The sequence below is a fragment of the Pecten maximus genome, chromosome 2 (assembly GCF_902652985.1).
Source record: "Pecten maximus chromosome 2, xPecMax1.1, whole genome shotgun sequence".
Lineage (NCBI taxonomy): Eukaryota > Metazoa > Mollusca > Bivalvia > Pectinida > Pectinidae > Pecten > Pecten maximus.
Genome location: NC_047016.1, coordinates 53,850,542 through 53,913,054, shown reverse-complemented (window position 1 = coordinate 53,913,054; position 62,513 = coordinate 53,850,542). Strand labels below are relative to the sequence as shown.

The window sequence follows — 62,513 nt, the reverse complement described above, 5'->3', positions numbered from 1 at the left end:
AATTGTCAAAATATCCGATTTACGACCCCATTGCCGTCAGAGTTGAATTGTCGAAATGGTCGATAACGGACCTGAAATCAATATTTTTATGATATAATGGACCCAAAATAGTATTCTTTGGTATATATAGAGGTCACATGTAAAATATTTTTTTATTTATTTTCTCAAGAAGTATTTTAAAATGATAATCAAATTACCCCATTCACGACCCAATTTTTGTTTACGCATTGGGCGCGAGTAAATCCGGATTATCTACTCACAAATGCAAAAATACTCATACTAGATAGTTATAATTAATATTTATACAAGAATTTCTTGTTACTTGTAGATTTATAACTATAGATATACTGTGTTTGATTCTCTGTATAACATTGTTGTCAAATTTGTGGTATTTTGTAAAACAATTCATTTTAACAATTTGAAAATATTGATTTTTTTTTTTCTCACAAATCCAAATGAAATCAACATGTCCGTGTAACTTTAGCAAGACTTCATCATTGTTTAAAATCAGACACATGAATAATATCCATTCAATAAAAAATCATCAGAAATAATCATAAACCATCAGCTGTATAACAAGAGATTCCAGGGGATCTTGGCGTCCACCATTGAGATTGATCTCTTTTCTACTTTTCCCTTCTTTCCCCTATTACTTATTATTCATTTGATCATATTGGAAGCCTACATATGAAGTCTAAGATAGATCTTAAGAAAAACTTTTTGAAATGTATCAATAACAGATTAAATTGTAGAAACCGATGGTGGGCTGGCTGGCTGGCTGGCTGGCTGGCTTAAAGCCATTTTGTTTTCCTGATCAGACTAAAAGATAAATAAGAATTGTTGATGTACTTCCATCTGATGATGGCAAAAAGTCTTTATTCCATATAGATTTTCATTTTTGGTATTAAATAAATACTTAAAACATTTGACACATGTATATATATTTGCAATTTCTGATTTTATAGATACATATTCATAAAGTTGTTAAATTATCTTTTTATTACTTTACCAAATCCTGGTGATATTAAGAAACTGAATACAGAAATTTATTATTTCTTATGGAAAAGTTCATCAGACAAGATAAAAAGAGATGTAATTATTAAGAATTGTAGTGAAAGCGATCTGAAAATGAAACATTTACAATCTTTTATTGATTCATTAAGCTTACATGGATTCGACGAGTGTTTGCAAGTAATAGGAATTCGAAATGGCAGTCAATTTCTAAAACATTCAGTACATGGTAATACAGTTAATTGAGCAAATAATGGTTTTGATTATTTTTGAAATGCCCAACCAAAAAACTTGTAAGAATTAATTTTGGAAAGATGTTCTTCGATGAAGTTGGAGTAAATTTTCTAAGAAGACAGAATGTTCTGAAAATAACAATGCACTAAAAAACCTATTTGGTATAATAATTTAGTAGCAATAGAAAATAAGAGCATTTTTTATATAGATTGGTATAAAAAGAATTTATATAAAAAAGTTTATAGTCAAAGAAAATAGCAATGGTAGATTTTACAGCTATACAGAATTAATGGAGAAATTCAATATTCATACGAACTTTCTCACTTATCAAAGTGTCAAAAGGGCTATAAAAAAGAATTTTTCCAAAGAAGATATCTCCACTGAATTCATAAAACTACCTTACATACCTGCCAACTTGGATTTTTTTTCCAACAGATAAGAGGAGCAAGAGAATTTTATAACTGTCTGTGTAAAAATGATATAGCATCTTCTGGAAAAATGAAATGGGAAGCATTGTTTGATTTTGATGAAAATACATATATAACACAAGATGCCAGGAAAAGAGTCTGTCTTTATCAGCTTTGAAAAACTACATCAAAGAGACATACCACACTCTAAGATATTGCAACCAGTAAAGGGAAATCATCTGAACTTCTTTAATAAGGACTGGAAAATATGGGAAAGACTACTGGTCTATACAAAAATAATAAAAATGTTTAGAGGTTTCATTCTATTTTTGGAATTTCATATTTTATATGAAAATATACATTTGAAGAATGTGTATCGTATACTCAACTTAGGCTTGAGAAAATGCTGACCTGCTTTAGATTTCACAGGAAGGACTATAAAGTATTCATTTTAGCAGTTATAATCACAGTTTTCTGTGCTAATGGAAATAGACATTTCTAACATAGCCTCGGACGCAAACTCCGAGACCTACATGTACTCCGACTATTTGAGGGGTCATCTCAAAATGCTCAAACAGCGAATATGTTTTATCGTCAATTGAAATTATCGTACTTTTGTCCGTTTAACAACATTTGATCACTGTTGGGTCATGAACAATAAAATAATAATATTTAATTGCTTTCAGAGGAGTCCTCGATGCCAAAGACTTGAAGTAATTTTGGGACTTTTTTTAGTAATAAATTTACTATAGGCTTTTTGATTTTTCATCATCAATGAAACCAGTGATTCCTTTTTTCTTCTTTCTTCTTTTTCGGCGTTTTGTTCTCATCTGATGAAAACAATTCCATCATTTGTTAGTTAAATTAAAGAAGTATGAAAAAATAATTCCACATTTTTATGCGTAAATGTGTTTTTACCTGATTTCTGCGTGACTCTTTCATAAGTTTGGACAATTTTGTTGAAAGTCTGCCTTTTAACTGACTGATGGTAGCTGTGTTGTACAAATTTCTAGTTGATGACGGCAGCTGATTTTGTTTTTTCCTGAATTTCCTATATGACTTCAGCCCATGAACATGGGTGCACTTGGTACGCTCGGAGGAGCAAAAGAATCTCTTGTCTCCCAAACGGTATATTTTTGGAGGTTATTTGGTAGCATGGAAAACCACTGGTAGGGAAGAGATGTGTTTACAATATTTGCTGACCACCCATATGAATTTTTTGAGTCACGGGGGAAACACCCGAGACATTAATGGATATTTTAGCCGACATCGCCCCTGCTTTATGTAGAGAAAATCGCGCGCATTCACTTTCGCCTAGAAATCGCGTTATGTTGTTTATGATATGGCTGAGATCCTATCCGTCGTTTTCGATGTTGTCTCTTTTCTTTGACATATCATGCGCAACAGTTGGTAATGAACTTAATAAAATGCGGTGTATCATGTGGGACGTTTTTGCAGACCAGATTGCATGGCCAACAGTTCAAGAGTGGAACAGTATGAGTGGAAATCGGTCCGAGTTACCGGATGCAGTAGGTGCCATAGACGGAACCTCGCATCGTATCTATAGACCTGGTATAGAGCCACAGGCACTGTACTACAGTGGTCACAGACACTTCCACTGTATTCACGCTATTGTAGCGGGACTGGACTGGGTCGATCATCGGTGACCAGGTAGCTCAAATGGTAGAGCATCCGGCTAGTGTTCGGAGGTCCCGGGTTCGAACCCCGGTCTGGCCGTACATTTTTCCACTCCTATTACATTTGGTGCCTGTGACCAAACCTTGTTTCAAGTGAGGTGAATACTTGACAAGGGGATACCCGAACCTGGGTTGTGAGTTGTGAAGTCTTCTGGGTCGAAGACTTAAAAAAAAGGAGGGAAGAGTGTAGCGGAACTGGACCGGGTCGATCATCGGCGACCAGGTAGCTCAATCGGTAGAGCATCTGGCTAGTGTTCGGAGGTCCCGGGTTCGAACCCCGGTCTGGCCGTGCATTATTCCACTCCTACTACACTATTGTGATAATAGATAATCGTGGTATTCTTCGGTTTGTGAGGAGTGGGTTCCTGGTCACCAAAATGATGCGCAAATTCTAAAATTTTTACCAAGCATATGTCCAAATATGGAGTTGGATTTTCCGGATACTTGTGTGATACTTGGCGACAAAATTTCCCCCCAAATTTTCCCGGCATGTGTCCATCAATTATCATATTATATCACCATTTATATCCGTTGGTGTGTTTTAATGGTTTGTGCTAGTGGTTCAGTCAGTACCGGGTTTGTTGGTTGATTAATATCTAGCTCACACTTATTTTCAACATTAAGTATCATCCCATCCATTCTGCTAAATGCTAGTCCAATATAAAGAATTTACATATCCTTTGGTTGCGGGATATACACTGACATGCTACCATAATGACAAAGGCAGAGTTATTCCCCTTGGGCTCTATTGTCCAATCAAAACGTAAGACAGCATAAAATTTGGTGGCAGAGGAAAATAAACATGTGCTAGAGACGAAGTCGTATACTGACAGTTAAAAAGATGACGGGGGTCGATGGCAACCCCGCTTTGAGTGATGAGGATAGTAAGAAATATCAAGAACTCTTCAACAAACTCGATGTGAACAAAGATGGACGCATTGATATTGCTGATTTGACGAGTTCTCTTACGGAAATGAATGTTCCTGTTGGCCAGGCACAGGTATAAGAAGTTAACTGCAAGGAACTGTTTTCTTGCATCAACGTTCTGACAGAACATAATTGTCATGTGATATCCTTGAAATATCATGTATGCAATAAGTTGTCACATTAACACATTCATGGTGACTTGGGAATTATTGGGCGTTCCTCAACGGTCTACTGACCAGGGTTGAATAAACATCATTATATTGACAGTTAGTGAGTTACCCCCCAGTGCTTCGTACTTTAAAGTGTCTCGGTCGTAATATTTTATAAAGTCCTAACAGACGTGTAGTGTGAATGGGATTGTCGACGACTCTAAGGTCTTCTATCGCTGTTAAATTATATATGCATTAAAGACTAGTTACACAGACTCGTTGCAGTAAAAGTTGGAATATATTAAGTTGCTTTCATGTTTCTTTAAATTGGTATCGTTTTGTCAGTTAGCTTATGCCTAAAAAAATATACACATGCTAACATGATAGAAAAAGGAAAGATAGTTGAATTGAAATTTTTTTTTTTTACTAGGGTGATATAGACAAGATGAAGAAATCTTGATTTTAATCGTCCTTCCTTGAAAATGGCCGAAAACCTTAACATAATGCCTAGCGGGTACACACATAATATATAGGGTTTGTAGGGTTAATATAACTTATAATTAGTGGAAACACAGTGTATTTTAGGCATTATATATAAAACCCCAAACCTCGTATCTCTAGACAGATGCTCTAACCAGTGGAGCTACCTACCTGACCACCAGCATTCGGCCTACTCAGTCCAGTTTTGCTAGGTTCCTTCCTCCTTCAACAAAATCTTCAAACCTGCGGTCGCACAAGAGACCCTTAAAGCATTAAACCACCTCCTTGGATATTTTGTTGATGCCAAATGTAACAGGAGAGGGAAAATGCAATGACCAGAACTCTATAAACTCTAACCATTTGAGCTACCTGCCCACCCACTGTGGTACTGCGGTGTTCATCCTGAGTCGAGTTCTGCTACACACTGAAGATCAGAGAGTGTCTTAAGCCTGTTGCATACCATATACATTGTACATATACCCTACTTTAGTACTTCAGCATCATGACACAAACACCAGCTGTGAGGCTGTGGCATACATAGTTAATGGTTCTGTATTAATAGCTGTCAAAATCATGTCGGTAAAGATAATAGGTTCATCACAGTATTGGTCAGATCCAACTTATCAGATTGTCCTCGATACAATAATTAAAAAAAGAAAAAGAAAAAAAATGAAAAAAGAAAAGCCTCAAAAGGAACAAAAATCTTTCATATAGAAAATTTGGTATGTAAACTTTGGATGATCTGCAGCAATTATTTTATAAGAAAATATGGATTGGTTTTTGTTTTATTTCAGGAATTCTTGAAGAAGCATGACTCTAACAAAGATGGTCAGATTGACTTTGCTGAGTTTCTTAAATATGTCACTGTACATGACCAACAACTTCGGTTATATTTCAAGAAAATTGATACTAACCAAGATGGTAAGTAATATACAACATATTCTTTGAGTTTTAAATTGAACTCCATCAGTATCTACAAGATGGTAATATAAGTGACATAGATACTAAATTCCTCTCCAACCTCGATCAGCACATATCACACCAGATATTGTTGTGATGCTTTCTCAAAATATCCTTCACCAACGTCTATACCAAAGTATATATGTATATCTGAATTAACCACTGTGATTTGTACAGTAGCTGATCGTTTCATCTTGGGGACTTTATCGGCAACCTATTGTTTTGAGCTAACCTGGAAGTTCTGCTTCCTTTAAACATGTCTAATGTGCAGCATTTACACACATATATGTATATTTTACTTATATAGTACACTCTGACCAAACAAGAATATAGAGGACATATGTATTTTGATGCCTTTGTTTGCAAGTACATGTTTAGCATGATTGGACTGTTGAGATTTGTTGTTTCATTTCTGAAATTATCAAGTATCGGAGGTCACTGAAAATCCCCGCTCTACAAAATATGCAACATTTGATTAAGGTTTGCTTCTCACAATGTAACATCATTATATATTATAATTTTCCCTTTCTCAGGTACAATCGATGCGAGTGAGATCCAGGAGTCATTCCGTAAATTGGGCTTGAATATAGACAGAAATGAGGCACAGAAATTACTACAAAGGTAGGCAGATAACATCTTGATACTACAGTAAAATAGTGGTGTACATTGTATAGAGTCTGGTGTATTAGATTTGTGATTTCTACAGTTACATGTATTAAGTCATATATATATATTTATATGACTCCACCAAGGCGTAGCATGATATTGTCCTCACTGATAGTCTGAAAACTCTGTATTAGCAAAGTCACCTGAAAAGCATTGAAATATATTAAATAATACAATGCTTGTTGAACTAAAAACAATGACCAACTGAGTCAAAAGTTAGTAAGCTCTAAAATAAATATTGACATTGACTGAAGCAGTTGTGTAATGACTTAGGTAGAGTTTTATAAATCTTTATCATACTATTGTGATAGGCGATTATATCCTCTAAACTGGTCTACATGTACACTGTGTATATACATCTATAGTACATGGTATGTTATCATCATGTAAAAAGTGCAACTTTAAAAGTTATCCAAAATCTTCAATCATTTAGCCAAACAAATTATCAAATTCTTTATTGTACCTACCGGTATATGTAGAAATGTCTACTAACTTCAACTATTCATAAAGTGACGGATGAGAAGGAGGCAGGAGAGAGAATGTATTATTATAGGCATACATATTTATCTGTCGGAGATCATTGTCAAATTACTGTATGGGGGGGGGGGGGGGGGGGGGGGTTCGAAAACAAGTCAGAAAAATAAAGTAAGAATGATGGGGAGGTTTGGTAGCAAATCAGAAAAAGGTTGCTTTTACCTCCCATATTATTTCTGCAATACACTTACAATTTAAATCTATCAATAGGAGAATAAATCAGTGTTAATCAAGACACCTAAAACAAATTTTCTAATTAATCTGTGATATAACTTATTGGAGAAATTCACATAAAAAAGAACTTTAAATGCATTTGGTCCCAAATTTCTGTAGATAATAATATAAAAACCTACATTTCAATGGTATCAACTACATGTACCAACTGCCCATCTGTTTGAGGATTTACTTGACAGGAAAGTTTCAGGAATAATTACGGTCTATAACATGGCTCCTCGTGAACACTAATGTCAGACATGTATAGATGTGTGTACCATTTGTTAATTCATAACTTTGTTTGTGTTCTTGCATCATTCACATTGTGCCACCAGTAATTCAGACTAAATTCATCTGAATATTTTTTTTCGTTACAGAATGGATAAGGACGGTACACTGAAGATAGATTTTAATGAATGGAGGAACTTCCTGTTGTTGTCACCGGCACAGAACATCCACGACATGTTACACTACTGGAGGCATGCTTCTGTAAGTCCCTCAACAGTACCAGACATCTTGAATCATTTTAAGATTGGTGTATTGTCTTTATTCATCTCCCCAGTATGTTAGACCTACATATGTATAAACTATCTACAAGGAAAACAGATCATCTAGTTTATTTGTCCCCTACCTGTCAACCGGGGGGTCTCTAGGTTTTCTCCGGTCCTTCTGTCTCTTCGTATGTCAGTCTGTCTAATATTTTTCTGCACTGTTCAGTCATGCTTCAAGATATGTTGGTGAAAGTTGATATGTAACTTCAATAAGAATAGCTACAGATCAAGTCCGAGTTTCAGGGCTTTTTGGGTCAAGGTCAAGGTCACTGTTGCTATTTTTAGTGAGGCTGGTAAGGGCAGCATGCTTTCTCCACAGCAAACGGTTAACATACATATAAAGATATTAAGATTACCAGTTTGCCCTGTGAAGGTTTTTGACATCTCCAGCCAACTTGTTTTATCAGACCATGCATTGCTTCACAGATTATAGACATAGGAGAGAACAATATGGTCCCTGACGATTTCACAGAAAAAGAAATGCTGACTGGAATGTGGTGGCGCCACCTAGTAGCCGGTGGAGCAGCTGGAGCTGTATCGAGGACATGCACAGCCCCACTAGATCGGCTCAAAGTTCTACTTCAAGTTAGTACAACATTTGTAATTTTTCAAAATATTTCTTTCATTTTATTTTCTCAATATTGTTGATGCAATCTAAATATTCATTCAATGACTAAAAAATATGCTTGCTCAAAGGCAGAAATCCTTTTGGTCTTTTGGAACAATTTTTGATTTAATTTTCATATTCAGTATACAGAAGAATATTGAGTTTGACAATACTACTGTTATTTGAATGAATACTCAGTATAATCTGTTTAAAACCTGAAATCCACAGCTTTTCGGTTTCGGCACAGATTTCTTTAATTACTTAGACTTATGCCATGTGTTGTAATATACAAGGGGACATAACTCTACAACAGGTACATGCCTCCAGTAAAAACAACTATGGCGTGGTCAATGGCTTCCGGTTCATGCTGAAGGAAGGAGGTGTGAAATCTCTATGGCGAGGTAACGGAATTAATGTGATCAAGATCGCCCCCGAAACTGCCATCAAGTTTATGGCATATGAGCAAGTAAGCTGTTATACTGTATTGGTTAAAGGTGGAAACTAAAACACCACATACTGATGTTTCTGCCATATCTTAGAATTTGTGAAATTAACTATTAATTCTGAAGATTAGCAAAATTTTGAAAATGAACATAAATACACACTCTTGCATTTTATTTCTATTATTTCATTATTAAAGATCTTTCATCAATATAAAAAAGTTGACTTGTGTAGAAATTGATTTGTTGGTGAGGTTTATCCTGAAGTTGTTACAAAAGTGTATTTGTACCAAATCATATAGATTTTAAAGCATAATGAATGAGCATTGTGGAATAAATGAAAGTTTTCAAACATGTATCCGGAAACAAACATACATTTCATTGGCCTAATTCTAAAGTTATCTGTGTTCAGATAAAGGCGTATTTCCGAGGAGGAGACCCTCAGAAGGAATTGAGTGTAGTGGAGCGTCTTTGTTCTGGCTCTCTAGCTGGCTGTATATCACAAACAACTATCTACCCAATGGAGGTAAGTATGTATGTGTAATAGCCCATGTAAAGTAGGGGCCCATTATAATAACAACTATGTGCTGTGACAACGTCAGCAAAGTCTTACTCTAAACTCTAAGATAGTAGTAGCTGTCTGTGTACATTACAAAGGGGCGAAATATTTTAGTTTAAACATTATTTATTTGACAGTCATGAATATGTATAGGCATCACATAATGCAGTTCGATGAATGATTTGGAAATGACAATAAAGCTAATATCAATCCCTCAAAGTTTGGCTGAAGTATTTAGTAAATCATTTATTATTTTCCCGTTCATACCCGAGAAGAGTGAATTCAAATGTCTCATTATTATTTGTATGAAAATAACGTGACATCCACCTTGATTGCTTCGTTATCATTTCTTACTTCCTAGGTATATTTGCATTTATTTTATATTACCATATCACATAATCACAAACATATCTGATAGACACATATTGCCTTCAAAATTCAGACATCTTTAGAACTCTGAAGTTTTTAGTGATATTCCCATATTGCTGGCTATAGAACTTCACAAAATGGCATCATTCATAATGAACATAGGTCGGAGTTCGAACATGTGCGCTATAATCATTAGAGTTAGAAAAGCCTATTTCTAATTCTTTTGAGTTGGGAAAGTGCTGAAATATTTACAATAACAATTCTTTAATTGAATAGCAAAATTTGTGCTAAGTAGTTAGTACATGTATATAATTATATAAACATATAACGAAGCATAAGGTTAAACACTTCACAAACAAAGTTTGGCCTTTTGAAAACCTGTCATCTTACAGACATGGTGAATTCAATTGTGAATTTTAATGTCTGTTAATCAACTTACAGCTCGCCTCATTTATAGTGCTGTGTATCGGCAACAATGTCACGATACGATACGTATTGCGATACAGACATCACGATACGATACATATCGCGTATACGTGAAATTGTCATAAATTGAAACAAATCAAACAATATTTAACATTCAATCTGAAGTTTTAATGACACTCATTGAACACATTTTTAACAAAAACAGTAGAATTAAACAGATCTAAATAAATGTCAAATATAAACAGGAATCTTGAGTCTTGTCACTGAAACATTGTCGACTCTGAATGTTATACCTTGGGTCAACAACGTGCAACAAGTTACAACTCACGGAAACATTCATTTCCACTGCCGAAAAGGGCGCAGATCATTTATTATAAACTAGTTATCGATACATCATGTAGCATGTTTGCTATCAGCTGTTAAACATAGTGGTTTTCGGCTTTATTTGTGTTAAACCTGTCCACGGTTTTCGGTTTTCAATACTTGTCTTGCTGGTGGTGTATATTGTCAAATGAGGGTGATCCCGATTTAATGGGAATTCAAGTTATTGTGTTCCCGGAATACGTTAACTCCGCCTCCCATTCTGTGAATACGGCAATACTGAATACTCTACTTCGATAGGTAAGTTCCATGTGCCGTGGACCCTTGACTTGTTTCAACTCAACGAATATCTTTGATTTACAAGTCGGAGGAGGTTTAGTACTAAGATATAGATATAGATAGAGAGATAAAGTTAAACGGAATTACACATGGCTGTCAGCGTTAGCCAGTGTCCATATTTATTCCCAATCATCAAGGCGCTCTGCATTGGCGACTTCATACAATCCTGTTACAAGCGTTTTACTGACGGTGCGCTCCGGCGCACTCGATTCGCTGTATCAAATGTGTTACATGGACCCGCACCCATGCCGGCGATATTACGATACAGGGGTGACTGTATCGATGTATCGTATTGCGGCACAAAACGAACATATATCGATACGTATCGATGTATCGTTACAGCACTACTCATTTACCAAACATAAAAACATGTAGCAAGGTAACATTCATATGTTTCTTTTGTCTATGTACTGTCATGCATAAGCCAAGCTGTCCTCGGGTAAATACAGCATGTATCACATGACTTAGTCACATGAAATTTTAGGTATGATCACATGTCTCTAATACCTCATCGTTCGGGCATTTAAAGTCATTTTTGGATCAGTATTTTCAAAATCATGTATTCATGAATATATCTGAAGAGGTAAGACCATGACATAAAGTATTGGTGAAATCTTGATGATTTACAGTTTTGGACGAATTGTAACGAAATTATTAACAAAAAGTTTGCGTCAAGTAGTTGACCGTAATGTCAGTAAAACATTGGTGTAATACAGATTATGTGATGCAATTTATGTAATAATGAGACCTGTTTGATATTAGTTGTATTTATTTTTGGCCCGTGTATATTTCAGGTGCTGAAGACACGACTAGCTCTGAGGAAAACCGGACAGTTTAATGGTATTTTAGACTGTGCCATGAAGGTTTATAAGAATGAAGGAATTAGGATGTTTTACCGCGGCTATGTACCAAACATCATGGGAATTATACCATACGCCGGTATAGACCTAGCTGTTTACGAGGTAAACAAATCCTTCCTGAGTTTGTCATACCAAAACAGGTCTAAATGTCTATATAAGTATGTATCGTATCATATCAACAAAACAGGTCTAAATGTCTATATAAGTATGTATTGTATTATTTGTTAAAGAATTATACCATTTCAAGGCGTATAATTGTGTTCTTGAATTTTCACTATGTAGCCTTGAAAGGTATGAACTCTGGCTCATGACCTTGGAAAGTCCTTGAATATACAAAGTTTTACAGTGATATGAATATATATGTGTATACATATAGGAAAGTGTACTATCAGTCTAAATGGAAGGACAAGTCTATGGTTGAACAATGTCTTGAATGTGATAACAGAGACGTTTGTGATGCAGTCTATCCATTAATTAATGTGGTTTATATATTTAATATGTATACCAAATGAGGGTTTTCTTCAAACTAAAACACTCCCAGTATACTATGAAACTTTTTTTGCAATTAGGTATAAGTATATACAAGCATGTTAATTGACTTTGGTATATTGTAAACAGTATTTGTCTAATTTGAAACGTATTTCAGATTTTGAAGAATGGGATGTTCAGAAAGTAATATTTTGTCTATTGTAATGAATTTCAGACTTTAAAAAAGATGTACAGACAAAAAACCAATGGTGAGGACCCTGGAATCCTTGCTCTACTTGGTTGTGGGACAATAAGTTCGACCTGTGGTCAGCTGTCCAGTTACCCCCTCGCTCTCATCCGCACCAAATTACAGGCTCAAGGTAACACTATCTCTGTCAATGTTGATCATGTGTATATCAAAGAATTACTATTACTAGATTTAGTTGTTTTTGGTGTTTTCGATCCTGTTTCCTGTGTGTTGTCAAAAGCTAATTGTGAAGGTAAGAAAGGAAACCAGTGTGTGGGTCAGCCGTTTTCCTTACCCTGAGTGAGATTGATTTTTCTCTTACCCTGGACAGGGATATCCACAGTTTTACCGGGATGAGATTTTCTTATCTCTTACCCTGGACAGGGATATCCACAGTTTTACCGGGATGAGATTTTCTTATCTCTTACCCTGGACAGGGATATCCACAGTTTTACCGGGATGAGATTTTCTTATCTCTTACCCTGGACAGGGATATCCACAGTTTTACCGGGATGAGATTTTCTTATCTCTTACCCTGGACAGGGATATCCACAGTTTTACCGGGGTGAGATTTTCTTATCTCTTACCCTGGACAGGGATATCCACAGTTTTACCGGGATGAGATTTTCTTATCTCTTACCCTGGACAGGGATATCCACAGTTTTACCGGGATGAGATTTTCTTATCTCTTACCCTGGACAGGGATATCCACAGTTTTACCGGGGTGAGATTTTCTTATCTCTTACCCTGGACAGGGATATCCACAGTTTTACCGGGGTGAGATTTTCTTATCTCACCCTAGGGGAAAGACAAGCTACACATGCTCTTTGAATGTGCTCTTGTTCTCGATAGGGTGACGTCACTATGACCTGACCCGGAACGTTTGAATGTTAAATATCAGTATTATTCACAAGAGAAATTGAAATAAGTATTAATTATCAGAGTTAACCGAGTGTTTGGTGTTCTTTTTGACAAGCTAATTGGAACTGTATTTTGTATGAAATCAACATCGTAAGGTGTAAAGCCTCTGCTGCAGCCTTATTACAACTGTCTTCTGCCGTTGTTGTTTACATACGTTTGGATTTGGTTCACACTACGATTGAAAAACAGGATCAGAGAAAAGTAATCATTCACCCCTTTTTGGGATGAGATAGGGGGATCTCAACCCTCGGAGGGAGATTGTTAAGTTGTTAAGTTGAATTTAACAATCACCCCCCTTGGGTTGTGATCCCCCTATCTCACTCCAAAAGGGCTGAAAGATTCTATTAGTCCCATACCCTAGCAACCACGTGATCACCCTATATGAAGTATGTGATAAATATAAAAGTTACACAACGAGTGGTTGTTGGATATGGAATTTAATTCACACTTGTAAGTTATGTTTTAAAAAGTTACAAAAGACACGAGCTTTAGCGAGTGTCTTTTGTAACTTTTAAAAAATAACTTACGAAGGTGAAATAAATTTCATATCCAAAAATCACGAGTCGTGTGACCTGTTTCTACCACAATTATATCGGCTTGAATCAAAGGGAAACGTGGCCAAGTCTGATTTCGCATAAACAAATAAGGTATATAGGTGATGACCGGGACCCTGTGATGTGACGTCATTCGATTATTGATGATATCAATAACAATTGCAGCTCGGGTCAAAGTTAGAATTCTTGACCAATCAAAAGACCGGAAGGTCATTACATATATGTATCCAACAGTCGGCACATTTATACAACGGCTTAAGAGCGTATTGTGGTAGAAAAAGATATATTCTATTTCCTACCCTGGTGTCTTTTCATTCAAGAGAGTGTAAACATTTATAGACATAGAAGAATTTTGTACATGTTTTTGTGTTGATGTGCAACTGTTTAATTCATATTTTCTCGAAAACAATTACTTTACATGTTTCTGATTTCCACCACATTTCAGGAGCTAAAGGAACTGACACTTTATCCACTATGTTCATGAAGATTGTGAAACAGGACGGGTTCTTTGGACTTTATCGTGGCTTGGCTCCCAACTTTATGAAGGTTATACCTGCTGTGAGTATAAGTTATGTTGTGTATGAGCACTCGCGGGACGCACTCGGAGTAAAGTCGACGTAGGACTGTCTCAGAGGATGAAGAACTGCTACTGTGATATGGGATTCCGGCTCAACCTGAGAAACACCCGCCATGATACTGCAATCTCTTCAATGTGGACTCAAACAAGATACAGAAAGGGCTCTGTCTATTTCAAATTTGCTACATGTAAAGAGATTTTATTTGTAAATACACAAAATTCTGTGTTATATTGAGGCGGGGCAGCTTTGGATAGTTGAACATAAACTTTTGTATCCTCTGCTACGCTGACCATGACAGACAATAAATAAGCAAGGATGTTTTTCTGTGATTTTATCAGTATATCGCTGATATACAAGTTAAATATTCCAATAAAACTTATCAATGAAAAAAATATTTTGACCACTATCAAACTAGTGAAATTGTGTGTCATTATTGTGAAGGAATTATCACTTTAAATGTTTTAATTGTGTTTTCCAGTTTGAAAGTTTTCTCACATTGAAAATAATGTCGCACTGAAAGTGTTCTTTAACTGATAACACCCTTACAGTGAAGTCTCTTTGTGAAGAAGCTTTTTTCATGGTAAAATTTATCATACTTTGAAAAGGATTTTTTTTTCTATGAAATACCAGAATCGTGATAACTTCAATGACAAATGATATCAAGGCTAGTCCCAGATGGCGGAAGATTTTGTAGGCCCATCCACAATTGTAACCTTTTTAGGCTTCTATTTACTCTGCAAGTATCAGTAGGTAGGGGTGGACATCCATATAGACTGCTGTGATTTAGGAGGGTCGAGTGATAGTCAGACATATTTTATCTATCAACATATTTGTTTGATGTAGCTTACAGTAATTGATGACCGCACTTTGAATATCTATAATATAACCTTATAATTTTAGTAAATGTTATAATTAACATTGAATACGTCTATAGTATAAACTGGATTTGAATTATCATATTAAGCATTTTTAGGTCATCTGACCCGAAGGGTCAGGATGACCTATAGCCATCATGCTTCGTCCGTCGTCGTCCGCCGTGCGCCGTTCGTCGTGCGCCGTCCGCCGTCCGCCGTCCGTAAACTTTTCACATTTCAATCTTCTTCTCAAGTTCCACCAGTGGGATTAAGATGAAACTTGCCAGAAATGATCCTGAGATGGTCCTGACCAAGTGTTGTTATTTTTCGGGTTGGTCCGAAATCCAAGATGGCCGCCAAAGCCTCCATTTTGAAAACACATTTTAAACTTCTTCTCAAGTTCCACCAGTGCTGTTGGGCTGAAACTTGCCAGAAATGATCCTGAAATGATCCCGACCAAGTGTTGTTATTTTTCGGGTCGGTCCGAAATCCAAGATGGCCGCCATAGCCGCCATCTTGAAAAACACATTTAAAACTTCTTCTCAAGTTTCACCAGTGCTATTGAGCTGAAACTTGCCTGAAATGATCCTGATATGATCCCGACCAAGTGTTGTTATTTTTCGGGTCGGTCCAAAATCCAAGATGGCCACCATAGCCGACATCTTGAAAAACGCATTTTAAACTTCTTCTCAAGTTCCACCAGTGCTATTGAGCTGAAACTTGCCTTAGATGATCCTGATATGATCCCGACCAAGTGTTGTTATTTTTCGGATCGGTCCGAAATCCAGGATGGCCGCCATAGCCGCCATCTTGAAAAACACATTTTAAACTTCTTCTCAAGTTCCACCAGTGCTATTGAGCTGAAACTTGCCTCAAATGATCCTGATATGATCCCGACCAAGTGTAGTTATATTTTAGATTGGTCTGAAATCCAAGATGGCCGCTGAGGCCGCCATCTTGAAAAACACATTTTAAACTTCTTCTCAAGTTCCACCAGTGCTATTGAGCTAAAACTTGCCTGAAATGATCCTGATATGATCCCAACCAAGTGTTGTTATTTTTCGTTATTTTTTGGGTCGGTCCGAAATCCAAGATGGCCGCCATAACCACCATCTTGAAAAACACATTTTAAACTTCTTCTCAAGTTACACCAGTGCTGTTGGGCTGAAACTTACCTGAAATGTTCCTGAGATGATCCCGACCAAGTGTTGTTATTTTTTAGATTGGTCTGAAATCCAAGATGGCCGCCATGGCAGCCATCTTGAAAAACACATTTTAAACTTCTTCTCCAGTTCCACTGGTGCCATTGAGCTGGAAATTGGTGAGGATGTTAAGGAAGGAGGGCCAACAAAGTGTTGTTATTTTTTCGGTCTCGTAAAAACTTTGACATGGCAGCAATGGCGGCCATTTTGTAACACCTATTTCAAACTTCTTCTCAAATTCCACCAGTGGGATTCAGCTCTTAACTTACCAGAAATTATCCTTAGATGGTCCAGACCAAGTGTTGTTATTTATTGGGTTGGTCAGAATTCCAAGATGGCCACAATGGCCAACAGTGCCACTATATACTTGCTACAGAGAATACATACTACAATAATATAAGGGTTTTAATTTAGAGTCAGATGACCGTTAAGGCCCCTGGGCCTCTTGTTTTTCTGTACGTCATATCAATTTACTTGTTAGAAATTAAATATAGATTAGAAGCAAATTGATTATATATGATATACATGTATAGCTTCAATTTTTAATTGACATCAGTTATGGGATATAGAAACTTCGGACATATTATAAGGGATTTCATAGAGGAAGTATAAAAATTATGATATTTACTGTTGCTTAAGTGGCTGCACTTCAACGTTAGAAATCTTCACCAAGTTGAAACGCTAGTTATCTCCCTTGATATATACGTTATGTGAATGTAAAAAGCAGTTGAAAATACTTTTCTGGCAATGTTACGTGAATATGCATTTCTTGTTGAAATTTGTAGATTTTTCGATGCTGCTAAATGATTTCAACCATAAATGGGCGGGGCCTTGTTTTCCAAAATCAGGCCTGCTTGACAATAAGTTAATGTTAAAACTTTCCCCTACTGATATCTAAAAGGCTGCAGGTTTGGGTTTCTTACCTTCATATATGTATAGTGATTTCACAATTTCTTAGGATTTATTTATTATTTTTTCTTAGTTTTGTAATATTAATTATATTTTTCTGTGAAAGATCTATTTTCAGCTGTGGTAAGATAAGCTAAACCAGTTGATTTGGTAAAAAATTACAAGTTCTTGAATGTGGTTTGTATTTCCATTGTATGGGCATAGCTATATAGACATGTATCTAATTAACAGACACACTGTCTAGATTCCAGAATAGGAGGGTAATAAACTAACTTGCCATTTAGCTCATCATTCTTTACACAACTGTACAATTTCATGAGTGTAAGTGTGTATCATTACGATGTCAATCAAGATTTGTATTCCTGCCAGGTTGGGAAGTTGAACAGGGTAAGCACGGGTACCTTTATATATCAGGTTCTTTACAGATTAAATGGGGCCATCTGTGAAGTTGAAAGAAGTGTCTGAAAATATAAAATGGGTAATTTTTTACTTTGTTGAATTAGCAAATGAATCGCTATGACCAACAGTGCAATGAAATTCAGTGATGTTACGAATAATTTAAGGCGATGACAGATATTGAGCTGTACAATTTTCTGTAAGGGCTGTCACAATGGGAAAACTTGTAAGTCTTCATACAGCACAGGAAACTAAATATCATGTTATCTCAATGCATTTTTCAGTTTTGTGATTTTACATATCAAAAATGCTTGCCATGAATTCCGCCGAATTCTGTCCCCTTACAAATCAAGGGCCAATTGCTGCCATTCCCATAATAACAGGCAGTTGATGTCATATCGTCATACATCATGCTAAAGAAAGCCATCATATGGAGACCTTAGAAGTTTGTCTTCAATGTTTGATATTAAATGACCTGGTGACATATTAAAAGACTTTTAAACCTTCACAAATAATATAATGCCCATATTAAACTGACCGTAAAACAAGTTGTTTTCATCCTTTGCACATTGTGTTCCTTGAATATGAAATACAGCGACATAGTCTTGCCCTTGATGTTGCAATATGAGTTTAAAGTTTATACTTACATGGCCATGGATGGCCATTGTGTCCTGATCATGAGCTGCCAATGTTGTTTTCTGTAGTGAATGTATGTTCTGTTTGTACGAGGAATCCAACATTTTCTTGCTTTTCTATGATGTCTAATCATTTAAATACCCGTTTTACTGGTTTTTGTTGGAACAAAAAAGTCTAGCGTTTGTGTTTTTCCCCAAATCATTGTCTTTATCAGCATGGTACATGTATATATAGGAACTAAGTGAATTAGGGTTACTGTCAAAGGACTTAAAGATTGTCACCAGTCCTCTCCATCAGACCAAAGATTAAAGGATTAACAATGACAGAAAGATGCTTTGTTCTCTGTATATCAAGATATTTTAATTTTTAAAAGCTCTTGGAAATCCTGAATAAAGTGCTATACATTCTCATCAAGTGCTTGTTAAAATCCCCTACCAGTAAAACCTGGTGGACGATAGGGTTTCCTCTCCATCCGTCTTGTAGGAACAGTGTGAAGAATATGATAAAGTTGCAGTATTCTATTCCATTTAAGTGTAATTTGCATTAATATTGTTACTGTACTTGTTACTAATTATGCGAAAAATTTAGAGAATTCTCATCAGTTTTTAAGCCTGCCAAGTATACCCTGTAGTATTGTTAAAACAATTTTTCTTACCCTGGACAGGGATATCCACAGTTTTACCGGGGTGAGATTTTCTTATCTCTTACCCTGGACAGGGATATCCACAGTTTTACCAGGGTGAGATTTTCTTATCTTACCCTAGGGAGAAGACAAGCTACACATGCTCTTTGAATGTGCTCTTGTTCTCCTTAGGGTGACGTCACTATGACCTGACCCGGAACGTTTGAATGTTAAATATCAGTATTATTCACAAGAGAAATTGAAATAAGTATTAATTATCAGAGTTAACCGAGTGTTTGGTGTTCTTTTTGACAAGCTAATCGGAACTGTATTTTGTATGAAATCAACATCGTAAGGTGTAAAGCCTCTGCTGCAGCCTTATTACAACTGTCTTCTGCCGTTGTTGTTTACATACGTTTGGATTTGGTTCACACTACGATTGAAAAACAGGATCAGAGAAAAGTAATCATTCACCCCTTTTTGGGATGGGATAGGGGGATCTCAACCCTTGGAGGGAGATTGTTAAGTTGAATTTAACAATCACCTCCCTTGGGTTGTGATCCCCCTATCTCACTCCAAAAGGGCTGAAAGATTCTATTAGTCCCATATCCCTAGCAACCACGTGATCACCCTATATGAAGTATGTGATAAATATAAAAGTTACACAACGAGTGGTTGTTGGATATGGAATTTAATTCACACTTGTAAGTTATGTTTTAAAAAGTTACAAAAGACACGAGCTTTAGCGAGTGTCTTTTGTAACTTTTAAAAAATAACTAACGAAGGTGAAATAAATTTCATATCCAAAAATCACGAGTCGTGTGACCTGTTTCTACCACAATTATATCGGCTTGAATCAAAGGGAAACGTGGCCAAGTCTGATTTCGCATAAACAAATAAGGTATATAGGTGATGACCGGGACCCTGTGATGTGACGTCATTCGATTATTGATGATATCAATAACAATTGCAGCTCGGGTCAAAGTTAGAATTCTTGACCAATCAAAAGACCGGAAGGTCATTACATATATGTATCCAACAGTCGGCACATTTATACAACGGCTTAAGAGCGTATTGTGGTAGAAAAAGATATATTCTATTTCCTACCCTGGTGTCTTTTCATTCAATAGAGTGTAAACATTTATAGACATAGAAGAATTTTGTACATGTTTTTGTTTTGATGTGCAACTGTTTAATTCATATTTTCTCGAAAACAATTACTTTACATGTTTCTGATTTCCACCACATTTCAGGAGCTAAAGGAACTGACACTTTATCCACTATGTTCATGAAGATTGTGAAACAGGACGGGTTCTTTGGACTTTATCGTGGCTTGGCTCCCAACTTTATGAAGGTTATACCTGCTGTGAGTATAAGTTATGTTGTGTATGAGCACTCGCGGGACGCACTCGGAGTGAAGTCGACGTAGGACTGTCTCAGAGGATGAAGAACTGCTACTGTGATATGGGATTCCGGCTCAACCTGAGAAACACCCGCCATGATACTGCAATCTCTTCAATGTGGACTCAAACAAGATACAGAAAGGGCTCTGTCTATTTCAAATTTGCTACATGTAAAGAGATTTTATTTGTAAATACACAAAATTCTGTGTTATATTGAGGCGGGGCAGCTTTGGATAGTTGAACATAAACTTTTGTATCCTCTGCTACGCTGACCATGACAGACAATAAATAAGCAAGGATGTTTTTCTGTGATTTTATCAGTATATCGCTGATATACAAGTTAAATATTCCAATAAAACTTATCAATGAAAAAAATATTTTGATCACTATCAAACCAGTGAAATTGTGTGTCATTATTGTGAAGGAATTATCACTTTAAATGTTTTAATTGTGTTTTCCAGTTTGAAAGTTTTCTCACATTGAAAATAATGTCGCACTGAAAGTGTTCTTTAACTGATAACACCCTTACAGTGAAGTCTCTTTGTGAAGAAGCTTTTTTCATGGTAAAATTTATCATACTTTGAAAAGGATTTTTTTTTCTATGAAATACCAGAATCGTGATAACTTCAATGACAAATGATATCAAGGCTAGTCCCAGATGGCGGAAGATTTTGTAGGCCCATCCACAATTGTAACCTTTTTAGGCTTCTATTTACTCTGCAAGTATCAGTAGGTAGGGGTGGACATCCATATAGACTGCTGTGATTTAGGAGGGTCGAGTGATAGTCAGACATATTTTATCTATCAACATATTTGTTTGATGTAGCTTACAGTAATTGATGACCGCACTTTGAATATCTATAATATAACCTTATAATTTTAGTAAATGTTATAATTAACATTGAATACGTCTATAGTATAAACTGGATTTGAATTATCATATTAAGCATTTTTTTTCTGTACGTCATATCAATTTACTTGTTAGAAATTAAATATAGATTAGAAGCAAATTAATTATATATAATATATAGCTTCAATTTTTAATTGACATCAGTTATGGGATGTAGAAACTTTGGACATATTATAAGGGTTTTCATAGAGGAAGTATAGAAATTATGATATTTACTGTTGCTTAAGTGGCTGCACTTCAACGTTAGAAATCTTCACCAAGCTGAAGCTCTAGTTATCTCCCTTGATATATACATTATGTGAATGTAAAAAGCAGTTGAAAATACTTTTCTGGCAATGTTACGTGAATATGCATTTCTTGTTGAAATTAGTAGATTTTTCGATGCTGCTAAATGATTTGACCATAAATGGGCGGGGCCTTGTTTTCCAAAATCAGGTCTGCTTGACGATAAGTTAATGTTAAAACTTTCCCCTACTGATGTCTAAAAGGCTGCAGGTTTGGGTTTCTTGCCTTCATATATGTATAGTGATTTCACAATTTCTTAGGATTTATTTATTATTTTTTTCTTAGTTTTGTAATATTAATTATATTTTTCTGTGAAAGATCTATTTTCAGCAGTGGTTATAAAGCTAAACCAGTTGATTTGGTAAAAAATTACAAGTTCTTGAATGTGGTTTGTATTTCCATTGTATGGGCATAGCTATATAGGCATGTATCTAATTAACAGACACACTGTCTAGATTCCAGAATAGGAGGATAATAAACTAACTTGCCATTTAGCTCATCATTTTTTACACAACTACAGTTTCATGAGTGTAAGTGTGTATCATTACGATGTCAATCAAGATTTGTATTCCTGCCAGGTTGGGAAGTTGAACAGGGTAAGCACGGGTACCTTTATATATCAGGTTCTTTACAGATTAAATGGGGCAATCTGTGAAGTTGAAAGAAGTGTCTGAAAATATAAAATGGGTAATTTTTTACTTTGTTGAATTAGCAAATGAATCGCTATGACCAACAGTGCAATGAAATTCAGTGATGTTACGAATAATTTAAGGCGATGACAGATATTGAGCTGTACAATTTTCTGTAAGGGCTGTCACAATGGGAAAACTTGTAAGTCTCCATACAGCACAGGAAACTAAATATCATGTTATCTCAATGCATTTTTATTCAGTTTTGTGATTTTACATATCAAAAATGCTTGCCATGAATTCCGCCGAATTCTGTCCCCTTACAAATCAAGGGCCAATTGCTGCCATTCCCATAATAACAGGCAGTTGATGTCATATCGTCATACATCATGCTAAAGAAAGCCATCATATGGAGACCTTAGAAGTTTGTCTTCAATGTTTGATATTAAATGACCTGGTGACATATTAAAAGACTTTTAAACCTTCACAAATAATATAATGCCCATATTAAACTGATCGTAAAACAAGTTATTTTCATCCTTTGCACATTGTGTTCCTTGAATATGAAATACAGCGACATAGTCTTGCCCTTGATGTTGCAATATGAGTTTAAAGTTTATACTTACATGGCCATTGTGTCCTGATCATGAGCTGCCAATGTTGTTTTCTGTAGTGAATGTATGTTCTGTTTGTATGAGGAATCCGACGTTTTCTTGCTTTCCTATGATGTCTACTCATTTAAATACCTGTTTTACTGGTTTTTGTTGGAACAAAAAAGTCTAGCGTTTGTGTTTTTCCCCAAATCATTGTCTTTATCAGCATGGTACATGTATATATAGGAACTAAGTGAATTAGGGTTACTGCCAAAGGACTTCAAGATTGTCACCAGTCCTCTCCATCAGACCAAAGGATTAACAATGACAGAAAGATGCTTTGTTCTCTGTATATCAACATATTTTAATTTTTAAAAGCTCTTGGAAATCCTGAATAAAGTGCTATACATTCTCATCAAGTGCTTGTTAAAATGCCCTACCAGTAAAACCTGGTGGACGATAGGGTTTCCTCTCCATCCGTCTTGTAGGAACAGTGTGAAGAATATGATAAAGTTGCAGTATTCTATTCCATTTAAGTGTAATTTGCATTAATATTGTTACTGTACTTGTTACTAATTATGCGAAAAATTTAGAGAATTCTCATCAGTTTTTAAGCCTGCCAAGTACACCCTGTAGTATTGTTAAAACAATAATATACATGTACACAAATATTGTATTTACCGCATTTCTAGTAATTCTTTTGATGATTGTAGTATATAGTAACACAAGCTGTTTTGGTGGAGCTCTTATCTTTAAGGTCTTCTCTTGTAATTTTTTGACTTGTTACCGTTGATAAAAATCAAGGTGATGTTCGAATTCACATCCTGGAGTTTTTCTTGTTCTTTTTTATGGTATATATGATATCACAGGAAATAGTGCTTTGCAGATTGTTTTACGCAACTTTTAAATCACAATACAGTATCATAGAGACCCATTTTTCTTCTAACTCATTAATTAATTAAGACTTTTATAAATCAGTGTTTTTTCTTTGTTGTTTAAGAATTGAACTTTTCATTCCAAACTGTTAAACCTTGTTACTATTATTTTGTTTTTTGTTTGTTGTGCAGAAAATCTTCTCTTTTTAAATCTTCCTATTTGCATTCTTGTTTTAATTTTCCTACTGGCTTTTGCTCATGTGTTTCTGTTACTGTTTTATATTGATATTCATGGGAGAAAGTGGAAGTGACACAGGAAGGCATGATAATGCTTGGAGTTAGTGCTTCTGACAGTTGGCTGGAGAGAGTGCTTCTCACAGTTGTCTGGAGAGAAATGTATTCCAATAACCCAGACATGATCATTGCTGAGGCTGTTTTAAACGCATAACTCATTTTAGGCATTCCATCCAGATTCTGGGACTGGGAGTACAATGTACTGATGTATCATGATCAGGACCCACTATCATTGGTGTAGGAGTGGGCTAAAATCAGGACCCACTATCATTGGTGTAGGAGTGGGCTAAAAATCAGGACCCACTATCATTGGTGTAGGAGTGGGCTAAAATCAGGACCCACTGACATTGGTGTAGGAGTGGGCTAAAATCAGGACCCACTGACATTGGTGTAGGAGTGGGCTAAAATCAGGACCCACTGACATTGGTGTAGGAGTAGGAGTGAGGTAAGTCCTCCACTGGTGGATATGTAATGAAATCTCCCTCCATTGGGTAAAACCGATTTGTTACACTCGGTGTTTAATTCATTGTGACTGGGGAATGTAAAGATATTAGAAATTATTTATAACAATTTCTTCACAAATAAAGGATACTTTGAGGCAGAATGACCCTTATTGGTTACTACGAGAACCCGTGAGATGCGTATCCCGTGAGATGCGTGCGCATCGTCAGCAGTCATAGCGTGCTTTGTTAGCAGATTGATCAGAGGGACCTTGTGACCTCTGGAATATACATTGAGTTAAGTCAGTTTCTATAAGACTTGTTTATCTTGTATTATGGTTTCATTGACTTGGTGATATAGGGTTCGACTGTTCGGAGTAAACGTGTCGTGTTCATATCAGATTTAAGTTAACAATACAAGACTTTGTATTTAAATGTGTCTTTGTTTATCATTCTTGTCGTGTGTATGTCACTGTTGTCCGACCAGATTCCTGTCATTTTGTTCTCTGCATCATATGTGTAGTACAAATAATCATATAGTGTTCCCCTCACACTGACTTACAGGTCCACCAGATGATTAGTGGATTAGAATACGAGTTATACCGGATGCTGCGTGATAACTTCAGTGTCAGGAAAATTTAATTTCTTTTTTCTTGTAAATATTAATTGAGTATAACCAGATAATTGTAAACATTTAACACAAGTATGTGTCTGTTGATTAATGAGCTATATAAGTCTGTCTGTCGCTTGTGTAAGATAATGTGATGTGATCACTGTTTAAATTCATTATAAAAGGACAAATCGTTATGTAAAACAAATGTTTACAAATATAACTGCTATATAATGCTGAGCTGTTACCTCATATAATATCTACAAAGTTGTGTGATTTTCAATCTGTGGGGAGTTTATTACATTGATGAGATATATATGACACTAATATATTGATATATATATATATATATAATGTGTAATTGAAATATTTCACTTCAGAGCACTTTATTATATTGACTATGATCAGAGTATGTGACTTGGCCCTGGCCTATATTACCAGCTGTATCTAACTACCTATACTGGACGTTGTATCTGGTTTTCTTTGTATTACAGCTGTATCTTAAGATTGATGGGTTGTATTTACCTGGAAGACATCTAAATAGCCTATTTGTGATTTTGCAGATTGTAATTACAGGCTGAATTTATAGATACATTGTATTACAGCCTGAATTTATAGATACATTGTATTACAGCCTGTATTTATAGATACATTGTATTACAACATGTATTTATAGATACATTGTATTACAGCCTGAATTTATAGATACATTGTATTACAGCTTGTTATTACAGCCTGTATTTATAGATACATTGTATTACATTGTATTACAGCTTGTTATTACAGCCTGTATTAATAATGGCCAGTATCTATAGATACATTGTATTACATGTTTTGATTACAGCCTGAATTTATAAATACATTGTATTACAACTTTTAATTACAGCCTGTATTTATAAATACATTGTATTACAACTTTTAATTACAGCCTGTATTTATAGATACATTGTATTACAGCTTTTGATTAGATTGCTGTATTTATGGATATATTACAGCCTAAAGTTAGTCATTACAGCTTATCATATACATGTATTATAATAGCATTTCTTAATTTATATACATACTCGTTAGGCCTGAAATTAGACAGATTATATAATTATATGTTTTGCAGCTTGTAATTACAAATTAGTGTATTTATGGACGTACAATCTATAATTAGAAACTATCCTGTATTAAGGTAGACATAATATACAGCTTGTATTAATTTACAGTCTTTATAACAGAAATAGGCTGTATCCATATAGATACAATATTCCCATAGCGTGTCACTATATAATTATGTAATGTAGCCTTTCTGTAGACATATTACTCCATACAGACACTTTGCCAGTAATTAGACAGATTATTGTCCTTATTTATATTACATAAAAATAAATTATGTATATTTGCAGTTTGTAATTACAAATTACAGCCTGTATTTTCTTGCAGCAGATTTAAATGTTTAACTGCAGTTATTTTTTGTGTCCTCTTATATTTTCTGAATTGACCTTTCTGTATTTATTCCATAGAATGATTTCTGTTGGTTTGATACATAAATTTGTGGAGGACTCTCAGCATGAATGTAAACTATGTGTACCCGGCGACGTCATGTGTTATAATTAAGATTCTTTTTATGACTTTACAACACTGGTTTTCTCCTGAGAAGAGTTTGAAATGGTCAGGGATTGTGTTACATTACCAGTATGTTAGGTTCACACTGATGTTGTCGTGAGAAGAGTTTGACATGGTCAGGGATTGTGTTACATTACCAGTATGTTAGGTTCACACTGATGTTCTCCGGAGAAGAGTTTGACATGGTCAGGGATTGTGTTACATTACCAGTATGTTAGGTTCACACTGATGTTGTCGTGAGAAGAGTTTGACATGGTCAGGGATTGTGTTACATTACCAGTATGTTAGGTTCACACTGATGTTCTCCGGAGAAGAGTTTGACATGGTCAGGGATTGTGTTACATTACCAGTATGTTAGGTTCACACTGATGTTCTCCGGAGAAGAGTTTGACATGGTCAGGGATTGTGTTACATTACCAGTATGTTAGGTTCACACTGATGTTCTCCGGAGAAGAGTTTGACATGGTCAGGGATTGTGTTACATTACCAGTATGTTAGGTTCACACCGGTTTTCTCGTGAGAAGAGTTTGACATGGTCAGGGAATTACAGTTATGTGATTTATCATTTGAGATTATTCAGTCTGGGTAGCACTGAGCTGTGGCACACATCTAGGTACATGAATGCCAGGTGAATTCCATGTTATACTGGCATGATCAACACCATGTGGATGTTGTCAATGATACTGTTAGCTCGGCCTAGATCTGTAATATGGATTTTTCTGATCATCAAATTATTTCATGTAGACTACTCAAAAAAAAGAAAAAAGAGAAGAAAAAATTATTATACAAATGTTTGTCACTTTCATAAGGATTTTTCAATTGATATGGATTAACAAGAAAATCACAGATTTACAAGAAAATGAGAATTCACAGGAATACATTTGCGTAAGAAAATCATACTTGTAACTCATAGGTTTAATTAAAAAAAAAAAAAAAAAAAATCTACTTAAGAAATGTCTTTTTTTGAGTTCCAGCTGGCCGTTACAAGATATTTTATTTTTTTTTTTTTTTTGGGCAGAATCATTTTAAACGGTAGATGTGGAACTACAATATAATGATTTTGTGTAAAAAAGGAAGTTTATAACACTGGACGAGGTCAGTTCACACATAAATCACTTTCAACAGGATATTTAATACAGGGAATACATTTAACTGCCAACCTTGAAACCCGTGAAGATATGATACACGGACAAGGTTCCAGATCTCATTATGTTTTGATGTTTTGTGTAGTACTACACAGTAGCTTTTTCACTATTTGATTATTAACTATTAAATCTGTTGTAAACTTTAAGAATGTGTAAGACCATTTCTGCTTTCTTATATATCAAATCCACTTTCTCAGCCTTTTTAATGTTCAATAAAAATTCATGAAATAATATCAAATTGTTGTGTTTATCTCTCATTACTCGACAAAGTACAACTCTTGTATCTACTGGCAAAAAATCAGACATCAAAACTTTCTACTTCAACAGAAAACTTCAGTACAAATCTTCACCTGTGTCATCATTTATATATCAGAAAGTCTCCAGAAATACTGACCAAAAATAAGATACCAAAACATTCTACTTCAACAGAAACTTTAGTACAATGTACAACTCTTGATTCTCACCTGTGTCATCATATACCTATATATATATACAATGTATCAGAAATTCTCCAGTAATACTGACCAAAAATCAGATATCAAAACTTTCTCCTTCAACAGAAACACTACAACTCTACTCAGCGGTATATATGTACATATATATTAAGAAACAACACTTGTCAGTTTTTGACACTCTTCAAACACATTCACTTTTATTTCACAGTAAGGCACTTACTGTAGAATTGTTCTATTTTTAGCGATGACACTACTAGTGCCAGATAAAGTTCTTACGACACATTTTCAGGAATTAATGATGCCAGTTACTTTACACTGTAACTAGGTATGTTTAGAGCAAGGCTGTTTACTGTACATAATGCATAACAAATTGTTCAGGCACATTTTTAAAAGATAAAAGTTGACGGCACATTCTTCAGAAAAGTGTTTCTTTAATCTGCTTCTGATTCTGATAAAAGAAGTCTTTCCTTATGGCCAGCCCCATCAACATCTGAATACATGAATGATGATATTCATTCTGTAAACAAAGAGAAATATTAATTTCTATAGTCAATTTTTGGGTAGAATCGGGGAGGCTTAAAGTTTGTTGGAAACTGAATACTGTAAAGCAAAAGATGTGCACATAATTATCCACTACATATAAAAATTCAGAGAAAAAAAAGAAAAGAAACAAAATGGAAAAGGGTGGGTTTGAACAGATACTAAAACGTGTAAACAATCTATGGTAGACTTGGATTTTAAGATGAATTTATTACATGTATTAGTATTTTTCTCTCCCATTACATACATGATTTAGGTAATATTCACATTCGATAAAACCAAGTATCCACTCTCTTCCATTTAAATTCATTTGTACACAACAATTTCAATTAATACAATGAAATAAAAAAATATAACAATTTGTTAATAATTTAGAACAACATTTTCTATGAACATGATCAGTGATGTCATTATTACAATATTGATTACAATTAACAAACAGGATTACTGATAAACCTGTTTTATACACAATTATTGATAATAAATCAAATAAATAGATCAAAAATATTACCAGTAATCCATTAAAAACAATACAAAATACACATTTTTATAATGAGTAGGATTTCTCGGTGAAAAAAAAATTTGTAACAATAAATGATTCCAAGGATTAACCTAGAATCTCATAATTTCAGGTCAATGATCAATTATCACAAGTTATATATAAAAATGATTATTAATCTGTATAAAATGGGGTTGGGAAAGGGGGACAGAAAAACTGACCACTGGAATTTTTAAATGGCTTGTCAGAATATATAAAAAAAGATTCTTATAAATCGGTGAAAATGTAAAAGGCATACTGTGAGGCTCTGGAGTTTTTATCCCAGGAAATGACTTGTGAATGTATACTGCCCTGTCAACAGGTGAGTAACCTTAAGACAGGGTCTTCTTGTAGTAGCTGGTGGCTACGTCACTGAACAATTAGGAGAAATATGCTATCCAGATTCATTGGTGTCTTGCCCAAGGAAACAATCTTTAAAACAAAAAATGTCTCGTTATCTCATCCTTAACCACACATCTTGCATCTTCATAGAATAACATGGTTCAATTGTTCTGATGCTCTGACAATTAACCTATCACAGCTTCAACTCTTAAATATTCTTTTTTTTCACCATGTCATGGAATCACTTTAATCAAAAGTGAAAATGAAATGATTTCAGAGTATACAGGAGTAACTTTAAAAATGCAATTTGTTAATGTGTAAAATGTCATGTAGATGTCCGTTGGGGAATGTCACTCATCAATGATAAACATCTGTCAGAGACTGGACTGTCAGTGTGTTACGTAGGGTGGAAACATCGATTGGTAGACTAGAGAAGAACTGGACTAATTTCTTAGGACTGATCATCAGAAAACCATTGTCTGAAAATCTTCCTTTAACATTGTGAGCGTCCAGCCATACGAATACAGAAATGGAGTCTGTTGTTATGGTAACGTTGTACACCTGTTTATCAGTCGAAGCCTGTTGTACATCCGTCACCTGTAGAAACAAAATATATTCAATTGATCTTATTTACAGTACTATTCAAAATATTCTTTATTGACCAAAACTCTAGTAATGTTGATAATTGGGAAAAATAAAATTTATTTTGTATCAATAAAATCTAAGACACAGTAAGCTGTTTTATTCATAAATCATGTTCTAACAATTTCTGATTAAAAAAAATTGTGTTGCCAGGCGAAAAAAACTTCTTTACCTAGTAGGTAGTTGTTTAAATACATGGAACTCATAAATTTGTGGCTGTCCTTGCCAGACCTACTATGTATTAAATTTTGATCAACCTCACATTTGTGTTGGGTATATAACACATATCTATAATTCATGGTTTTAATATTCACTAGATATTTAGGGCTATCTTCATTGACCTCAAATACAGGTAATTTACTATGCCGTAAAACATATAGGAACGAAATATTTATAAGGAAATTATTTTCTAAAAATAGATTCATGCTCTCAGAGAAATGCCCAATACATGTATGTATCTCGGTAAACTAAAATCAAAGTTACCTGTATAACAGAATTTTCAAGTCCAACAACATTTTTGTATTCTGTTAATGGTTGCCAGGCAACTGGTTCATTACTAGGGTCACCAAGGTGGAAAAACAGGAAGCAGAAATTTCTTCCCTGGATACAACCAGCTTCGCTCATCATAGTGAGAGTACTTCTACGGAAAACAAGCTCCGAAGTTTGATTTAACTGAAAAAGAAAAATTCTCAAAATGAAAAATAAACTTTAAGGTTGTTATCTTGGTATAATTTGTACGGGGATATGATGATACTCTCAAATCATACAGATAAAGATGGCTACTTTATAATTCAGACAGGAACTTAATCTTGTACAGAAAGGGCAATAACTCTATAAAATATAAGTTTCCAATTATTCAAGCCTTGTATGATGGAAAAGTTGAACAGATACAACAATGTCTATGATTTGATGCCAGCTTATGTTGATATATATAATTGCCTTACCGAGTATTGTTGTACCCAGCTATGAAGAGGTGTGAAGCTATCCCAGGAATACATCACTATGTGTAACGGTCCTGAGAGTCCTCGCACCTTACTCAGTCCAGAGCTGTGGACAAAAAGGAGTGGAGAATTGTCCCGTTATTATGGACTGAATTCTGACAGAATAGAAAATTTTCAAGAAGCAGAAAAGCTACAAATCGATTGACCTGAAGTTATATTCTAGAAGGAGAAGAGTGCAAATCGAGTTGGCCTGTTTAGTCAGGTTGGGAGGTCAGCTGACCTGTGACGGGATGATGACCTACCTGTAGTTACCGTAAATATTCGGGTATAGTGCGCACTCGCGTATAGTGCGCAGGTATGTTTTTGAGGTTCATTTTCAAAAAAAAAAAAAATGAACAATTATTTTTTCAATATTCAACTGAGATGAATTCTAAAGCATAAGATGATAGGTTGGAAGGTCAGCTGACCTGTGACGGGATGATGACCTACCTGTAGTCTGGTCTGAAGGTCAGCTGACCAGTGACGGGATGATGACCTACCTGTAGTCTGGTTGGAAGGTCAGCTGATCTGTGACAGGATGATGACCTACCTGTAATCTGGTCTGAAGGTCAGCTGACCAGTGACAGGATGGCGATTTTCCACCACTGGGATGTGATCAGCTATTATGTATACACAGATGTCGACACCATCCAGGTAAGGGGAGATAAGCAGGGGAGCAAAGAAATGCCTCGCAAAATAATGTAACATTTTCCACTTTCCTCCATATTCTGTAACATTAAGATGATAGTGAGGCTACGTACATTTATGATGTCAAATTATCCAAAATGTTCTGGTATCCTTTGTATTATCATTTGATATTCCTATATACAAAAATGTATATATATGTATTAAAGCGCCTTTAACTGAAGATTGTTACAGTAAAACTGTCACTTTACGTACACCTAGAAAATAGCAATAAGACAGGATTTTGCATCTTCTAATGAATAAAAAACATTACTCATCAAAGCGACTATAACTGTAGATTACATACTCATTCAACAGTGATTTCTTCTGTAAAATAGTAAAATTGGTTTAAGAAATAGCGATGCCCCAGCCTGTTCCGTAAATATCCTCTATTAATACATGTAAATATTTACAAATTTTAAAACACTCTTGTAAAAACACATTGGTGCAAGTGACAAATCTGTGTACAATTAATTCTGCTTATGAGCGGTAATATATACACTCTTAATTAAGACTTTTGGAGAATTTTTGAAAATATTACACCTGATGTCATTTTGTATGAATACATGACTAACCTAAAGAGGCCCAAGTGGGGGCCTGCCAGATATCACTAAGTATGAATACAGGACTAACCTAAAGAGGCCCAAGTGGGGGCCTACCAGATATCACTAAGTATGAATACAGGACTAACCTAAAGAGGCCCAAGTGGGGGCCTGCCAGATATCACTAAGTATGAATACAGGACTAACCTAAAGAGGCCCAAGTGGGGGCCTGCCAGATATCGCTAAGTATGAATACAGGACTTACCTAAAGAGGCCCAAGTGGGGGCCTGCCAGATATCACTAAGTATGAATACAGGACTTACCTAAAGAGGCCCAAGTGGGGGCCTGCCAGATATCGCTAAGTATGAATACAGGACTTACCTAAAGAGGCCCAAGTGGGGGCCTGCCAGATATCATTGAGCTGCCAGTACATTGCCCCCATGGTGTTGCCTCGTCCCGACTCATCAAGTTGGTTCTGCCAGCGTCGATAATGTTCCGTCTCTGTCTTTATTCCGACAGCCTGTGTAATCTGTAGAACAGAACACCTCTATACTGGGGCGATTAAACATTAAATGTAACTTGTACAAGGTACTGTTTACGTACTACAAACCGGTCTATTTTTTAAAGTTGGTATCATTTTCAGATTAGTATGGATCGGGACAGGTATAGCTCTAGGCTTTGTGTACGAGTCAAGCATTCCCCAAGGTGACCATGATTCATTTCCAAGATCAGATGTCAAAAGGTCTACTTTTTAACGTTTTGGTTTTCTCATGGTATTCATGTTTCCTTAACAAGACCTCTAAAAGACTCGCTTTTCAAGTATGGACTTCTAGTTGACTAGCAAAGACAAAAGACAAAAAACAAATAGTTTAGACAGGATGATATATCAGAGTTTGACACGAGCTGATGATCTCTGCCTATAACGCATACACTATAATAAACAAGAGGATTCGGCAGATGGCAGTCTTGTCTCTCCCCCCCCCCCCCCCCCCCCCCCCCCCCCTCTTTGTCAAGAGTGCAAAAATGATGAGTTTATGTTGGAGCTAATTCTATTGAAATCAACCTTTTGATGACAGACCCACCACATTCAAACTGTGTTTGGTGGTATTAACGTGAATTTATTAAGGATTATTGCTAATCTAAGGTTCAAATGACATGAAGTGCAGGAGTTCAAGCCCGACAAGATAAATGAATGAATATCAGACGGATTAAACACAAACTATAGTAGCCACAGTTCCGTGTGGGAAGACTTTTCCACACTAATTAAGTTTGTATTTATATTAACTACTTTCGTTTTGTACTCTCTGTCACCCTTTGACCCTTATTTCAGACAAGGAGATACAGATACTTAACCAGGATATCAAAATTCAATGATATTCAATTTACCTGGGGTATAAGGTCACATTTGAAGATCAAGGGTCAAGGTCACAATTAATATGGGGTCAAAATCGTTAATCTGATGGCCAAGCCCAGCTAAAGGTTATTTTCATCCTCAGGAAGTCAAAATCATCAATTGAAGGTCAAGGTCACTATGTCAAATTAAAATTCTAAATATCAAAACCTCATATGAAGGGGTCAAAGTTACTGTCTACTAAATGACACAGTAACTATTATAGGTCAAAGTTATCATTTGAAGGTCAGAATCACCATTTTAATGTCATATAATGCTGCAGCCATTTGAAGGTCAATGTCACCAACTGAAGGTCAAAGTTAATATATGAAAGGTAACTTACCTGTGTGAGATATATGCTATCTTTAAATCTCTGTTTGAGGTCAGTTTTGTTGGGAAGGATAAACAGCATACTGATCTCTGCCATTAACTCAACATTACCTGGAAAAGATATCAGACAATTTATATATCAGACAGTTTATATACCAGACAGTTTATATATCAGACAGTTTATATATCACAGTTTATATATCAGACAGTTTATAAATCACAGTTTATATACATCAGACAGTTTATATATCAGAGTTTATATATCAGACACAGATATTAACTCAACATTACCTAGAGAAGCATATCGGCCATGACAGTAAGTATCGGGCAGAACGAATATGAGGTTCAAGTTTTAGCATCTTCATGTTCACTTTTTACTACAATGACTGTCATTGATTATATACACAAACCTGCTGGGTGATGTTGTCTGTAATCGTTCAGATCTGACCAGTAGGTGAGATCATCTGGGGCGTAGACTTTCTCGAGGGTGTCATAGGAGGGGTAGGACTGGAGTCCGTACTCAGAGGAAAATCGTGGAGTCCTGTAAGTCCCGTCCATGTAAAACGGCAACAGGTACTTATACTCATGGACTGAAACAGAAACAGTACTTCTTAACCAGAGGGATCTTGGCGCCCACCATTGAATGATCTTCATAGGTTCCATGTCAGATTGATCTTTTCTCTACTTTTCCCTTCATTTTACTAATCTGTGCAAATTGAGACATCCCTCCAGTACTTTTCAAACAAGGGAATCCTAGCTATATAAGAAATTTGAGATTTAACGATAATGGTTGTTTGTTTGCCAGGTTGTTTTCAGGACAGACTGGTCCAAAAATGCAATACAAGGGACCAAGGGGAACCTACTTATGAAATTTGAGAAAGATCCATTCAGTACTTTGAGAAATAGAGATAACAAACTTCATTTGTCAAAATCCAAGATGGCGGTCTGTCGGCCATATTGTTTTCCAATTGATTTCAAAATGCAATAAGCATAACGAGGCACCAAGGGGAACCTCCATATGAAATTTGAGAAAGATCCCTTCAGTACTTTCTCAGAAATAGCGATAACAAACTTCAATTGTCAAAATCCAAGATGGCTGCCTGTCGGCCATGTTATTTTCCGATTGGTCTCAAATCGCAATATGCATAACTAGGCACCAAGGGAAACTTACATATGAAATTTGAGAAAGATCCATTCAGTACTTTCTCAGAAATAGCGATAACAAACTTCAATTGTCAAAATCCAAGATGGCTGCCTGTCGGCCATGTTATTTTCCGATTGGTCTCAAATCGCAATATGCATAACTAAGCACCAAGGGAAACTTACATATGAAATTTGAGAAAGATCCCTTCAGTACTTTCTCAGAAATAGCGATAACAAACATCAATTGTCAAAATCCAAGATGGCTGCCTGTCGGCCATGTTGTTTTCAGATTGGTCTCAAAACGCAATATGCATAACTAGGCACCAAGGGAAACCTACATATGAAATTTGAGAAAGATCCATTCAGTACTTTCTCAGAAATAGTGATAACAAACTTCAATTGTCAAAATCCAAGATGGCTGCCTGTCGGCCATGTTGTTTTCTGAATGGTCTCAAAACGCAATATGCATAACTAGGCACCAAGGGAAACCTACATATGAAATTTGAGAAAGATCCATTCAGTACTTTCTCAGAAATAGTGATAACAAACTTCAATTGTCAAAATCCAAGATGGCTGCCTGTCAGCCATGTTTTTTTGTGATTGGTCTCAAAACACAATATGCATAACTAGGCACCAAGGGGAACCTACATATGAAACTTCAGAAAGATCCATTCAGCACTTTCTCAGAAATAGTGATAACAAACTTCAATTGTCAAAATCCAAGATGGCTGCCTGTCGGCCATGTTGTTTTCCGATTGGTCTCAAATCGCAATATGCATAACTAGGCACCAAGGGAAACCTACATATGAAATTTGAGAAAGATCCCTTCGGTACTTTCTGAGAAATAGCGATAACAAGAATTGTTTACGGACGGAGGGACGGACGGAGGGACGGACGGAGGGACGGACGGACGACGGACCACGGACCACGGACGCAGGGCGATTTGAATAGCCCACCATCTGATGATGGTGGGCTAAAAATACTTGGATCTTGATAAAAACGGCAATATTCATACACCATTACTTATTGTCCCCATACAGCTCACTCCTGGGTTCCGTGGCCATGCCCCCTTCCTGTTTGTGAAGTAGTCATACAATGTTATGTAACACTCATGGGATATATATATACTTAATGTCCCCATACAGCTCACTCCAAGGTTCGGCGGCCACGCCCCCTTCCTGTTTGTGAAGTTGTCATACAGTGTTATGTAACACACATGGGATATATATACTTACTGTCCCAATACAGCTCACTCCAAGGTTCCGCGGCCACGCCCCCTTCCTGTTTGTGAAGTTATCATACAGTGTTATGTAACACACATGGGATATATATATACTTACTGTCCCAATACAGCTCACACCAAGGTTCGGCGGCCACGCCCCCTCCTTGTTTGTGAAGTTGTCATACAGTGTAATGTAACACACAGGATACTTACTATCACCATACAACTCACTCCAAGGTTCCGCGGCCACGCCCCCTTCCTGTTTGTGAAGCTTTCATACAGTGTTATTTAACACACATCCCCGGCCACGCCCCCTTCCTGTTTGTGAAGCTTTCATACAGTGTTATGTAACACACATGGGATATATATATACTTACTGTCCCCATACAGCTCACTCCAAGGTTCCGCGGCCACGCCCCCTTCCTGTTTGTGAAGTAGTCATACAATGTTATGTAACACTCATGGGATATATATATACTTAATGTCCCCATACAGCTCACTCCAAGGTTCGGCGGCCACGCCCCCTTCCTGTTTGTGAAGTTGTCATACAATGTTATGTAACACACATGGGATATATATATACTTACTGTCCCCATACAGCTCACTCCAAGGTTCCGCGGCCACGCCCCCTTCCTGTTTGTGAAGTTATCATACAATGTTATGTAACACACATGGGATATATATATACTTACTGTCCCAATACAGCTCACACCAAGGTTCGGCGGCCACGCCCCCTCCTTGTTTGTGAAGTTGTCATACAGTGTAATGTAACACACAGGATACTTACTATCACCATACAACTCACTCCAAGGTTCCGCGGCCACGCCCCCTTCCTGTTTGTGAAGCTTTCATACAGTGTTATTTAACACACATCCCCGGCCACGCCCCCTTCCTGTTTGTGAAGCTTTCATACAGTGTTATGTAACACACATGGGATATATATATACTTACTGTCCCCATACAGCTCACTCCAAGGTTCCGCGGCCACGCCCCCTTCCTGTTTGTGAAGTTGTCATACAATGTTATGTAACACACATGGGATATATATATACTTACTGTCCCCATACAGCTCACTCCAAGGTTCCGCGGCCACGCCCCCTTCCTGTAGGCTCTCCACACCATTTCCTGGACTTGACAGGATAAAGGGCCGACTGGAATCCTCTCTGGCCACCAGGGGAGCCATTAAACCTTTATATAATGTGAGGTAATCACTCTTGTACAGGGTAAAGTTTGTATCTGTATTGTACCTGTCAAACCATAGGAAATGTACGTCACATTCAGACTGTTATATACAATGTTAGAAATAATTTGTCTAAAATACCAGATTGATACGTATATTTTATCTACTTCATTAAGTGGGACTATATCCTAAATTTTAACCTGATGTAAAATTATGGGTCTGTGGTGAGCCACAGTCTTAGCAGCATGTGACAGTACCTACCAACTTTGGATCAGAGCTTTCTCATTCTCGTTGTTTCCGCTCCAGATCACAATAGAAGGATGATGTTTCAATCTTCGAACCTAAGACAAATGATACGAAGTGACAAAATAACATGTTTGAAATATTCTGACTTTACCATTTAATGAAGTTTGATCAAAATCTGTTTAACTATGAAACTAAAAGCTGACAAAGATTTTCTATATATAGTAATACATGTAGTAACCATTGGCAAGTAACTGACATTGGCAACCTGAAACATTAGCTCTTTCAAAGTATATACAAACACAAGTGTATAATTTCAAAGGTAACCATTACTTAATCGTTGAATAATTTCCATGGTAACCATTACTTACTAGGTTTATAATTTCCATGGTAACCATTGCTTACTAGGTGTATAATTTCCATGGTAACCGTTACTTACTAGGTGTATAATTTCCATGGTAACCGTTACTTACTAGGTGTATAATTTCCATGGTAACCGTTACTTACTAGGTGTATAATTTCCATGGTAACCGTTACTTTCTAGGTGTATAATTTCCATGGCAACCATAACTTACTAGGTGTATAATTTCCATGGTAACCATAACTTACTAGGTGTATAATTTCCATGGTAACCGTTACTTACTAGGTGTATAATTTCCATGGTAACCGTTACTTACTAGGTGTATAATTTCAATGGTAACCGTTACTTACTAGGTGTATAATTTCCATGGTAACCGTAACTTACTAGGTTTATAATTTCCATGGTAACCGTTACTTACTTGGTGAGTAATTTCCATGGTAACCGTTACTTACTAGGTGTATGATTTCCATGGTAACCGTTACTTACTAGATTTATGATTTCCATGGTAACCGTTACTTACTAGGTGTATGATTTCCATGGTAACCGTTACTTACTAGGTGTATGATTTCCATGGTAACCGTTACTTACTAGATTTATAATTTCCATGGTAACCGTTACTTACTAGATTTATGATTTCCATGGTAACCACTACTTACTTGGTGAGTAATTTCCAGAGTTACACTGTCCATGAACGACTTATGTACTGGGTACATGGCACACCCAAACATGAAATCCTGCCAGATCATTATCCCCAGGCGGTCTGCTATCTCGTAAAACTCATCCATCTCATAAACCTGTCGGCAAATAAACAGTATGTACACTGTACACATGAACTTTCCTTAAACAAGTTTATCTATCAAGTTTGTGTTATTATAACCTTTCCTCCTGACAGTGAGACAGATTTACTTCCCTTGACTAAACCTCCTGACAGTGAGAGACAGATTACCTCCCCTAACTAAACCTCCTGACAGTGAGAGACAGATTACCTCCCCTGACTAAACCTCCTGACAGTGAGACTGATTACCTCCCCTGACTAAACCTCCTGACAGTGAGAGACAGATTACCTCCCCTGACTAAACCTCCTGACAGTGAGAGACAGATTACCTCCCCTGACTAAACCTTCTGACAGTGAGACTGATTACCTCCCCTATTAAACTAAACCTCCTGACAGTGAGAGACAGATTACCTCCCCTGACTAAACCTCCTGACAGTGAGAGACAGATTACCTCCCCTGACTAAACCTTCTGACAGTGAGACTGATTACCTCCCCTATTAAACTAAACCTCCTGACAGTGAGAGACAGATTACCTCCCCTGGCTAAACCTCCTGACAGTGAGAGACAGATTACCTCCCCTGACCAAACCTCCTGACAGTGAGAGACAGATTACCTCCCCTGGCTAAACCTCCTGACAGTGAGAGACAGATTACCTCCCCTGGCTAAACCTCCTGACAGTGAGAGACAGATTACCTCCCCTGGCTAAACCTCCTGACAGTGAGAGACAGATTACCTTCCCTGGCTAAACCTCCTGACAGTGAGGTAGATTACCTCCCCTTGCTAAACATCCTGACAGTGAGACAGATTACCTCCCCTGACCAAACCTCCTGACAGTGAGAGACAGATTACCTCCCCTGGCTAAACCTCCTGACAGTGAGACAGATTACCTCCCCTGACCAAACCTCCTGACAGTGATAGACAGATTACCTCCCCTGGCTAAACCTAGTCCATTTAAGACAAACTTACCCCTCCTCCCCACACACGGAGCACATTCATGTTGACGTCTGCTGCAGCCTGTAGCAGCTCATTAACATAATCAGGTGTGACTCTATCGAGGAACACATCAGCAGGAATCCAGTTAGAGCCCTTGAAGTATATCGGTTTGTCATTAATCCTGAAGTAAAATGTTCTTCCTGAAAAAGATAATATTGAAATAAAGAGGAAAGATTTATTCAGCATTTTATGACTGAATCGGGGACGGCTTGTTTTTGCAAATTGTGGTTGCAGCTAAAACATTGATATGAAAACAGCATGGAAAATATTCAAACCCTACACCATTACATACTTTGTTTGATTGCTGGGTTTATCATCCGTAAACTGCCGAGGTAATTAAGGCAAGGTGTTCTCAAAGTAGTTGGTGTTTTACCTTTCTGAACAACATACGGGAGGCCTATTACATGCCATCCCAACGACACAACAGTACAGACCAGTCCATTCCTCAGCTTCCCCAGACTACAAACTGACATGGGTCGAACCAACACAGCTATCATGGCTACTCATCATTAGAGTTATATCTGAACATTATTTGACCTTCAGTCAATTGGTCATTTGGTACACCATTATGGTGCACCGAATGACCAATTGGCTAAAGGTCAAATTGATCAGGAAATCACAACAGTTTGTATAAATAAAAAAGTTTCTGAACAGTAAGATCACCAAAGAAATTATCACGCTGACTCACTCCTTCTACAGAGCACACATAACGAGACTTTAAAACTCTGATATACCTTACCTAGGCTTTGATTTGCAGAGACAAAGTCCTGTACAACCTCGACTGTTCTGAACCCAATGTCAACCTTCTTGCCAGACATTTCCTGTCCATCTGCGCTGGTGAAGAAGGCGTAAAGTTTGTACAGCGTCTGGTTACCGTGGCCATTAGGCCACCATTTCTTGATGGGCACAGTCTGAATAGGACAGAAATTATTTTCTCAACTGTATAAAAATTTATGGTATGTAAGGGTAATATCTGAATTACGATATTTTTGTCTATCAAAACTTAAACTTCAGTATTATATTATCATTATAATAATCCCCTCAGCTGCTGGTTCGTAATTAAAACCATCAGTCTGAGATATAATCAGTATTCCTTCACACTACACGACTGAATTAGTTTGGAATGTAACATTCACCAGATTTGTAATTGATCAGTCCATGTTTTTTTACCCCTTGGTCATGACATACATATTGTCGCCACAATAAGACAAGGCTTTAGCTTTAAGATTTTTTAATTAACAGTGCATATTGCGAGAAAAAGAATCTTCAAAAACTGAAAAAGTAATTCAATTTTTCAATATTTGTGACAAATAAATACCTCACATATAAATAAACTCAAAATATAAGATTTTGGTCCATTTCGTAATCTCAACAAAAAATACTGTAATTACTTTTACCAAAAACCTTTTACATCATATAAATGTATCTTTACTGTTGTTTTGTATTGCCATGGTCCAATACAGAAATACTTATTATAAGTTATATACAAAACTGGTGATTATATACAATATCCTACCTTTGGGATATCAATTGATACAGACACAGAGCTGTTTTCCCTGGTCAAGCTGACCGGTGCTCTGTGAGTGACCGTTGTTCCATCCAGTCGTATCTCCAGGTCACCACTGGTCAACTGATCATCTGGGATGTCCAGATAAACCTCTGTGTTGAGTGTCCAGCCCCCGTCACTTCCTGTTACAAAATAACAATGCTAGTAATTAACAATTATTGGGAAACCATTGTAATAACAAGTAAGTCTAATTACCGGTATTTCTTGGATCTGAGTAAAGCAATTTACTCGAATATTAAAAGTCTTGAAATTTTGATTTCCATGATGTGGATGTTTCTTTTTATCTATGCTCACATTCTACGGGAGAGTAGACAAATGAGTTCACACTCTGTTACGTAATGTCATCTTTAATGTGACTAAAATCTTTTAAAAGTAACTTACAACAATTTTTAATTCATCCTTGATGTACATTTAACAGAGCCCATGGACGAATGGTGGATAGCAGTATAATACTTATCTATATAGCAGAAGCTTACCTAAGATGGTTTCCGTGGTGACATACTGGATAAGTCCATGGTTGTAACTCCGGACATAAATACTTTTCCTGAAACAACACCATCTGTTTTATTGTAATTTTTTTTTTGGTTTAAAAAACATACCTTGTTACACAAAATTCAATGAATAAATACTTATTATATCTAGGATGTAAGTAACTTCAATAGGTATTCAGACTATCAGGTGTCACCTACCAGATTCCCTGTGTCGGAAACGATGGACCCCAATCCCAGCTGAAAGAACTTTGCATCTTTCTGATCATATTGGCATGACAGTCGCCGTGGTAGGAGGGAACGGGACACTCGGGAGGGACGACATACTCCCCATTCTGGGCTTGTTGGGCAGCATATACAACCGCTGATTTGAAATTTATTTTCACAGTATTTGTTCCGACCTGTGAGTGATTAAATACGAATGTTAGAAAACATACACAATCATATTATATACATGCCAGAAACATGTTGTTTCCTCTGGCTAAAAAGGGGCTTTTTACAGAATAATCAAGAATATTTTCCTAATCTTAATTTTCAGCAGGCACAGGCTCTTGTAAATGTCATTGATAAAGTAATTGTTAGGTCACAATGTTAATTCAGTGTGGTATACAGTGTAGCATGGTATGTAATCTACATGTAAGATGTACCTTGTACTAAATTGTATATTCTACTTTAATGGTATTTCTTAAAATGAATGTCATCTTGTTTCATCTTAGTTCAAACTCAAACAGACAGATATTGTAACAATCATTGATGTTTTAGGTGAATAACTAATGCTTTTGGGTACATAAATTATACATATACAGTATTACACATGAATTAATGTTTGATATGGACAGAAAAACTGACCCCCTGTAAACCGACCCTCTGTTAACCAGTCAAGTAATTAAACTTTAAACCAGGTTGGAATATTGAATGATGGATTATTGTAATATACAAAAAATTAATGAATTACTTACAATAGCAACATGTTTGATGTTGAATATGTATTGGACAAACATGTTGTCCGATTCTCCAACAAGTCTACCATTGACAAAGACCTCAGCCACCGTATCTAAACCTTCACAGACCAGTTCCAGTGTGTTCTGTGCCAGCATTTCAGCATTAACTACATATAATACAGAATAAGCTTGTTGATTATTTCTGTTGGTCAACAAATTAATTAAAAGTAATAACTAGAAATATATACAAATGTACATTATATGAATAATATATCAAAGATATTAAATGTATGTTTTATGTTCCATTTAAATGTCACAAAACCATGGATATCAAACATCAATGTTTTTTTCAATGTTTAAAAGAAATGCATGATATGCATTAAATCTTTTCGATAGATAGTTATCTACCATTACTACAGGACATCCAGTCAACCGCGACAGTATGTTTTGACTCTCCAAAATTAGATTTGACTCTTGGTTTTGAAGTGATGACATATATTGTTTTAACCCTTCAAATTTCTGAGAAACAGTGTTTTGACTTCTTATATTTCTAAGAATCAAGCGTCAACTTGATGCCCTGATCACTAATAAGATGTTATTTAGATTACAGTATAAACTGTCCCACAGACTATCTAAAATGACAAGTAACACAAGTAATTATCCATACAATGGGAATTTCTAACTAAAACAACAAGGTTATTTCAGTATTTTTTCTTTTATTTCATTGAGGTTTCAAAGTGCCCATGCTGGCCTCTTATCAATTCAATACTATATTCAAACTTTGGTGTTTAGCAGCATTTCGACAATTAGCATCAGGTTTGTGACTACTATATAGAGAATACATGGTCAGTGTCTTAATATATAAGCTGTATTTTCAACAATGATTTTGGTGAGGGATAAAGAAAGACAAAAGTGGCGAGTCCTGGCGAGAATTTTGTCTTTCTGTCCCAGGCCAAACTACAGTTCATATTTTAAGACACTGACCATGTTTTCTATTTATCCTGCAACAGTCATCAAAAATAATCTTTTTGAAGTGAAACAGTATCAATAATGGTCCAAATATATTCGCCTTTTAAACTTTGTTGCACTTAGCAGTAGGTCAGTCCAATTGATGCACGTGTTAAGATTCCAAAATACAGCTGTTTTCCGTTATTGCCATATACAGCAAAAATAAATATGGTAGGTGTATTCCGACAATGCGGTGGCAGTTGCAGGATAAAAAGGTGTACATGAGCAGGATACGTTATAACATAACATTATGATGTACAGGTGAGCACCACATATACGTATTGTCTACAGTTTGTATATCAGTATGATAAAACCAACCTTCAAATGTACGATTGTAGGACCAATCATCTCTGGAAATCCAACGATATTCTTCATCATTTTTTCTGTAATACGGATCTTGGATCGTGTGATCATGGCTCCCCATAAGGGCTGTATACATGTTTCCTGGGACATTTCCAGTGATAGATATACCTGTAATAGTGAAAGGTCAAAAGGTCATAAAATATATATAATTTTTGTACATAGAATAATATATATGGCTAATTATGTGATTTTCTTAATTTATATGAAGTTCATTAACGTAAACTATATTAAAATAACATTGTTCAAAGACCTGTAATATTGATTTTTTATATTTGTACAGGTTCTATAGAGGCCGAAGGTAAAGTGTTCTACTCTTTCTTGAGGCACATTTTAATTAATTAATACTAAAACAGCTAATAATAACTTCCTGGGTGTAATCTTGTATCTATTATAAATACACAAGGCTTTACATCCTAAGAATATAATGATAGTGTGATCAGCTGAAAGGTTTGGTTTGGTTTATTTTAATGTCCTATTAACAGCTTAAGTCATTTAAGGACGGCCTCCCTTGCATGCGACATGTATGTGTGTGGTGAGTGCCTATGTGTGTTTTAGGAGGCTGCGGTATGTTCGTGTTAAGTCTCCTTGTGATAGGCCGGAACTTTTATGGATTTATATATCGTGCTATCTCACTGAAGCATACTGCCGAAGACACCCAGCAGCACACCCCACCCGGTCACATTATACTGACAACGGGGCTATACTCAACACCAATGTTATAGTGTCAGGTGATGGGTCACTCAACACCAATGTTATAGTGTCAGGTGATGGGTCACTCAACACCAATGTTATAGTGTCAGGCCACTCAACACCAATGTTATAGTGTCAGGTGATGGGTCACTCAACACCAATGTTATAGTGTCAGGTGATGGGTCACTCAACACCAATGTTATAGTGTCATCATACTGAAATACCATAATCTGGACACAGTATCATGACACAGTAACATGACACAGTAACATCATACATGACACAGTAACATGACACAGTCACATGACACAGTTCGACTGACAAATGCCTTACAAGTCTTAAATAAAAATGTTAAAACAGCTTTGAATCTATCATTCAATATCATATTTATATCTGATACAGTACTTGTAGTATTTACTGTAACATTTAAAATATGATTTACATGATGCATACAGATTGTTCATACCAAAATTTAAGCATATCAACCAACACCCCTTTTCAGTTTTCCAAGTGCTATTTTGGGGGGAATTAAGGTAAATTTTGTCTTAAACATGATAGAAATAAAAAATTGCAATCTAAATATTATCAAAATCTAAGTAAATGCATGATGCTGACGATTAAAATCCTTTTATAATTTTCTAGTGATAAATTATATATACATACCTACGTATATAATTACTCATTTTTAAGGAATCTGAATAAGTCTCTTTACAACAAGTAAGAAAGAATTCCAGTATTTTTTTTTTTTTTTTTTTTTAAGCACTTGGCAAATTCCAGCACTTTCCAGCTCTGACCTCCAGATTCCAGCCACTTTTCAAAATCTCTACTATAACCATGCATGTTATAATTGAAGAAACACATCCAAACCCAAATGATGAGCATTACATGAAAATACTAATTACTACCTACAAAGTACATAAAGTAGCTTATGTATGTATACTATTATTATGATGAAGTCCTATCTGATAAAATTGGCACTTATAGATTAGAAGCAAAGTACAAAATCCAACCAAAAAACATTGTATAAATGCCCGGTTAAAACAAAGCTTATCAGAATCAGCTGAGTAAGCTGAGTCTTATCGACTGGATTTTAATTGTATGATCAACATTATGATTTTTTGTTGTTATACTGACATGTAACAGATAACCAAGCTCATACATTTTAATCTTATCCTTCCTGCTTTGGAAAATCCCAAAATTGGAAAAAGTTGACATCATTTTATTGAAATTTGGGAAAATAACATCTACCTGTGTTTTGACAGTTTTCAATCAACCAAAGTATGAAAATAATAAAAAAAACAAAACAAATATTTCTTGTTTTAAATATCTGATTCATAAAATGTCACATATTACTGTCAGAATTTCAAATGCCAGTGCACATGAATCCTTTGGTTAAAATTCAAATATTAACACAAAGATTATCTTTAAAGAAAATATTTTAGTATTTTGCACAAATAAAAGTGGGATATCTACATGTGATACAAATTAAAGTAATAAGAATTAAGGATTGGGAAGTGGGATTGATATTGGTCCCTACAGGTCTAGACACCTATCTTAGTCATACCTACTCCTATAACATAAGAGGCCGCTGGTCGGCTCTTTTTCTATCGGATATTATTTTGCCGACCGTTACACGGCGCCTGTCAAAAGTATCTCGCCGTGTAAAACCTCTAACATTGTTGGAGTAAGTCATACCATGTGCTCAGTTACACTTTGACAATTAGGCCTATCATATCAATAAACAATTGCTCATATTTGCCGTGCATAAAACGATGCAGCCCGAGTTTCGTCTGGTCCTGACACCATGTCTGGTGTAGGACACGGTGTCAGGACCAGAAGAAACTCGGACTAAAAACGATGGAACTAAATGAGTAGCCCCGGTAAACGTCTCCAGGTTATACAACTGTTTCAGAAAACACCGATTGGATCGGGAAAAACAAGTTTTAGGTAAAGTGTCTCTTTCTCTCACCTCTGTTTTCATCTCGTACCGTCCAGCTTCCGTTTAGATCTACCGTAACAACACCTCCATTACAAAAACAACACAGTGATAAAGTTAACGCGAAAAGTAGCACACTGTTTTGACTCGCCATTTTCATATCATGTGACTATACATTGTACACTTCCGGAAAAGAGGCATGTTAAAAACGCGGGAAATTTGATTCCGCTGTCGATAGATTATATTAGACCTACAGTACATATAAAAAATAGACCTATACAATAAATAACTCGTCTGTTATTTGGTTCCTTGGCAACGTAATCATTAAACAGGAATATATGCGATATCAGCTCCAAAAACTTACATGCCTGTAGGGCACACCATCGTAATGCATACATGTATCACTAGATCTAATGCTTACTGGACATTTCTGTAACGTATTATACTATCGTAGTCTACTAGTTTAGAGTAAATTTTTAAAACAGTGAAGCTGTTACGTAAGGTCTCAGGTTTCATTTGTATCTGGCAGACCTATAACATGAATTCGGGTCATTTCGCCCTAGATCCGATTCGCTCTAGTTTATGTTTCACCATGAAAAAAAATTAGGGCGAAATATTGTTTGGTATTTTCTTGTCATTTTGATAATTTAAAGTCACAAATCAAATCTGCTTCGGTGATAAATGAACAGATTCGTTCAGAGTTTTCCGGTGAGTTATACCAGAGACCTATATATACTATATAGTATATAGGTCTCTGAACGTTATACCTATTGAAAAGAAATGTAAGTTTGGTATTTTGCAAGCTCTCAAAATACGCTATCATATAATTTTATAATTTGGTTGACTACACTATATCAACATTGCTCGGTGAAAAAAATGATAATTAGGCTTACCATTGATATCATAAACATAGTGTCCATTGCCACTACCAACCATATGAGGAGTGGTTGTTGGTTTCAACCCAAATATTACTGTTGTGCGTCCTAAAAATTAACGGGAGCGCACTCCGAAATAACAACCAATCACTATTGAGAATAGCCGTCGCTCCGACTTCCTTTCCACATGTGAGCCGATAATTTCACCATCCGTCAACGATGGCTCACTATAACTTTAAGAAAATCACGGTTGTACCACCCGCAAAGGTAACTATATCCACGCCATATTTGACTTGGGATTCTACTTAATTGAATGGGTCAACTGTTAGCCCATGAGAATAAACGATATTAAAATCATACTGAATAACTGCGATGAGTGTTCGTTGAGGACATTTTTCTGTCATTTTCGTCTGTTTTTGTTTCGCAGTCGTCGTGTTCAAACGAGTATGTATTGTCACCATCTGTGTAAAATCGTGATCAGACTCAGAATCCAACATCAGCGAACTTATTTTCATGAATAATTGTCAAAATAGTCGACTAGAATCTTTCTACCCGCAGGTGGGTGTTATGTTCATGATTGTCTGCTGAGGGGACTCTAATAAGCAGACATATTTTTTTTCTACTTTTGTATATACACACGTATTCCCATAGATCCTAAATGTTGTAAGAACGTCATATTATCATGTCAAACTACCAGTAACAAACGAACCAAACTATATTTATCTGAAAAAAAGCTTTATGTTGCTACCACATCTGTACATCATTCTTGTTTTATTGCAGGACTTTGTTGATATTGTTTTATCCAAAACCCAACGAAAAACACCAACAGTTGTTCACAAACACTACAAGATCTCCAGAATAAGAACATTTTACATGCGAAAAATCAAGTTTGCCTCTCAAACGTTTCATGACAAGTTCACTCAGATTATACAAGAATTCCCTAAACTAGAGGTGAGTATAGAAATTTTTTACACGTGAACCAAATATGTTATATTTAAGACTCAAAGTATTGAAAGTGATTGTCTCAGACTTTCTTACAACTTTTGTAATGATATATATTGCGGGTTGAATGAAGTGGAATCCTTTTTGTTTGCTGGGGCAGTCAGATGAATGGTGCAATTTATTGTTTGCCTAATAAATTAAGCATTGAATAAAAGTATTTAATGAACATAGCTTTATAATTACATATTATAATTGTATACGGTTTCCTGACTAATATAAAAAATATTCTAAAAGTATTGGTTTTGAAAGTTTTTTTCCTTTTTGAGATAATGAAAAGTGAAAAATGTTATTGATGATTTATCCAGGATGTCCATCCATTCTATGCTGACCTGATGAATGTGCTGTATGACAAGGATCATTACAAACTCGCCCTCGGCCAGATCAACACTGCCCGTCATCTCATCGACAAGTATGATTTTAATATATCATTTTCTAGTTTTATTGAAATCAGAAACCAAGCTTTTAGTTGACTCTTTGCCTTTTACAGTTTCAGAAGTTAAATAATTACCATTTTGTAGAAATCTTGTCAGACCATGTCAAATAATCATATTCGTCCCTTCAATTGAAAGAGTAAAATTAAAGCCACTTAGGGGAACAGAGATGGAAATATGAATATTATATATACATGTATATTGCATACTAAGATATTTTTGCCTGCTTTCATTAATTGATAATTAAACAAATTTGTATTAGATTTTATATGTTGTTCAAATGTTGATTTGCAAATAAGAATTCAAATACAATACACATTTTGATCTAAATCACTTGCATAGCAAGATGCTGTTAAAAGGGAAAGGGAATCAAGAAATCTAAATTTTTTGTTGGAAATTATAAAAATCAATAAGAATGTATAATGGAGAGCTTCAGCAACCATATGTTTAAAAAGGGAATCACAGAAATTTTGTGTGCATGATGTCATCAATTTATGTGGTCTTGTGTTTTCTACACACATAGCAACAACTTGTAGTGCAGCAATTATATACAAGTGCAAACTTGCAGATAATTGTGTTTGAATGTATACATATATGTTATAAATTTCTTTTACAACATTTTCCAGATAATGTCAATGTGTATGTGTATACGTAGCGCTAGCCTATAAATGCAATTGTGTTTCAATGTATATGTCATAAATTTTATTTACAATATTTTCCAGATAATATCACTCTATATGTTTATGTGTAACCTATATGCACTCATACACATCAGGTTGCTCAACTTTTCTATTAAGTGTCAATTAAATAAATTCTATAGCAGCATTTTACAACCCCTCACATAATATGTATACATCCCTATTGTTTATAGGACAGGTATATGATATTTAACTGATGATCTTCATCTTCAGTGTGGCCAAAGATTACTACCGACTGCTGAAGTACGGTGATTCCCTGTACAGATGTAAACAGCTGAAAAAAGCTGCCTTAGGAAGGTGAGTGGACGAATTCTGATTGTCAAATTATAGGCATATCAAAATAAAAGGGCTAAAGAGTTACTGTAAAATATTCGTGGTCTGAGGCTCTAGGTTTATCAAACTAGGGCCACCAATGCAATTCAAGTGATGCATTAAAATAATATATGAATCCATATATTTTCTCCAGGAACCACATTTACATTGGTTCTCTTTATTTTTGGGGCTGTCATGAGGGTTAGACATTTTGCTGAAATAACCCAGAAGTTAGTATGATTCAATTTCCTTATTGATAAAAATATAATTATTTAAAAAAAATGTTTCATGTGTCCATTACAAGTAGTTCAGTGTAAACTAACATGTGAATCATCCAGATATGCTAAATTAAACAGTTCAGGATATTCTTTATTCTGGATTTAGAAATTGTTAAAACGAAAAAACAAACTGAATAATTATTATGTGGTTCACATGTTGATAATTTGACTCACAGGATGTGCACAGTAATGAAGCGTCAGAAACAGAGTTTGGAGTACCTGGAGCAGGTACGACAACATCTCTCTCGTCTGCCATCAATAGACCCCAACACCAGGACGCTGCTGATCTGTGGTTTTCCTAACGTCGGCAAATCTAGCTTCATTAACAAGGTAAGATAATATACCAGTTTAGTGGTGATCGTGACACCTTTAGATTTTACTTGTTAAAACCTTAAATAGCTATTCAGTTCAACCTTGTGTCTTATTCCAAAAGCGATTTCATTATTTTAGTGGGTCTCAATTGTTAAAAAAAACTCAAGTTTGAAACTTCATCCAGTAGAAACGGCCTTCTAATCCAGATTTCAAAGTTACCTTTTGTTTCCATGGTGGCTAATTTCAAACAATCAGAATATAAAGTTACTTTCCTTTGTACAAACATGATAAGAATGCTTGTTTAGGTACACTCTGTAGTTTTCTTTTGTTTTAAATATGATAATTTGTGTTGTAATGTCTAAATGATATTCAAAAGGTCAATGCAAGCTGTGAACATCTTTGCTTAATCTGACCAGACAACAGTATGGACCTCAGACAACAGTATAGACCTCAGACAACAGTATAGACCTCAGACAACAGTATAGACCTCAGACAACAGTATAGACCTCAGACAACAGTATAGACCTCAGACAACAGTATAGACCTCAGACAACAGTAAACTCAGACAACAGTATAGACCTCAGACAACAGTATGGACCTCAGACAACAGTATTGACCTCAGACAACAGTAACCTCAGACAACAGTAACCTCAGACAACAGTAAACTCAGACAACAGTACAGACCTCAGACAACAGTATAGACCTCAGACAACAGTATGGACCTCGGACAACAGTATGGACCTCAGACAACAGTATAGACCTCAGACAACAGTATAGACCTCGGACAACAGTATGGACCTCGGACAACAGTATGGACCTCAGACAACAGTATGGACCTCAGACAACAGTAAATACCTCAAACAACAGTATAGACCTCAGACAACAGTATGGACCTCAGACAACAGTATAGACCTCAGACAACAGTATAGACCTCAGACAACAGTATGGACCTCAGACAACAGTATGGACCTCAGATAACAGTATAGACCTCAGACATCAGTATGGACATCAGACAACAGTGTAGACCTCAGACAACAGTATAGACCTCAGACAGCAGTGTAGACCTCAGACAGCAGTGTAGACCTCAGACAACAGTATGGACCTCAGACAACAGTATAGACCTCAGACAGTAGTGTAGACCTCAGACAACAGTGTAGACCTCAGACAACAGTGTAGACCTCAGACAACAGTATGGACCTCAAACAACAGTATGGACCTCAGACAGTAGTGTAGACCTCAGACAACAGTATGGACCTCAGACAACAGTATAGACCTCAGACAGTAGTGTAGACCTCAGACAACAGTGTAGACCTCAGACAACAGTGTAGACCTCAGACAACAGTATGGACCTCAAACAACAGTATGGACCTCAGACAACAGTAACCTCAGACAACAGTAACCTCAGACAACAGTAACCTCAGACAACAGTAACCTCAGACAACAGTGTAGACCTCAGACAACAGTGTAGACCTCAGACAACAGTATGGACCTCGGACAACAGTATGGACCTCAGACAACAGTATAGACCTCAGACAACAGTATAGACCTCAGACAGTAGTGTAGACCTCAGACAACAGTGTGGACCTCAGACAACGGTATGGACATCAGACAACAGTATAGACCTTAGACAGTAGTGTAGACCTCAGACAACAGTGTGGACCTCAGCCAACAGTGTGGACCTCAGACAACGGTATGGACCTCGGATAACAGTATGGATCTCAGACATCAGTATAGACCTCAGACAACAGTGTAGACCTCAGCCAACAGTATAGACCTCAGACAACAGTATGGACCTCAAACAACAGTATAGACCCCAAACAACAGTATGGACCTCAGACAACAGTATGGACCTCAGACAACAGTATGGACCTCAGACAACAGTATAGACCTCAGACAACAGTATGGACCTCAGACAACAGTATGGACCTCAGACAACAGTATGGACCTCAGACAACAGTATGGACGTCAAACAACAGTATGGACCTCAGACAACAGTATAGACCTCAGACAACAGTATAGACCTCAGACAGTAGTGTAGACCTCAGACAACAGTGTGGACCTCAGACAACGGTATGGACATCAGACAACAGTATAGACCTCAGACAGTAGTGTAGACCTCAGACAACAGTGTGGACCTCAGCCAACAGTGTGGACCTCAGACAACGGTATGGACCTCGGACAACAGTATGGATCTCAGACATCAGTATAGACCTCAGACAACAGTATAGACCTCAGACAACAGTATAGACCTCAGACAGTAGTGTAGACCTCAGACAACAGTATGGACCCTGAGAAACGTTCTGCACAATCCAAACATGTCCGTAATATGAGTATTAACCCAAATGATGGCAGTGCTGTATATTTTGTGACTTTCGTCATTACAGATAACTCGGGCAGATGTAGAGGTCCAACCTTACGCCTTCACAACCAAGTCCCTATTTGTTGGTCATACAGATTACAAGTACCTACGATGGCAGGTGTGTAAAATATAGAAATCATCTGTCCAAATAATGGGTGTTTGTGGCGACATGAAGGTAAAATATTTTGGTGGCGGTGTGGTTAAGGTGTCCTGACGCTTTATCACTAGCCACCTCTTGGTCTCTAGTTCGAAACCCACATGGGGCAGTTGCCTGGTACTGACCTTATGTCGGTGTTTTTTCTCAAGGTACTCCAGCTTTGTTCCACCTCCAAAACCTGGCACATCGTTAAATGATCCTGGCTGTTCATAGGACGTTAAACAAAATAAATCATATTATAGATGTGTAAAATAAAGAAACCATCTGTCCAAATAATGTGTGTTTGTGGTAATGAGAAGGTCAAACATAGGGGAGATCAAATATAAGTCCTAATTTTACAAGGGGGTTCGATGAAGAGTGTGACATTATTTGTTACAGCAGTTCATTAAATAATCTAGTTTTCTTGTGCTTTGGATGGAAACATATACACTCAACCAAAACAAAAAACAAAAACACAGGAAGATTTTGATTATCAACACTTTCTAAACCAAACACTGTGCTCTAGATTGTTCTATTATATGTCCCAAGTTCAAGGACACTTGATATGGTGTGATCTCATCCTTCGACGACATTCTTTTTACAGGTAGTTGATACACCTGGGATTCTAGATCACTCATTGGAGGACAGAAACACAATAGAGATGCAGGCCATCACAGCTCTAGCTCATCTACGGTCAGCCGTCCTGTACATCATGGACGTGTCCGAACAGTGCGGTCACTCCCTAGAACAACAGGTTAGATATAAGTGGGGTTGAACTCGGTTCACTCTCATAAAATTCTTGAAAATTTGTGTCAAAAATTAAAAAGAAAAAATCTTTGATAAACAGTTTTTTTTCTGTGAATCTAAATTCTTCACTTTGAAAAGAATTTAATTGCAAGTTTTAGTAAAGAAAGACTTGAAATCACTGCAGATACAGGAAAATTTTCAGCTATTGAAACTTAACCTTACATCAGACATGCTTTTTTATGTAAAATCTGATGTTCATTATTTCTCTGAGGTCAGATCTGTGTAATGTAAGAGTTGCCTCCCTTGAAATGTTATTATTTTGTTTCAAAGTCACTTCATTTTGATTTATTTCATCCAACAATAGAAAAAGATTTTGTTAGCCGAGTATGTTGTCTGATATAATTTCTAACATATATACATATATTAACCAGTCCAATTAACCTATGAAGATTCCAAGTATAAATATTGAGCTTATAAGAGTTGGCTGTAATGATTGTTACAGGCGTAGAGCTCTATTAAATATATTTTCTATCAGATGTTGATATTAATGATACTTACCTTTGTTTTCTGCATTGGAATCAATTTATGTCCTACATAAGACTAATGATATATTTTTCTTTGTTTCAGCATAACCTTTTCAGCAGTATAAAACCTCTGTTTTCAAACAAACCTCTTATTGTCGTAGCCAACAAAATTGATGTAACAAAAGTAGAAGATCTTCCAGAAGACAAACAGGTAACAATTTGTTGTACTGTCTAAATACTGAGGGCATTTGACCTGGGCACTAAAACGTAACATGTATCTAAATACTGAGGGCATTTGACCTGGGCACTAAAACGTAACATGTATCTAAATACTGAGGGCATTTGACCTGGGCACTAAAACGTAATATATATCTAAATACTGAGGGCATTTGACCTGGGCACTCAAACATAATATATATCTAAATACTGAGGGCATTTGACCTGGGCACTCAAACGTTACATATATCTAAATACTGAGGGCATTTGACTTGGGCACTCAAACGTTACATATCTAAATACTGAGGGCATTTGACCTGGGCACTCAAACGTTACATGTATCTAAATACTGAGGGCATTTGACTTGGACAGTAAAACAAAATTTATCTAAATACTGAGGGCATTTGACTTGGACAGTAAAACAAAATTTATCTAAATACTGAGGGCATTTGACTTGGGCACTCAAACGTTACATATATCTAAATACTGAGGGCATTTGACCTGGGCACTCAAACGTTACATGTATCTAAATACTGAGGGCATTTGACCTGGGCACTCAAACGTTACATGTATCTAAATACTGAGGGCATTTGACCTGGGCACTCAAACGTTACATATATCTAAATACTGAGGGCATTTGACCTGGGCACTAAAACATGATAAGATTGAGTTACGATCTAATATTTACTGAGACATTTACTTGGTATTTATGAACAATTTAATGTAACAGTAATTGTGTAAACATTGTTTTGTGGAGAAAAAAATGATCTCAGTGTGAATGAATTGAATACTGGAAGCTGTTACAAACTGGAAGCTGTTACAAACTGGAAGCTGTTACAATACTTGATGATGTTTAATTTTCTTTCCAGCAAATATTTAAAGATTTTGAAGAAGAAAATATTCCAGTATTACACATGAGTACTCTGACAGAGGAGGGAGTTATGCAGGTTAAAACTGATGTAAGTTCCTTTCCTGACCTTAAACCCCGAGTTTCTTACCTGACCTCAATACCCGAGATTCTTACCTGATCTCAATACCTGAGTTTCTTACCTGATCTCAATACCTGAGTTTCTTACCTGACGTCAATACCTGAGTATTTTGATTATTGAGCTGTTTGTCCATATCCACCTGACAACTAATGAACTCAATGTTTTGAAACCGTCTTCTGTAATGTTGAAAAAAGTATGAACGAAACAGTCACAGTCCTATTTATTGAATTAAATATGTAGTGTTTGATTCACACATCTGTGTGTATGTCACTGTTAGATCAACATATACTGATGTACATGACCCCTGTTTAAAAGGTTCTGATTGTAAATTTCTAATTTAATCAATTTTATTACCAGAAAATAACAAGATGTAAATAAATATATAACTAACAAGTGTTTATTTTCCTACAGGCATGTGAAAAACTTTTAGCTCACAGAATAGAGACGAAAATAAAATTGAAGAAAGTGTCGGACGTAATGAACCGATTACATGTGGCCATGCCAGCTAAAAGAGACAGCAAGGTACACCTTGTAGTGAGAATTGTCTGTGATTGAAGTTATCATTTACAATCAAATAAATAAACGTAATAACCTATCAATTTCCTTTGACATATAATCTGTCATGAAAGACATTTTGATTTGTTAAGTCTCGAGAGGGACACAATTTCTTGTCCGTATAAACATGGTGTAACATGACATCATTGACAGACTTTTCCAATGTTTACAGGAGAGACCGCCATGCATACCACCAGGAAGGCTTAGGAAAGAACAGGCAATGGACACCGGAATCAAGAAAAAGACAGTACGTTATTACAGATCAGTTTGACATTGTTGTAGTTCTTTGTGGTGGCCGAGTGGATAATTTGTCCCGACACTTTATCACTAGTCCGCCACCTCCTGGTAACCAGTTTAAAACCCACGCTGGGCAGTTGCCTGGTATTGACTGTAGACCGGTGGTTTTTCTCCGGGTACTCCGGCTTTCCTCCACCTCCAAAACCTGGCACGTCCTTAAATGACCTTGGCTGTTAATAGGACGTTAAAGAAAATAACCATAAACCAAACCAAGTTCTTTTTCATTATAACATGTTACAATGGAAACACTAACATTTTGAAACTCTTAATCTGATACTATAAAAACAAAAATAAAGCCTTAGATACTAAGTTTGAACATCTGACATTTTGCTTCATTGTTAATTGTTCATGTCTTTCTGCCGAGTATGTGTTGAAATTATACTTTCTGTGTCTCCCTTGACAATGCCTCACTTTTGGCCTTTAGTTGAGCGTTCGCCCCTGTGAGGAAGGCTTTGGGTTCTGTCCCCTAGCCGAGACATACAAGTTTTTAAAAATGGTAGTTGCTACTCCTGCTTAGCTCTCAGCATATTTGGAGTGGGACGACTGGTTCGCCTGTTGTCAGTATAATGTGACCGGATGGGGTGTGCTGCTGGGTGTCTTCGGCAGTAGGCTTCAGTGAGGTAGCACTATAAATCGGCAAAAGTTCCGGCCTATCACAAGGAGACTTAACACGAACATACCGCAGCCTCCCAAAACACACATACCCACTCACCACACACATGCATGTCGCACGCACGGGAGGCCGTCCTTAAATGACCTTAGCTGTTAATAGGACATAGAAAAGTGTGTGTATAGTACAACATGCTATCAGAAATGGATTTGATATCATAATATGAGACAATTTAATTTGTAGGAGCGAGACTTGGAGCTGGAGCAGGGAGACGATTACTACCTGGATCTTAGGAGTAAGTGTTAAGAGTTTGGTATCATCTGTGGAAATGTGCTGTTTAGGAGTGATAGACTTCTGTACCCACTGAAACTGTGGTGTTGGATCTCGATTCTAGGAACAGGAGACAAAATTTAGTTATAATAAATGCTAAATCTTGATTCTAGGAACAGGAGACAAAATTAAGTTGTAATAAATGCCAAATCTTGATTCTAGGAACAGGAGACAAAATTAAGTTGTAATAAATGCCAAATCTTGATTCTAGGAACAGGAGACAAAATTAAGTTGTAATAAATGCTAAATTTTGATTCTAGGAACAGGAGACAAAATTAAGTTGTAATAAATGCCAAATCTTGATTCTACGAACAGGAGACAAAATTAAGTTGTAATAAATGCCAAATCTTGATTCTAGGAACAGGAGACAAAATTAAGTTGTAATAAATGCTAAATTTTGATTCTAGAAACAGGAGATAGAATTTGTTTTAATTTTCACTTTGTGCAAATGTCTTATACATGTATGTGTTTTGCAGAAAACTGGGATTTAGTCAAAAAAGACCAGACATATGATGTCATCCCCGAAATCTGGCAAGGTCACAATGTGGCAGACTTTATAGATCCAGATATCATGGAGGTTAGTATAGATCATATTCATATTATAATTTTACTGTATGCAGGTCATTATATGTCTCAAGACTAGCTCGAACAATCACCTCATTGAATTGACCAAAAGTGGGAATCAAATCTTTAATTAATTTCATAAATCATACTCTTTTATTAAAAAAAAGAAATTGGGAAATTTTACCGACACATTGTGGACACTTTGTTCCTATATGCTTGTTTTTAGAGAATTGTATTTCATCTTAAATTTGTTTTGTGTCCCATTTCCAGAAACTTGATGTACTTGAGAAAGAGGAGGACTTACGAGAAAAGGCTGGTTACTATAACAACGAGAGCAGTGAAGAGGATGAGGAGATGAAATTTATAAGACGCACAGCCAAGAAGTGAGATTATATTATGTAGCCGAGGTTCCCTATTGTATAATGTTTTGTAATAAGCCTGTGTTACTTTGGCTAATGATGATATGGTTGTAAATTCTCTGTTGCCTGAGAGCTTTTCATTGTTAGCCGTGAATGTCTCAGTAAATGACAGGATGGCCCTTCTACATGTATTCCAGTTGAGAACTGACTTAACCTCAGCTTTTCAGGACCTTTCCCTCATTTGCTAAATCTTTGTTTTTATGTTGATAAGTTTCTGCTATATAAAAAATAATCTGCAGAATCAAGCATTGTATGAGGTCATTGTAATCGGGTATTTATTTTGTCAGGATTAAAGAAAAGAGGAAGATAATGACAATTGAATCAAGAGAGAAACGCCGCATTAACAAGCCTCGTCTGCCAAAGAAAGCACAGAAGATTGACGCAAATGACATGGCGGCTGATATGGGAGAAATGGGTGTGGAGATTGAAGGAGGGGTGAGTTACCTCCCTTGTCTGAGAATAATCAAAGGGGACAAATGGATATAAAGATCAAAGAATAGGCAAAACTCTTGTCTGAGCATTACGAGATTGATATGCATGAACAGATGGAAATAAAGGTTAAGGAATTATGAATTACCTCCCTTGTCTGAGAATTCGGAAGCAGACATCAGAAGATTTGGGAATGTAAGTGGAAAAGGGGGTACGCTAACTCTTCCCATGTCTAATTTAGAATTGATATGTATATTGGGAGAAATAGGAGTGGAAGTTAAAGGAGTGGAGAGTTGTCTCCCATGTCTGATGATTTAGAGGCTGATTTACTGTATATCCATATTTGGAGAAAGGAGAGTTGAAGTTAGAGGAGAGAGAGTTATCTCCCATGTCTGATGAATTGGGAGTGGAAGTTGAAGGAATGAGGAGTTATCTCCCATGTCTGATGATTTAGAGGTTGTTCTAGTGTATATCCATATTGATCCATATTGGGAGAAATGGGAGTGGAAGTTAAAGAAGGAGTTATCTCCCATGTCTGTTGATATGAAGGTTGGAGTTATCTCCCATGTCTGATGATTTAGAGGTTAATGTCTATATTGGGAGAAATAGGAGTGGAAGTTAAGTGTGGGAGGTGTTGCCTCCCATGTCTGAAAAGGCTTTCATGGCGAGAACTGAAAACACCAGAGGTTGAAGAATTTGGAACTGTTCACCCATATCTCTCGCAACCAACATGATATTTTCAAAAACTTTTTTTTTTAAATACATGAACATCTGAAATTATATTGATGTGTCTTCAGTAGATTCAACATTACCCATACCATGGCTACTTAAAGAAGTGTAATGGATAAGGAGTTTTGTTTATTGAAAATGTGTTTCTGTTTTTAGACTCATTTGGCTAGAGCTAGGTCCAGGAGTGCCACCAGACAAGCCCAGAAAAGGAAACGCAGCGAGTCCACTGCTATGGAAAGTACTGCCAAGACTAGGAGCCAGAGTCGCTCAAAGATGCCAAGGGATAAATCTGGTGTTCGGGATGTTGTGGTGAGTATTGGGAGGGTTGATTTGTGGGGATGGTTATAGTAGTGGTGTATAGAGAGATAGATAGTGACAAACTTATTATAGGTTTATTACATACCACAAATCTTCTGTTACTATTAAATGAAGCATTAACTGCAACATGTTCCACAAATTATGACTGCATCCTTTTTAGCTCGTCTCTTCGAAGAAGAGTGAGAGCTTATGTCGTCACTCCGGCGTCGGCGTTGGTTTTTCAAATGTTAAATTTTTGGTGCAAGTGTTGAAAGGCATAGTAATTTATGGTAATATGGTCCCTGTGGGGGTTAAACTATCCCCTGCCGGAGTTAAACTAACAGATTTTTTGGAAAAAAAACAGATTTTTGAAAATTTTTGGACTTAGAAAATTTTTGCGTTAAGTTTTTGGTGCAAGTGTTGAAAGGTATTAATACATCACTTTATAATTGTACTAGGGTGCTGATATTTGGCAATAGAGTCCCTATGGAGTAAGACAATCCCTTCATGGAGTAAAACTTTTAAAAAAATTGGATTTTTTCTTTTTTAAATCTGTGTTTTTTTGTTTTTGTTTTTAAATCTTTGGACTTTGTGTTAAGTTTATGTTGTGAGTGTTGAAAGGCATAGTAATACATTGTATTAGGTTCCCTGTGGGGGTTAAACTATCCCTTGCCAGAGTTAAACTGAAATATTTTTTTGGGGAAAAAACACATTTTAAAAATTTTTTGTGCAAATGTTGAAAGCTATAAACACATCACTTTATGATTGTACTATGGTGCTGATATTTGGTAAAAGAGTCCCTATGGAGTTACACTATCCCTTCTTGGGGGTGAAACTGAAAATAAAACAATGTGAAAATGCTCACAATTGACAATTTATACTGGTCCACAGTTTTCAAGGGAGACAACTCTCATTAGGATAATATTTTGTCAAAAAATTGAAGAAATATGTCCAAAAGCAATTACATTTGTTTTTAATATATTCATTTAATCTACAACAGCATAGCTTGTCTCCCGAATGTTTGTCAATAAATAATTTATATATATATAAATTGGTATGGTTTTGAAAATTGCATGAATTCACAAAACATAATCTGATCAAGTAAACAATATAAATATTATTAAAGCAATTTGCGAAACCATTCCAATTAATATATTTTAATCATTTATTGACAAACATTTGCGAGACGAGCTATGCTGTTCTCCAACAGCTCTTGTTACCATATTGTAGAACTGATATCTTAATGTAGAGCTGGCTGTGTAATAGTAAGGATAGAATATATTTATTACATGATTTTCACAGAAGATTTAAATGACTCATGAATAACTTGGAATTGATACTGTATGGACGGTCAAAATTTAAGGGATAAAATGTATCATTTCAGTACCTTTTATGTTGTTGTTTGTCTCTTTATAGATGGCCACCAAGGTGAAGAAGATTGCAAGGAAAGCACAAGTTCCACGAAACAGAGATGCCAAGAAGGGTGAGGGTGATCGGGTGATCCTTAACATGATGCCAAAACATCTGTACGCTGGTAAACGTGGAACTGGCAAAACGCAGCGGCGTTAAAAAGAACAGATGGGTGGAATACAGACATCAACAAACATCAATACACATCCTCGTAACATAAGTGTGTCTGTAACAAGGATGATTCTTGCACAGACATAAATTGGTTTTGGTGAGACAAAATACCAATATTTTGTTGGTATATCTTGAGCCAGAAAGATTATTAAGTGATAAACAACGACAAAACAATGAAAATTGACAAAGCTGTAATTTTCATAACGTGACCGTGACTTTAATCCGTAACATCAGCGATCATATTGTGATCGTGACTTAAATCCGTAACATCAACCATGTTTTACCCTTTCAATAAATTAATTTGATGATGGTGGATAAATGTTTGACTTGTTTTTGAAACACTACAGTATAATTGTGAAGGAGACCCGATTATCAAAATTTGTGTATCTCCTGATGTTTAATGTTAATTGCATATTTTATTGAGTTCAGGCCACAGTATTGTATAAAAAGAAACCTAAGAAAATAAACAGAAATCTTTAGAAATATTGATGCAAACATCCCTTTTTTTAAGTCACCAATAATCAGTAACCTTGTGCTA

The 62,513-nt window shown here is 36.2% G+C and overlaps 3 protein-coding genes across 3 annotated transcripts; 2 read left to right on the top strand and 1 right to left on the bottom strand.

The window, feature by feature from the left end:
• The first annotated feature begins 4,111 nt into the window (after positions 1–4,111).
• On the top strand, positions 4,112–15,481 carry LOC117322508 (calcium-binding mitochondrial carrier protein SCaMC-2-like). Its single transcript, XM_033877468.1, has 10 exons — positions 4,112–4,349; positions 5,700–5,826; positions 6,399–6,486; positions 7,656–7,767; positions 8,256–8,414; positions 8,750–8,902; positions 9,289–9,402; positions 11,685–11,852; positions 12,454–12,598; positions 14,386–15,481. The coding sequence occupies exons 1-10, from the start codon at positions 4,191–4,193 to the stop codon at positions 14,559–14,561; spliced, it is 1,401 nt and encodes a 466-aa protein (XP_033733359.1). The 5' UTR covers positions 4,112–4,190; the 3' UTR covers positions 14,562–15,481.
• Positions 15,482–27,768: 12,287 nt separating this feature from the next.
• Positions 27,769–47,439, bottom strand: LOC117322507 (beta-mannosidase-like). Its single transcript, XM_033877467.1, has 18 exons — positions 47,319–47,439; positions 44,615–44,767; positions 43,307–43,455; positions 42,549–42,748; positions 42,336–42,403; positions 41,809–41,981; positions 41,032–41,203; positions 40,266–40,432; positions 39,181–39,318; positions 38,182–38,261; positions 37,797–37,987; positions 34,786–34,965; positions 34,389–34,486; positions 33,037–33,184; positions 31,980–32,157; positions 31,394–31,496; positions 30,933–31,121; positions 27,769–30,404 (listed from the first exon to the last, which is right to left on the bottom strand). The coding sequence occupies exons 1-18, from the start codon at positions 47,437–47,439 to the stop codon at positions 30,165–30,167; spliced, it is 2,748 nt and encodes a 915-aa protein (XP_033733358.1). The 3' UTR covers positions 27,769–30,164.
• An 861-nt stretch (positions 47,440–48,300) lies between these two features.
• On the top strand, positions 48,301–62,288 carry LOC117322506 (nucleolar GTP-binding protein 1-like). The gene is made up of 17 exons (XM_033877466.1): positions 48,301–48,427; positions 48,941–49,111; positions 49,468–49,571; positions 50,505–50,588; positions 51,058–51,211; positions 53,578–53,670; positions 54,293–54,442; positions 55,063–55,170; positions 56,045–56,134; positions 56,576–56,686; positions 56,892–56,966; positions 57,870–57,921; positions 58,433–58,533; positions 58,791–58,903; positions 59,227–59,374; positions 60,254–60,406; positions 61,811–62,288. The coding sequence occupies exons 1-17, from the start codon at positions 48,380–48,382 to the stop codon at positions 61,961–61,963; spliced, it is 1,908 nt and encodes a 635-aa protein (XP_033733357.1). The 5' UTR covers positions 48,301–48,379; the 3' UTR covers positions 61,964–62,288.
• The last annotated feature ends 225 nt before the right edge of the window (positions 62,289–62,513 follow it).

What these genes read in the sequence shown, in the direction of transcription:
- LOC117322508 (XM_033877468.1), top strand. Translation starts at nt 4,191, where the DNA reads ATGACGGGGGTCGATGGCAACCCCGCTTTGAGTGATGAGGATAGTAAG. An exon ending in TTCCTGTTGGCCAGGCACAG is followed by an intron (nt 4,350 to 5,699) that starts GTATAAGAAGTT and finishes GTTTTATTTCAG; the next exon opens with GAATTCTTGAAGAAGCATGA. An exon ending in GGCTCAAAGTTCTACTTCAA is followed by an intron (nt 8,415 to 8,749) that starts GTTAGTACAACA and finishes ACTCTACAACAG; the next exon opens with GTACATGCCTCCAGTAAAAA.
- LOC117322507 (XM_033877467.1), bottom strand. Translation starts at nt 47,439, where the DNA reads ATGGCGAGTCAAAACAGTGTGCTACTTTTCGCGTTAACTTTATCACTG. An exon ending in CTCTGGAAATTACTCACCAA is followed by an intron (nt 38,262 to 39,180) that starts GTAAGTAGTGGT and finishes CATTTGTCTTAG; the next exon opens with GTTCGAAGATTGAAACATCA. An exon ending in AAAGCTCTGATCCAAAGTTG is followed by an intron (nt 37,988 to 38,181) that starts GTAGGTACTGTC and finishes ATGGTTTGACAG; the next exon opens with GTACAATACAGATACAAACT.
- LOC117322506 (XM_033877466.1), top strand. Translation starts at nt 48,380, where the DNA reads ATGGCTCACTATAACTTTAAGAAAATCACGGTTGTACCACCCGCAAAG. An exon ending in GCCCGTCATCTCATCGACAA is followed by an intron (nt 49,572 to 50,504) that starts GTATGATTTTAA and finishes CTTCATCTTCAG; the next exon opens with TGTGGCCAAAGATTACTACC. An exon ending in ATAAGACGCACAGCCAAGAA is followed by an intron (nt 58,904 to 59,226) that starts GTGAGATTATAT and finishes TTATTTTGTCAG; the next exon opens with GATTAAAGAAAAGAGGAAGA.